The 72,089-nt window shown below is 36.5% G+C and overlaps 1 protein-coding gene and 2 pseudogenes across 4 annotated transcripts; 1 reads left to right on the top strand and 2 right to left on the bottom strand.

The window, feature by feature from the left end:
* The first annotated feature begins 27,607 nt into the window (after positions 1 to 27,607).
* Positions 27,608 to 31,491, top strand: LOC132423386 (acyl-protein thioesterase 1 pseudogene; annotated as a pseudogene).
* Positions 31,492 to 33,105: 1,614 nt separating this feature from the next.
* NUDT12 (nudix hydrolase 12) lies at positions 33,106 to 45,450 on the bottom strand. Of its 4 annotated transcripts, none has more exons than XM_060009059.1 (7): positions 45,369 to 45,450; positions 42,729 to 42,940; positions 41,581 to 42,179; positions 37,975 to 38,142; positions 36,833 to 36,946; positions 34,199 to 34,398; positions 33,106 to 33,237 (listed from the first exon to the last, which is right to left on the bottom strand). In XM_060009059.1, the coding sequence occupies exons 2-7, from the start codon at positions 42,932 to 42,934 to the stop codon at positions 33,127 to 33,129; spliced, it is 1,398 nt and encodes a 465-aa protein (XP_059865042.1). In that variant the 5' UTR covers positions 42,935 to 42,940; positions 45,369 to 45,450; the 3' UTR covers positions 33,106 to 33,126. The 4 variants fall into 4 exon arrangements, with proteins under 4 accessions (XP_059865042.1, XP_059865040.1, XP_059865039.1 ...); XM_060009057.1 differs by having other exon boundaries at positions 45,175 to 45,449; XM_060009056.1 differs by having other exon boundaries at positions 45,318 to 45,449.
* Positions 45,451 to 66,556: 21,106 nt separating this feature from the next.
* On the bottom strand, positions 66,557 to 67,681 carry LOC132422153 (pygopus homolog 2-like; annotated as a pseudogene).
* Positions 67,682 to 72,089: the final 4,408 nt, after the last annotated feature.

The following is a 72,089-nucleotide window of genomic DNA, read 5'->3' as shown; positions in this document are numbered from 1 at the left end:
GGATATATGTGAGAGGTGTTGTTTTTTTGTTTTGTTTTCCTGTTGAAATATATTTGACATATAACACTGTGTAAATTTCAGGTGTACACATATTAATTTGATACATTTATACATTATGATTGCCATTGTAGTGACAATTAGCACCTCTAGCACATTAACATAATGATCCTTTCTTTTTAGTGGTTGGAATAATTAAGTTCTAGTCTCCGAGCAAATTTGATGATTATAATGCAATATTATTATCTATATTCACTATACTGTGCATTTTACCTCTAAGATTTATTTACTACTCTTTGCAAGTTGGTACACTTAAACAACATCTATCCTACCAACTAGAGGGATTAGACACTGATCAAGAGACAAGAACAAAACTCTCAGGACAAAATGGAACATTTACATTGTATTCTTCACTGTTCACATGAATGTAAGAACACCGTGGTGGGATAATACAGTAGTGTTTAATTATTTAAATTACTTATAATCTTGCCACACATTTATAGCTACATTCAATCTCTAACCTGTGCCAGCTGTCTAACTCACTCTGGGTAAGTTATACCACTGTCTTCCTGAACTGTACTTGGGTCATTCCGGGAGCTTGTCCATAGGACATAACCTAGGACACTCATACGCTCACTATTGTCTCTATCATAGAGACACCGTTCTCTGCATCACAACTCTTTTGGGTTCCTGGACCTAATTCCAACATATGTGTGTGCGTGGGGGGGCGGTGGTTTCCCCACATCAAGCAATTCTTAGAAACCGCATGGGTGTACTACAGTTCAACTCAATTCTGACACTACCTACCAAATACAGAGGTTAAGCATTCAGTCTTAAAAGACTACCTCCCCCACCCCTCCACCCCCCACTTTAGCTGCCAATCTCAAATCCAGCTTGTTACCTGTACTTCTGACCCACCAGCTGGGTTCCAACGACCTCCATGTTAATTAATATTTTAGAGCAGCTCACATAACTCCGAGAAGCATTTTACTTACTAGATCACCAGTTTATTATTAAAGGATACTCAACTCAGGAAGAGCCAGATGGATGACATGCATAGGGCAAAGTATGGTATGGAAAGGAAATGGTATGGAGTTCCATGCCCTCTCCAGTTGTGCCACTCCCCCAAATCTCCACATGTTTACCAACCCAGGAGCTCTCTGAACCCCATCCTTTCAAGATTTTTGCAGAGGCTTCATTACATAGGCATGATTGATTAAATCTTTAGCCGTTGGCAATTGTTTCAACGTCCAGGCCTTCTCGCTCTCCAGATTGGGGCTGGGAAGATGGAGGTGAGGCTAAAAATTCCAACCCTCTAATCATGTGGTTGGTTCCCTTGGCAACCAGCCCCACCCTGGGTTACCTAGAGGCTGGATCCCTGGTTGGGGAACTAAGATCCCACATGCCATGCAGTGTGGCCAAAATAAATTAAAAAGAAAAATGTTTTAATGTGGTATTCATTAGTGGCCCCCCTCCAATTTTTAAACCCGTATTTCCTTCAGTTAAATATCCTCATTGATGACTTATTTACTTTCCTTTCTTAGTTTGCCATTGATTGTGGGACTGAGATGTAGGGATTCAGAAGAGGCCTCCCCAAGATGCGCCAATTCGGCATGTGGATTTCTTTCAGCTAAAGGCAGTGGAACCCTCTGGGCTCAAGAGAATACTGCCCCTCCCTTAACTACCTAGAAGAAATTAAACTGGGGATTTTTCCCAGAGAAAAAGCTATTGCCAGAGATAAGTTTTATCTAAGTGGCCCCCTCTTTATGGCAGGGCAAACATCTAATTACCAAACCTCTGCTCTTCTTATCATCCCATGAATGACCCTCCTGTCCTTGAAAGCCCCAGGCACCCATCCCATTTCTTAGCTCAGGATGGCATATATACCTCATTTTATATTTCCATCTTTTTTTTTTAAGTTTTTTGGCCGCACTGAGAGGCATGCGGTTCTTAGTTCCCTGACCAGGGATCAAACCCACACCCCCTACATTGGAAGGGTGGAGTCTTAACCACTGGACCACCAGGGTTAAGACTCTCTCAAAGAGATTCAAAGACATCTCTGACCCCCAAGTATGTGTGGTCTCTGACCCTCTCATGTGTGTGGGGTTCCCACACCTATGAAATTAAGTTTGATTTTCTCCTGTTAATTTGTCTCATGTCAATTTAATTCTTACGCCAGCCAAAAGAACATAGAAGGGTTGAGGAAGGTCTTTTTCCTCCTTGACAGAAGTATGATGCTGATTTAATAACATCTTTTCAATAGCAAGAGAAAAAGCGCTATCTCACTAAAGTACACATCTACTTAAAGGCACTTTCTCATTTCAGAAATGTTAAAACAAGAAAAAAAATTGTTTCTTATCAAACATATTAATCTTTTTGCACTACAGGTATTTTTGTAAGCCAACTCAAATTCTTTGAAATAGGACACACATTTCATTCAGTAAAGAACCCTATATTTAGTTATTTCAGTTTCTGAAGAGAACAGTAGACTTAGTAGGCAGTTGTGTGTTTTGAAGGAGGTAATTTACCAAGTTTGGATTCCTTAGTGTGTAATAAAGAGTTGATTATTCTAAAAATATCTTTCATATGAAAGCACATAATTACCACATTGCCATGGTCAAGCAACAGGGTTTATATTCTGAAGATAAGAGGGAGGGGATCTGGTTAAGCTTCAGTAGGTTGTTGCCTTTGCTTTGGTTTTGGAAAAGAAGGCATTCGTCTACTCACTGGATCCTTCAGTGATGTTGCTGGCAAACGAACTTCTTCCAGCTGAGCTGCATCTTTTACCATCTCTGAATTGCTCCCTCCTTCTGGCCCACTGGTCTACTGCTTCTTCCTGTGAACCATCACTGGCCCTTGTACCTTTTGGTGCCATTTCCTGGGATAACTTTTGGTGGCTGTTTATTTCCAAATTCCAATCTAGATTAAACCACATTAAGTATGAAAGTGAGACAGCATTTCAAGATAGAACTTCAAATATTCCAGTCTTTGAAACAGAATCACAGAACACTAGAACTAGAATGATTTCATTCAACTCCTTCATGATTCACTTTCTAAATTTGTATTACTCAAAAAGAAGAAGAAAAAGAAGAAGGAGAAGAAGAAGAAGGAGAAGGAGAAGGAGGAGGGGGAGGGGGAGGGGGAGAAGAAGAAGAAAGAGCTGTATAGATTGAAAATAGACATATAGGAAAGGGGGGAATCACCATGCATTTCCTCAGTTGGATTCAATTCAGTAGATATTCCTTGGGCACCAGAAGTATGCCTGATACATTGTATTAGTCTAATAGTTGTTTTGGAGGATCACAGTGCAGATAAATTGTTAGTTATGTCCACTGAAAGTTCAATAAGACAAGATATGATTACCTGAATTAGTTAAATTACAGTCTTTGAAAACAAGTTTACTATTGAACTCAAGTCCTTTATGGTTTGACCTCTAATCATCACAAGACTACAAATTTCATGATACTTTTCTTGCTGCATGTGTTGGCTCAAAATGAAGAAAAGGAAAAAAAGAAAGCCAAATTACATGAAGGCTTTGATAATTTTATATTTGAATAAATAACAACTTGAAATACTTTATATACTTCCAAACTGCTGGTTTCTGTCATCACAAGCTATGAGGCTGTATATTAGAAGTAAGAAAATTTCAGATAAACTAATTGCAATACAAGCGAACTTTAAGAAAATAATTGTCAAAGTGAAAAAACTAAAACCTCAAATAGCAGAGTACATAATACCTAGAAAATAATTTAATAGGCTAGAATTGGTTAGGAGTTTTCTTGCTTTCACTTTTTGATACTATACAAAAGGGAAGCAACATCAATTAAAAAGAAACCAGATTTTAACCTTTTATTCTATTCCCAAGAGCAAATGAATTTTTAAAATTTGGTCTTTGTAAATTAAAAATGAATTTATCAGTGTCAAAATTTGTTCTCAGAACTATTTAAATAATAAATGGGATATATCCATGAATAAATTATCTTCTTTATTTTTATAGATAGTTATTACTAATCCATTTACCTAACAATTTAAACTTCACTTGGCAGGGCCAAAGACATGGGAAGGGAGGAATCATTATTCAATTCCTCTTATTTTCCATAATTTTGATGTTGACTCTTACCTCCTCTCTAGGGCTTAAGAGGGTGACAGAAAAATGACATTCATTCTATAATATTTACTGTTCCTTTCTATACTAATATGTAGGTATGTATGTGTGTGTGTGTGTGTGTGTGTGTGTGTGTGTGTGTATATGTATATGTATATATAAACTAATTTCTACTGTGCTGGTTACTAGGACTACAGCTATGAACAAGATCACTTTTTTGCCCTCTGGAATTTTACAGAGTGGTGAAACTTTTAAAAATGCTACAGAGCTGGCCTCTAACCATTTTCTTCAATCTTACTCTAGTTCCACTATTTGTTGAGATTGGGAGTCCAGGCTGACTCTGAAGGCACCCATGAGAAGGAGAATTTTCTAATGTCAAATTTTTACATTTAAAGCAATTCTTTTCTGAAATTGCTGGGGAAAAAAAGAAGTCTTATGAATCTAGGAAAGTGTGTGTAATGGAAATATGATTCTGTGACATTGTGAGAAAAGTTTTCCTTTAGAATATTAAATACTGAAATGAGGAGAATATGTGCCCTACAGTATGTTTTAAAGTGTGATTTGAGAACAACTGTAACGTGCACTGAGAGCAAAGCATCACTCCCATTGTCCTGCTTGGTATTTGTAGAATCTCAGGTTTGCAAAAAATATACAAGGTAATTTTGTCCAACCACCCTCTATATGCTTAAAACAGTTCTACAGGATTTCTACCAAGGAGTCATTCAATCTAAGCTCGAACACTTCCCAGACTCAAATTTACTACCTGAATCAGCATAATCCTTGAATACTTCAAGCTGATAGAGAGTTTTTACATGGTGAATTTAACCTATGTCTCGGTAACCTTTGTTCACATGTAAGCCTCTCCCTCATTCCATGACGACCCAATAGAGGTTTATTGAGCCTTTCTAGGAATCCGACAATTTGATTGGTGCTGAAATGAAGACACTCAAGGATTTTGAAGGACTCTGTTAAGATACATACTGTCCCTTTGTAGGGACAGTATGTTAATACATCAAAAAACACACTAACGTTTTATCAAACATGAGTATGAAAGTAGAAAGCTACCACCATGAAAGCCAGAAGGAGGCCTGGGAAATGAGTTATAGACCAAGGAGAGGAGGATGCAGATCTGGGTGGAGCCCTGCTGGAAGAAAGCTGGGGCATTGCAGCTGGACCCTGGACCCTGGACTTGCTCATCTCCTGAGAAACACTGAAATGGCTGTAAGTGTGGAAAGTTTCCAATTTCGTAAGAAGTCAGCTTGTTGGAACTTATCCCAAGAGTTGTATTCTTCTATAAGAAAAAGAATAACTGTTTTACGTATCTTTTTATCCCTAGTGTTTGGTGTAGATCTTAGGACTACGAACTTTGTCAGAGCTACAATCCTGTCCACCTTTTGCCTTGGTGTGGGCTTTCAGAATCACTCCTTCCTTAGGGGCACAGGGAAATAAAATATCTCACACATTACATGTAAGTTTTGTATCATGTTACATATACAGGGCTGTTTAATTGTAAATATTTCTCTGCCATGTAAAGTATCATTTAATCCTTCTCATTATCTGTCATTCTCTCAGAGTAGCCTAGGTTTGATTTCCTCATTAAAATGTTTTACCACAGAGAATTTCTGGTCCTTTGGCAGAGGTCTTAAAGATACATTTCAGGCAATTTACAGCGGAAGAACTGAGGCCCTGATAAACCTCTTTACCTAAGAATGTGCAGACCAGAACCCAGAATTTAGTCTCAAGAGGTTCAGACTGGTATGCTTTCCTTTATACCACTGGCTCTTTAACTCTTGTCACATGCCAATCCCTACCTACCACCTCTGGTTTATCTAGTTCAGAGGTGGTAGATTGTTTAGCCTGTACTGTGTCTTAAATGTCATATAATCTAGACATTCATACAGATAAAACTGCCACATCTCCAGCACGCTTGAAAAACTAGAAGGCCTGTCTATACAGGCAGGGCCTGAATTCTCATTCCCTCAGGACAGCGTTCCCTCTAGTCCACCAACACTCCATTATTTCTCACATGCAGCCTGCTTTACTCATTTATATTACCTGCCTGGCCCCTCTAGACTGTGACCTCTAATCTAGTTAATTCCTAAAAGGAAGGAACTACATAAGTACAGCACTCATGTCAGGGATTCTTAATCTGAGGTACGTGGACAGACTTTGAGAATTTGGAGGATCCCTCTGCAAATAGAGGCATACTTTTGTGCCTATATTCAATATAAAATTTCTGGAGAAACAGTACAAAGATGCCCAAGCTCTTCAAAGCAATCTGTACCCTGAAAAATGACAAAATCCTAGCCTGAGGTATCAATAGTATAATAACAATGGTATTGAATAAAGTATAAAAAAACTCATAGCTCTAGGAGAATAAAATCCATGCAAATATTTATAGATTCAAATATCTTATAAACATTTTGATTTCTGAATTGTTTTCCTGTTTTTTTGTTTTTGTTTGTGAACATAGAGTTTTCCACAAAGAAACCTGATATAACTTCCCTGAACTCATTCTTTCATTCAACAAATATTCATTGAGTGCCTACTCTACAGGCAGGCACTGTTCAGGTGCTCTGAATACAGCAGTGATTAAAACAGAAAAATACATGCCCTCACGACTACATTCTAGTGGGAGAAGACAGAATAAATAAACTAGTAAAATATACAGCACATTAGCAGGTGAAGACGTTATGTGTACAAGTAATTCATGGAAAAGGAATATAGTATGCCTAGGCTGGAATGGACAGAGCTCAGTTTGCAATTTTAAATTGAGTGGCCTGAGAAGGCCTCACTGAAGTGGTACCACGTGAGCAAAAATCTGAAGGCGGAGTGTGAACCATGTGGACATTTGTGGGAAGAGCAGTCCAGGTAGTGGGAGTAGCCCAAGCAAAGGACTGATGTGGGCTCTTGCTTGGCAGGTTCCAGCAACTCAAGGAAGTCAATGTGGTAGGAACAGAGTGATCTGGGGGAAGAGGACTAAAGGGGCAAGGGAGAGAGTTGTAGGAACAGCCATTTGATGAAACACAGTAACAGGGAATCGGTCACTGGAATTGTTCACCAAATGGGACAGTTTCAAAGTCTAATGAAGTATAATACCAGCTTTGGGAAGATTCTGACTTGAATTATTGATTTTCTTAAGGAAATATGCCTTGCTGGGAGAGGCAGTCCAGGGGGGAGCATGTCCACGGGGGAAGAGTCAGCCTGGGAGGGATATTCATCCAGGTGAGAACACACCTGCTCTGGAAGACACAGTGCTCTTATTGCAGGTCTGCCTCTTGCAGACTTAAATAATTATGGACTGAAGCAAATGTAAGGATTACTGCCATTGATCCTGGTATCTAGGGGTATGTTGGAACTGGGAAGAAGTCACTATGACTGATGGATCTTTGCCTTAGGGTGTTCATATTAAGCAGGTGACTGCATAGGTTTTGTGTTGTTTTAGGGCATTTAATTCTCTATGAAGTAAATTTCATATTTCATGCCAATACTTCTGTGCTTCTGTGTTTTATTTCTACTTCTAAATTTTATTCTATTAAAAAATTAGGGATAGAATAACAACAAAGAAAAGGTAGCTTCTTGACTAAATTTCATTATTCCAGATATCATCTGTGGACCCATTAGGAATGTTACTGGCAGTTTGGAAGGAAGTTTTTACTTGTTCAAGGTGTATTTTAATATACAATGTAGAATAATGCTAACCTTAAATATAAAATATTTGGGGCTTATTGAAGAAAAACAAGAAGGGCCTTCTACGAAATGCCCCAAATGATATAATGTGGATTGTAGATTGAAAGCAGACAGGCAGTATTATGTACTTAGGAAGGAGCTTCTATCCTACCCCTCTCCAGGTCTGGAGAGCTTCTGGGTTCTATCAATGGTTTGAGAAGGGCCAACAAATCCACAAGGGAGGTCAGAGGTCTGCTTGAGGTCAGAGTCCCCATGGACGGATCAATCAGGATTAGCCATGGCTGTTTCTGTTTTTTGTCCTTTGCTTTAATTACTATTCCACATGGCCTCCTGAAACGTGTATGCCATGCTTCTGCAACAACACAGCAAGGTTTAAAAACACACTTTTTCACAGACATATTCTTCCTATTCTTCTGAACATGCTTAGCTTGCAAGAAGGAAAGAAATGGCAGATTATTTAAGAGTGGCAAAAGGCTAACGTTTCCTACAAAATTGATTTGGCAGTACATCAACCTTTTAAAGAGAAATTGTTTTTTTTTTTTTTACTTTATATTACACTGCAGCCTTGGTGATTTTGTTATGCACTATTTATGGGTGGGGTAGGTGATAATGGAAAGAAGCAGGCTGATATATGCTTGCCCGTATTCATCTAACTCTAAAATACTCAATATATCTTCAGCAATAAAGAAAAAAACCCAAGCAATAAAAAAGACTTCCCAAAGCTCAAACATGTAAAAATAATGAAAGTTAAAGATTCTGTATAGTCCATTGTACCTTTCAAAGCTTTCTGCTTCTGAGAGGAGAACAACATGTCTACTTGGTGATAGTAAGTTTCCTTTGGGTCATTTTTATTTTCTTCAGAATTTGTCTTTGTCGATACAATCCTTTGGCACTCTGCTGGCTCCTGTCTAAAACTGGTTAGTCCAAGGCTTTTTTCATCTTGATTACCATATTGGTCTGCATCACTGGTCAGTTTTTTCTCAGTAAGAAACAGATTATCTGTAGCACACACTGCACAGTTGAACTCAGCACTGTCTGGAAAATTCTTTTGAAAACAAACTTCATCATGAGTCTTGTTTGATAGGTCTTCAGAATCTCTGTAGCATGCATTCTTTACCACAGGCATAATTATCTGGAATTTGTCTTTTTCAACGTTTCCCAGAGAGCTGGGTGACTCTTTAGGCTTTTTCATTCCCATGGGATAATTAGAATAAACCACGCCTTCTTTATCACTTTGAATAATTAATCTCTGGTCTAACTCATCAGTTATTAAGGTCATAAGTGGTGCTTTTGTTTTGCAGAGGACTTCTGTGTCTGGATGACTTGCCTGGGACTCTGTCTGACCCCATTCTGCGGTGCTGTGGCTACTACTGTTGAGTGGGCTGCCCGCAGAGAGGCTGCCAGAGAATGCAGGGCTGAGAGTTGCACACTGTGTACTCTTCATTTCCAGTAGTTGCTGTACTTTTGTAGGAGAGTCACTATGTAAAGTGGTTTTGTTAAAGTCTCTGTCAGTTATATCAGTAAGCCCTTCCTCATAGTCTTTCAAAAATTCAGCACAGTGATTAAAGGAAAATGTATCCCCAGGGGTTTCTTTAGGTTCTGAGTATCTGGTGGCCCAGTGTGATGGCCTGAAAGAAGTGGAAGACTTCAGAGCATTTTGAATAGAAGGGAAAGATAAAGAATTTGGGTTCTCATAGCAATCTGCAGGTGGAATTTTGCTGCCTTTGCAATAAATGTTGGATGCCTTTTCTCCTACAAGCTGCACACTCAGAGAAGATGAAGAACAAAATTCAGAGTCTTTGCCATCTTGAACTGGAAAGATGTCAGTAATGGTACCTGGCAAATAATTTATTCCTTCTGTACTGCACTGTATATATGAGTCTGATGTGATATTTTCTGGTTTATCAAAGATGATTTTTCTCTCTCTATTCACGTCTTTGGGGTCCTCAAAAGGCATTTTACTTAAGCCTGTATTACTTAAACTTGTGGTCTTTAGGGTATCACGTGAAGTAGGAAGACAGTTTTTGAGAAGCGTCTCAGCCTTGGAAAAATGTTTCTTTTTGGGGGTATTCTTACTAATTATAAAGTTCTTCTGCTGAAAGATGGCAGATTCTACCTCACAGTCATCTAAGACTGAAGGTGGTGTGTCAGGCTTATTCTTCTTCTTCTCAGGACTTGAGCACAGAGAAACCACAATTGTACCAAAATTCTCCTCTTTCTGGACAGCACACACAACAGGAGGAGAGACATGAAAACAATCTGAACTCTGATGCTTGTTTTCAAGCTGCCACTTTTCAGGGTACCTAATATTGGACTGTGCAAGAGACTTGGAACATTCTTTAGTTTTGTGATTGGAGGAAATGTTTCTGTATTTAGCTATTTTTCTACTTCTTTTAGGATGAGTTATATTTATTAATATATTCTGTTTCTTACTCATGTATTTAACTTTAATTCCTTTTCCTACAATGCTTACTTTCAGTGAGGGGCTCTCAGTTCTGACAATTTTTCCTTCAGATTTAGATGGTGCCTCAGGTTTTAGTTCTATTGATGTATTCTTGAATTTAGAATGGCAGCTTCTAGAAGTGTAGCATCTCTGAAAGTATCTGACAGAATAATGCTGGTGACATTTCGAACATCTCTTTTTTGTTGGAAACCGTATTCCTGTTTTACAGAAAAATCTATTCTTGATTTCTACTTGTACATTGATAGCCCCACATTTCACTTCTGTAATAATTTTGCCTTTTGCTGGTTTAAAGGCTACTAATGTGTTTGGGAAATTCTGCAGTGTAATTTTTCCTGATAATGATTCTTCACAGTCATTAAACATGACCACTGGTAAGACTTTCTCTAGTTGATAAGAAATGGATGAAGGAGGATCATCATTTTCCTTCTCTCTAATTATTCTGCTGTCAGATGGAGGTTGTTTCTTATCTTTAGGGAGAAAAGGGGACTTCTGCTTTCTATTCATAGAAACGGATATATGCACATCTCCATTTTCCTTAGATTTCCCTAATGTCCCAGTCTGATGAAGCAAAGCTTCCGAGGTGTCTCCTTTGACTTCTTTTTCAAGACCTTTTATATTTTTTTGGCATGCTTGATTAGCAGGCTGAGGTTCACCTAAAGAAGAAGCAAAAAAAAAAAGTTTTCTGTGTCCATTTAGAAAGCAGATGTTCCAAATTCTAGGATGAAATTCAATGCATATCCTTTGTACGTTTTTTGAGTAACATTTTTCATTTATTTCTAGTATGTCAAGATATTTTCTACAAAAATTCATTTCTAATATCTCATTTTAAATCAATAATCTTAGAATGCAGAATATCACCTAATTGTTTTAGGAAGTAAGAATCTAATTAAGTTTTACTCTAAAACAGAGACTTCTAAGACAGGTGAAATAAAAATTTCAGAGCAAATTTATGCAAATAAATTTTAAGAGACTTCTTGGTAAAGAGCAAGTTGCCATGGTCAGGTATTTGGCCCAAGAACTGCCACCTTGTGACTCTTACTCCTCGGCTTTATAATGTTAGAATATTTTGCTTGAGAAATTTGTGAACCTGAGCATGAGGTACTAGATCTTGTGTAAAAAACAGTAGACAAAATACGAAGATCTCAAATTATGTTTTAAACAACATCTGAAAGAGAGAATTTCAAAAGGAAAAGAAAGAAGAATGAGCAACAAATAAATAATGATGTCATGGAAATCTATCAACCAAGGGTCCACAAGGATACTTTTAATAAGTTGATTAAGCTAAAAATTGGAAAAGTATTACTTACAATTATTTTAAATATCCTTAACTTAAATATGATTTTATATAGCATATTTTTAATAAAAATACTTATATAAATACTTATATAAAGAGTAAATAAATAAATTCTCTTCAATCAGAAAAAGGAAAACATCCTATCAAAATTTAGCTAGAGGTGGCATGGAAGTAAGGGGTGCAGAAAAGTAACTGCTGTTTCAGAACCAAATAAAGATTCATACATTTAGGAATTATTACTTTCCAACTTGAGGAGAGAGATACAGACTTCTGATTTGACCTATAGGCTCTCAAGCATACTGAAGTGCCTTGGAGAGTCTAACCATTCCCATTTGTCTCTCTTCTAGTCTGAGGAAATGGCTTCTCTTACAACAAGTCCTGAAACGGTTTCCAGTGGGCCTGGTTACAGTCTGAGAACTGTCATGTGGAAGTTGTGGGAGAAGAGGTGTGGAGACATGGCTCTCTAAAGCCCATTTACAGTGGTTGATAGACTGACAGCCTGCCTTCCAGAATTGTAGATTACAATTTATTCTTAAGATAACACCCTTCTGCCAAGAACAGTTCAGTTTACAGCCACTTTCAGTTTTATAATTTTACAGCTTATAGCCTCCTTCAATGGACTATACTACAATTTCTACAAGTAGGAAGATAGATTTGAGACAGTTACATAATAATACACTGATAACAGATTCTGAGAATAGGGGTTTTAATAGCCTTTGTTTGAATATGTAAATATTTATATTTAAGTTTTTATCACTCGTAATTCATATAACTATTAATGCAGAAGTATATACATAATGACAATTGACCAGATTTCTAAATCATTTTATAATATCTATATGCATTTATCTTCCTACTTTTATAGATATTCCTGTGACAAAGAACAAAATACATAAGCTAGGTAGTTCATTTTATATGTACTTATAAAACCAATGAATTGGACTTACATACTGTGGGATTCAAGATTTTCCATTTTTTATAGGCTTTTCTTCTTTTCTTCCTCATGTTGGGGAGCTGGGGGTCTTCAGCTTTCACTGTCCTTTGAAAGCATCAGATTTGAAATTATTTTCCACTCAGAATATAGGTTTAGTAAAATTACTAACAACTCATTTGCCAACTTGATAACATAATATCATTCTTTGAATCATTTTATTATCATAATTATATTCTCCTTTCCTGTTTAATTCCACCCCAACTATTTAGTGCATTATTAATATACTATGTGAACACTCTAACATATATTCTTTTCATATGTGTAGACATTTAGGATGCAAGTTATAAAGTCATATTCTGTTTAATTGATCATTTTTATACTCCAATTTTCTTAGCCTAATAGAAATATCTAATTTTTTGTGTGAAGTTGGCCTTAATTCAATATCATCAAATTTCTAGCCCTAAATTAAGTGGGGTAGAGAGGTGGTTTGCCTTCATTACATGATCATCATATACACTATATGTAAATATTATAAGGTTTAGTATATACTATATATTCTTTGTAGAAGGATCAACTGTTTGTAGAAGATCAAATTAATTCTTTATCTTTATTGTGAAATAAAAGATTATTTTCCCTGCTGATGTCTTAAATAATAGAAAGTATTGGGGAGATATCTAGGGGAAGGCAGCCTGCTAACTAACCAGGTGAGTACCTGCCTGTGCTTAGAGCTAAACCCATTTCAATTGCTTTACTTTTAGAGGATTAAACTGTCTGCAAAGATGCAAAGAGAAATAGCTATTTCTCACTGAAGCAGTTTGTTATGAGTGTATCTGGGCGGGCTGTGCCTTTGGACATCTCAGCTGAGAAGCTTATCTTTTATTTGTTTTACCTGTAACAAATTAAATGGGGCTGTTTTGTGGCCAGTTTTGGCAAAAATTTACTTAAATTCTTCTTAACGAATTTCTCTCCTCAAAATCCCTTACATCATAGTATGTGTTGATTTCAAATCCTTTTTCTTCCATAAAATCTCAAAGTCTCATAACTTTATGAAAATTCTTTTTCCTTAGGCTGCCTTTCTTATATAGAGCAATGAACACTCATTTGGTGTCTTCTAATTATCCTTTCTATTCTCTCCCCAATAGACACAATTAAGTTCCTATTGCTGACTAAGCAAGCAATAATCCTTTCTTCTTAGAAGGCCAATATGGGGTGGGGTTGGGGAGAGGATTACAAACATATAATTAAAATCTTTTTTTAACCCCTGTCTTACACATATTGGATTTTCTAATTTAAAAAAATGCTTCAAAAGCATTGACTAGGTTATTGATTATTTCTCTAGGATCCCATTAGTTTGAACAGCAAAATGTAGTCTGCTGCATTTTGTTTAGTGGAAGATCTGGGCTGTGGTCTGACTCTGCTCCTTACTCAGCAGGTCATATAATCTCTGTGAGGCCAAGTTTCCTTCACCCCTAAATTGAAAATGATAACAAATTTCACCTTGCAGAGTTGTTTTGAAGAAACACAACTGAAAATATGTTATAAATGTTTCCAGTAAATGGCATCTATTATTCTTAACCTTGTATTAGAATATAAATACACGACTATTAGAATACACACATAATTAGAGTTGAACAGTGCCTGACATTGGGAGAAGATCCATCACACCAGAGCTGTAAATGAGTGCTTAGACAAAGCTGACCAAACCATAAACTCTTTTAGAACCAGAAGATCTAGAAGTTTTCAAGATTATCTTACTAAGTTCTACTTTTATAGGAGAAAACATACCCAGAGAGTCCTTGCTTCCTGCATTGCAATAATAGTGGCAAATTCAGGACTAGAACCCAGGCTGTTAGGAATTTGGCAACTCTTTGAGCAACACACAGTATAGATGCCCTGAAATTATTTCTGGTCTATAGAGCATATTTTATTTATTTTTTAAAAACATATTTATTGGAGTATAATTGCTTTACAATGGTATGTTAGTTTCTGCTTTGTAACAAAGTGAATCGGCTATACATATACATATGTTTCCATATCTCCTCCCTCTTGCATCTCCCTCCCACCCTCCCTATCCCACCCCTCTAGGTGGTCACACAGCACCGAGCTGATCTCCCTGTGCTATGCGGCTGCTTACCACTAGCTATCTATTTTACATTTGGTAGTACATATAAGTGCATGCCACTCTCACTTCATCCCAGCTTACCCTTCCCTTTCCCTGTGTCCTCAAGTCCATTCTCTACGTCTGCATCTTTATTCCTGTCCTACCCCTATGTTCTTCAGAACCTTTTTTTTTTAGATTCCATATATATATATATGTGTTAGCATACAATATTTGTTTTTCTCTTTCTGAATTACTTCACTCTGTATGACAGGCTCTAGGTCCATCCACCTCACTACAAATAACTCAATTTCATTTCTTTTTATGGCTGAGTAATATTCCATTGTATATATATGTAGAGCACATTTTATAATCAGTTTGCATTTTAGCTCCGAAATAATACAACTTTGTTTAAGGAAAGTGAAAAAACTGTTGGATATGTGCCTACTATCTAGCACAGTGCCTGACACATAATGGGTACCTAATAAATATGCAAGAAGAAATGAATTAGATGGAATCCCCAATCTGTACCTAATTATGTTTTTAATAATGTGCCCTCCTTTATTTCTAAATGTATTCTTTCCTTTTACTCTGTATTAATTTGTTGATAGTTAATAAGGTTTCTATTATCTATATATTCTATTATATATATATGTGTGTATATATATATATAGTCCAGATTTAAAGTGTATATAATATATATTATGAGTATATATAAAATATATATTAAAAATCTGGACAACTGCAATAGCTTTCTAACTGATTTTCTTACTTCTGTATTTATGTTCTTTGAATTTACATAGTAGCCAGATTTTAAAATATATGAATTAAATCATGTCATCTCCCCTGTTTAATACACTCTAATGGCTTCTTATTGGACTTTGAAAAAATTCTAAGCACTTTGGTTTTTTTTACACATATGCATGAAGTATAATTTTATCCACAAGTAAAATATATCACCACTAGACCTTGATATTTACTTTAAGGTATCCACTCCACTACAGATTTCCTGGATTTATATTTTTCATAAATGTTTATTTCTTCTGTGCAAAATTGGCAATAAAGCTCAGGAAAGTTACCATGATTGCTTTTATATATCAGCCAAACCGTATCATATTTGAGACCTTTATATTGGGTTTTATAGATTTTTTTTAAACTGGGCTTTGACTCATTCCTATAATTCACAGAAGAATGAGGAAAAATGTAAACAGGAAATAAAAACAATATCTTTCTACTGCAGAATTACAAAGTAACACCATTATTCTCAGAATATTGCTAGATGGTAAAGTTTTTTTTAAAGGTATTGTTAGAAAATTTTACTGGTGCCACTTTTTTGACAAATTACTTAAAAATTCTCTATTGTGTTGCTAAAGCTGAAATGTTTTCTTTGTAACATTCAAAAGGAATGTTCTATTGCCAATAGTAAGAGAACGATTCATAAAAAGGTATATAATGATAGCTATTAAAATTCTAGAAGGAGACTATGAAATAAATTCAGAAGGTTAAATGCTTAACTTCCAGTGTAGCATATTATCAAGTACTCTTTTTAATGCCCATTGGCTCCCGTTTCCTGTAGAATTTGAAAGAAATCTTAGTGTATTTCTTATAACTTCATTTTCTTGATTTTAACACAAAGCCTATGTTCTCTGTACTAAATGTTTAAAGGAAATTTATATATGTAAAACAAATTATGAAAAGTTCAAGTTAAAATATTTAAAGAAAAAAGTTTTAAAACTTCCATTTACGTTTGAAAGTATGTTGAAAGTACACAAACTTGTCTTCTACTGTCATTTCTGATTTTGAATAGCCTGAATTTTAAACTATATTCTTTTGTCCTTAAATTTTTAAAAATTATGTATGAGCATAAGAAGAGTTATACTGGAAAGCAGCTGTTTCAGTAATGTCCATATATCAATTCAGACTTGCACTCAACTTCTATGGGCCTGTAAGAATGAAACTTTACAAACTTGGTTGCTGGGCAGTTATTCTTAATAAATAATGTAAGTTTCCTGGTATCCTGCAACTAAACAGCTTTAGTTAAAATCATTTAAGGGTGTGTCTCGGTGCTATTACTGAGTAATAGTTGCTCTTCACACCTTTACTTCCTTCTCACTGCCAAAAGCATTGATGAGTAAATGTATTTATATCTATATTTATATATATTAATATGGATAAAATATTAGAACCTATTAGGATAAATTTTTAAAATAGAAACCTCCAAATCTCACATCCAATGAAACTGACTTTTTCTTTCCCCAAACACCATACATTGAGTAGGTTGTTGAAGCTCTATCTGCAAAAGAGACTCTTGGTGATCATTGGAGCATAAATCTGTTAAGGTCTTGAGTTCAGAAGAATAGGTATTAAAAAAACCTCAATATTAAAATAATTATCTTTAAACATAAGTTTGTTGGAATGCCATCACCCTATTTGACCCGTAATAGATCAAACATAACTTAGTGGATGAGGGTAATCCTTGGAGAATGAGAAGCTCACTCTATACAAGTTAAATCAGAATCTCTGAAGAAATGAATGCATATAGAAAAGAGCATTCATTGTCAAGTGTGTAATTTATTATTGTTATTATTAATGTTTTAAAAACTGGGTAAAGAAAAATTTATATTAGTGAACCAAAGGAAATTGAGCTCAGTATTTAATAAAGCTTGCTACATTAAGTAATGCCAGTAAAGGAAGGGAAGGATGAACTAAAAATGAAAATCCCCTACACTTTCAAAAGTGTCTGCCCTTTGACTGAGGTTAAATAGGTGTGAGATCATCTACTCAACTTCCTCGTTTCTCCCTAGAGGAAATGGAGAGATGCAGTGAATTGCCCAAGGAAACATAGTGTTGAGATGCTGCTTCTCTTCTTTTTCACCAGGGCAAGACTTTGAAAGTGAAGACTTTTTTTACTTGAGATTTTTGAAAGATTTTTATTGCTGTACTGTGTTAAATGCAGAGGCTGTTCTTGACATGCTTCAGGAACTCTTTCCTCCCTCTCTCACTTCCATACAGAATGATTCTGGCAGAAGGAGATGGATTACAAGTGGGAAAACTTAGTGTACTTCCCACAGAGGTAGACTGAAGAATTTGGCACTCTGTGCTATGGGCTCAAGGTTCTGAGCTGGACTTAATGTAAAAATGTAAATATAATGTAAACTTCAAGGAGTTTATAGTTTAGCACAAGAATCCTCAAACTTAGCAGTGCTTAAGAATTGCTGAGCAACTTGCTAAAAATGTTGATTTGGGTCCTCTTTAGAGATTTGGATTCTGAGGTGGGACCTAGGAATATGCATTTTTAATAAGCACCCACCAAACCTACCCCCTTACAAACACACCAAGTGATTCTGATTCAGAAACCCCATTGAAGCAGATACAATTGGATAGGTAGAATGGAACCTAATTCAGAAAATCTTTAACAACCTTAAGATTTTAAACTAGGGCAGTCCTGAGGAAGCTTGCAATGAATTCAGTTTCATTTCATTTCACCTCATTTTCCTCCTTTCCCAATTGGTACCCACTAAGACTTAATTTTTAATTTTTTTTGTTTTGGTTTAAGCACAGATTCTTTTTCTTTCTTTCTATATCAGCAAGCTTCTAGGAAGAAAACTCCTTGAGAGATCACTTTTTAATTTTTCTCAGACCAGGGTAAAGTGTCTCTGCCCAGACTGTGCCCTAGATCAATCCTAGGTGTTGTTAACTCCCCAATATCCTTCTTTCATCTTGTGCTAACCATGACTTGTGATAAAAATCTAGCAAGTCAGCTTAGCAGGCCAGGGCTACCAGTGTAAGAAGATGCCATGTTGTGCTTTTAATTACTTGTCTCCCCTGTGTTCACATTTGGTTTCTCAGAGTCAAAGGTTTCCGTATTTTGGGTTTGACTTTGCTTGTAAGAACTGAAGTGGTTGGCAAGTACATGGGGGATTATGGTAAAGTGGAAGTATTCAGAAGGAGGGTACTTGGCAGGGTGAATGAGGTACCTAGACCTTGATCTTCCTATTTATGAGGGTGCACCCAGAAGTTCATCTTCCTCAGAGCTCAGTATTTGTAGGGCATGGTTCTTCATGAAGCACCACTAGTGAGAATATCTTCCTAGGACTGAACCAGACCCCTGGCTGCGCCATATTTAACCTGACTTGAGCCAACAGAGCTTCAGAGGAAATTTACTTTTGCGCCCAGCAAAGGTAGATAAAACACCCCAGTGTAGACAGCCTTAGATTACCCCAGTCTCCTGAGGAATCACTAGAGATGTGGGCCAAAATGTAGGCTCTACAAGAGCAGTGATCTTATCCATCTTATACTTTAATGTGCTCCTATTCCATATGTATGGACAAACATCATAGCTAGTCAATCTTGTTGGATGAATGAATGAGTACAACTTGCTCTACTGTTTCCCAACTTCAGTAATTTGTGTATTACCTTTATGATTTTTACTACTGCCATGAAATATGTGCTGTTATTTGCTTAATAATTTTTGATTCACTAATTTTTTAATTTTAGCTTCATGTAAGACAACAATATATGTGAAATTCTGGGTTGTAGCTAATACACACTAAAACAAAAACAAATAACTAATAAAAAGAAAATATTTTCATCTTGTACCACCTGAAGCCATTTTGCATATCAGCAATGGTATGTGTCTCTCACTTTAGAAGGTGTAGTCATACTCTATGTGCTGTTATCATGACAATATTAAACTAGAAATCCCTGGAAGTTATTTTGCTTTGCTTCATTTCCTTTTTGGCTTTGGAATGACTATTAGGGTGCAAGTTTAGCTAATCCCACATGCAGAATGATGCCTGAATTAAATACCACTGCACAAAGAGGAATCATCCTATTCAACTACAATTAGAACCCTACCTACTCTAAATTTTTTTTCAATTGCTAGATCTGGGAAATCTGTAATTATGCTTTTCCCCTACTCTGACCTTGACCAGCAAAGGGACTTTTCAGAATCTATCTTAAGAATCTATCCATTTCCATGTACTCAGTCCCATGTGACACTTCACATTATTCCTTTTTGGCTTATACTGTCTGCAACTAGACCAGAGGTGACAATTTCATTTCAACACTTACATATTTCAAACAATAAAAAGTTTACTAAACAGGTGTGTTTCCAGTAAGATGAAGAAAAAGGAAAAATAAAGCACATATGTGCACTTAAATATGTCATTAGATACTTGATAATAGTCAGCAAATGAATAGACACCAAAGGCTAATTGAATAAGTCTCAGGGACTACATTTTTTCTGCTGAAGACTTTCCCGTACCTATTAATTTAATGAAGAATGCCTCTGAGTTTTCTAAAGAGGAATGCTGTCTCTTTTTTCACTTATTGAAGTGGAGCCACACTACTTCAATAACTATGTTCCAGAAGAGCTATGCTTCTCTGAAGACTTAATAATTGCTGAATTACCAACTCTTGATGGGTTTAAGTGACACCCTCTTAATTTTGAAGCATTCATCCTTAAAACTCTGTTTGAAGTAGCGTTTGAATATACTGTGTCTTGATCTCCATACAGAAGCCTCAGTATGTAATTCCTCCCAAACATGAAATCCCTGTGATTCTTTCAATGAGGGTTGTGTCTTACTCCTCAGGGGCAAATCTCATCAAGTCTGTGACACTGGAGTTTTTGATTGCTCATGGTAGAAAATGTGTAACATCTTCATTCCTTTCCAGCCTAGAACCAAGGAAAACCCATATATAACCACACTGTTAAATTCTAAAGAGTAAGAATAATTTCAAGTAAATATTTAAATTAAAAATGGCTGCAGGTTAAAAAAAAAATGGCTGCAGGTTAATTCTACTTCAAGACACTCAGAAGAAAGTAATGAACAATGTTCTTCAAATGTTTCATTGGAAATGTTATTATCAGCTACTTATGAAGAGCCAACTTTTTATTTTTAGCAATATTTAGGGTACTTTGGGCAATGTTAAACCTCATTACTAGTTTAGAATTCATAATTCAAGATAACTTGAATTACCTTGGAATTACTTGTGTTACCTCTAAAAGAATAATTTGATAAGAATATCACTCTAAATAAGATATAAGGACTTCAAAGAGGTTTTATTCAAAATATATAGAGGATATACCTTCTCCAATAATTTTAGAATCAACAGTTAAAAATATTTTCTATGCTCACTTTATTTATTCACTAAAGTAAATACATTTATGTAGCTTAATCCAAACTAATGCAAGTTTTTGAAAGCAGTAAAGAGGCTTTTATTTTATTTATTTATTTTTAAAAATTTTATTTACTTATTTTGGCTGCATTGGGTCTTTGTTGCTGTGCGCAGGCTTTCTCTAGTTGTGGCGAGCGGGGGCTACTCTTCGTTGGGGTGCGCGGGCTTCTCATTGCGGTGGCTTCTCTTGTTGCAGAGCACAGGCTCTAGGCGCGCGGGCTTCAGTAGTTGTGGCACGCAGGCTCTGTAGTTGTGGCTCACGGGCTCTAGAGCGCAGGCTCAGTAGTTGTGGTGCCTGGGCCTTGCTGCTCCGTGGCATGTGGGATCTTCCCTGACCAGGGCTTGAACCCGTGTTCCCTGCATTGGCAGGCGGATTCTTAACCACTGAACCACCAGGGAAGTCCCTATTTTTTTAAATTAATTAATTTATTTCTGGCTGCGTTGGATCTTCGTTGCTGTGTGCGGACTTTCTCTGGTTGTGGCGAGCAGGGGCTACTCTTTGTTGCGGTGCGCGGGCTTGTCATTGCGGTGGCTTCTTTTGTCGCAGAGCACAGGCTCTGGTCCCGTGAGCTTCATAATTGTGGCTCGTGGCCTCTAGAGTGCAGGCTCCGTAGTTGTGGTGCACGGGCTTAGTTGCTCCTTCCCAGACCAGGGCTCAAACCTGTGTCCCCTGTATTGGCAGGCGGATTCTCAACCACTGCGCCACCAGGGAAGTCCCAAGGCATTTATTTAAAAATGTTCTATGCTTGATATTTTTTTGCTGACCTTCCTTTTACATAGTTTGATCTACTGACTAAGCTGTAGTTTTGTCCACTGTCATTAAAAAGTGTGTAAGTTGCAGTCTGGCCAATGATGAAGGAATGAGAAATTATGTTTAGAATTAATCTGCCAAGTTAATTTAATCACTTTATGATTGGGTTTATATTGGGCAGATAATCAGTGCTAACATTCCATCCCATCTCTCAAATTCACGGAGGTCTGGGCAGTCTCATGAGGTAAGAGTAACATATCAGTGCATTTTGTGTAGTAAGTTTTTATCTTCACAAGTCCGATCACATTCAGAATTTTTATTCTGCTTTTTGCAAAAATAATCAGGAACAGTCTATGAAAGGGGCATCATAGGTGATAAGACAGTTGAGAATTTGACCCATCACAGTTAAAATTCCTGGTGTGTCATTTTAATGACTTACTTGAAAACTTTGTTATTGGATGATTTTCCCCCTGAAGAGAAGACACCAAGACTATTTTATGAACATCCTGACTGTAATTTTATCACATGGTCACTACAGATTTCTTTGAAAAGTTAAATGATTTCACATAACATTTAAGAAAAAACATGAATTGCTAGCAACTCAGGGAATCCAGTATCTTTTTTAAAAAAGTAGACAACAGAGATTTATTTTTTAGTTTACTTTCCAAATAAATAATTTTAGGACACTTAGTCAACATTATGGTAATCTGACACTAGAATGAAAGAACTAATGTTTAAATTCTGGGAGAAGAAAAAGAGATGAAAAACCAATACTTAAATTCTGAGTGAGAGTAAGGAAGGTGAGAAGGACTGGCCAACTTCTTGATCCACAGAGGAATCTTTGATTGTAAATATACATTGCCATCAAAATCTTGGAACATATTATTTAAAGATCAACTGACAGTGAAGTTGCAAATACATTATTTTGCAAAGTTTGATTTGGGATTATTTACACAAAAGATATCAGCCAGAATATTTTGCCTATGAAATTGGTCAAAATCTAAGAGTAGATGCAGTTGTTGTTACAGAACAAATTTTAATCCTTAATGTCTCCTTTCTTGAGATTAGATCACAATGTTTTGGGTAATTAATATATTTTAAAACAATTAAATATAAACATTTATATAATAGAAAATTTAAGTATAAAATTAAGAAAAATTCTTCTAACCAAACCAGAGGAGAAAATCATTTTGGTGATTAGTAACTTTAATGCTGTAGATGAAACAAAGCAGAATATAGGAATTCAAAACAAGGACTGCTACTTTGAAGTGAAACTGACCCTCAGTGAATTCAGAATGAATTTCAATTATGTTTAGCAGCCTAGCTTCACAGTAACATTTTCCTTGCTTTCCAAATGTACAATTTATCTCAAATAACCAAATTAGGATATGGATGGTGGCTATTCAAATGTGCATATGATGTCTTTCTTAGCATAAATCAAAGAGGCCTAAGCATACTGACTATTTAGAATTTTTTGGGGGGGAGCTTGTGTATCCATCCTGTTTGATAACAAAGCAAGTTACAAACAGCTGTTAGATTTTTTATGACTGGAAAGAAATATGTTGTTAAATTATCTTCATATATAACATTCAAATAATTATCCCTTTGCTTTTATCCTTTGCTAAGCAACTAATTTAGGATAGCAAGAATTAACATAGGGAATACTTCGTTCAAAATGGCAAAAAAAAAAAAAAAAGTAAAAAGTACAAGGAACATATATAATCAACTCACCTGGCTAAAGCCTTCATAAGTTCTTCAGCTCTAAAGAAGACATGGATAAAATGCAAATATGTATTTTGAAAGGCAAGCAAATGAAGTAAAGATTTGAGTACCTTGTCCTGTTCTACTTGGGATTTATCGGGTTTTCTAAATCCAAAATCTGATTAGCGTACTTAATCTTATGCAGTGTCAGGAATGAGCTACCATCCTTTAATCATTCTATTATTATCTGTCTTAACCATTCCTAACAGTCTGCTTATTTTCAGATACACTTTTAGTGAACAATGCTGCACTGTGTGTCTTGTGTCTTAAGTGCTTGGATGGGGCATACAAGAAACACAGCTATGATGTTCACGTGGTGCAAATGAAGTGGAAGAAACCCAGACAAAAATGAAAATGTAAATGCTCTAGTTGGGCTCTTTACATGGATGGGGTTAATTATACAGTCATTCATTTATCTTTGTATGGTAGATTCAGGGGCAGAAGCAGTATGGTGTACGGTATGGTAGAGGTTGTAGACTTTGATTAAGAAGATTTAAATGTGAGTCCCATTTTCATATCCTATGTTGACCTTGGGGAAGTCATCTGACTTCTCCTAGACTCATTTGTAAAACTGGGATAAATAATACAGGCCCTGATATAGCATTTTTGAAGTCCTATGAATATATCAATGAAAACATAGTTTAGAATCTTTAAATAAATGAAACATTTCTATTTAAACTAGTAGCACATGATATTGATCATAATTATTCAGGTGATCCTTAATGAATGTTATTAATGCCTAATAAAAATTTAGAAGGTTTGTCTTGCGCCTTTTTGCAAGAACATCAATTATGGTACATAAGGGGCTGGAAGAAAGGGAAGTGATTAGAGTTGAAACTGCAGAGGTAAATTGCTCTGCTAAGAAAATAAGACTTTATCCTTTGTCCAAAGAGGAGTCTTTTTTCAAGAATTTTAAGTAAGGGAAAGCCTAGAAAAGATTGCCCCTTAAGATTTCCTTTGGCTGTAGTGTGAAGAATAGATTGGGAATAAAATCTGAAGTAGGAAGAGAAGAAAAAGGGATAGGGTTTGGAGATTGTTTGGCTGTGGGGTAGGGTAGGGTGAGAGATAAATTAGACAAATTAAGGATAACAATACCCAAAGTTCCATGCTGAGTAATTGCAAGACTATTAAAATAGGGATACAGAAACAGGGATATGCTTGGAAGAAAAGATAATTTTATACATGTAGTATTTGGGAGGCTCTGAGATATCCAATTAGGCATGTCTGATAGACAGTTGGAGATACAATTTGGGAACCAAGTAAGCAGTGAAGATACTGCAGAAATGAGCAGAGTAACAAGAGTAGAAGACCCAACCTGAATTTGACCAAATTTTAAAGGATTGAAGGAGGAAATTAAGACTAGATGTGCTTTTGTTAATGCAGCATTATTAAGAAAATTCTGTAAGATAGCTCTGGTAAGTGGAAAAATGAAAGGTTTGGAGTGAAATACTTGGATTCAAACTTGGGCTCTTCTACTTGGGCTCCTCTAATTATTCACAATGTGACTTTGAGAAATTTAATCCCTTTTAGCCAACTGTAAAATGAGGCTAATGATATTAATATGCATTTCATAGGGTTAAGGATAAAATGAAATACTAATTGTTAATATTCTATATATAAAGTCCTGTGTAAACATTATTAGTATTGTGAGAATTAGCTAACTAGAGTTGTTTTCTTAGGAACTTCTTGTAAATAGGGATCCATAGTTATTAGAAATACATTGGAAAGAACAGGCAAAAAATAACTTTTACAAAGTCCAGAAAAGTTAATTTATTAGTATTGATGTTAGATATACTGAACAAGGAGAATTATGTGCCCTTTTCATGGTGTAAAACAGAACAAAGCATTTATGTGATAAATATATCACCATAATAGAATGAAAAAATATGCTTATTACTCATGAAGATGTGCAAAATGGCTGGGAAATAAAGAAAAAGGTCAGTATGACAAACCTAGTAATTTGTATAATATGAGTATTTTCCAAAAATAATCATTATTAGATAGCTCTACGGCCATGAAAATTTTGAGGTTCACACAGATACGTCTGTATTTTCTCCTGTCATCCCAGAACACACGGAGTTCCTACTGGCTTCCCACTCATGGCTAGATTCCCACTGAAGCCCTCACTATGACAATGCAGAGCAGATGATGGTCAGAACCAACACAGCCCCGGAGATTTGAATTTGCACACATTGTTGGGGCATCTTTTCCTTGGAGTTCCAAATCCTCCAAACTATTTGGCACTAGAGTATTCAAACTTGTTTCATAAACACAAGTAAACCCAGCAAAAAAGCAAAGTAACTCTTAGCAGCAAAGCTGTTGGATAAACGGCATTTTAAAACGTTTTTACCCCCACTGATGGAGATGACTTCAGCTCACTGCTGTCTGAAAGCAGTAATAAATACTTATAAGGTACTTGTACTGAGGTGTTCAAAACATCACACTCCTCCAAACAGAGTACAATTTTGGGCTAGAGTAAAATGGGCAGGATAAAAAGTAAACAAAAATAAACTTCAGACTAGATCACTTGTCCATTTACTCTGTTCTAAGATAGATATGAGTACCATTTTCAATTTCTACTGCTGGGTGAAACTTCCACATTACTAAAAATGAAACTACCTCACAAGTTAAGTGGTTAGAAGAACGTTCTTAATCCATCAGGGGTGAGACAAGGAGTTGGTCTGGTATAGTTCCCATGAGCCCAGGAATGGAAAGCCAGGATATTTTTTCATTCTTTATACTGCAGTTTGTCTCTTATCAGACTTCTAGTTAGGAAGTAAAATGTATCCATTAGGAAAAACTTAAGGTCTGTTTTAAAATTCCAAAGCCACCCCACTATTCTGTAGAGCATCATTATAATGGGAATTGTGAAAAGGAGAAATATCTGTTGTCCAGTGTATGATGCTGTCTGCTTAGCAATAAAAGAAATGTATCCTTGAAGGAATAAAGGTAAGTTAAAAGTGCTACTTCCACCAATTAGTACAATTATATGTGGATATCCTTCAGTGAAAATAGTATTTGCCTGTTAGCCCAATCAACATTACCAAGCGTTTATTTTACAGTTGAAAAGATTTTCCCATATAAAAGAATTCAGGCTGCTGACTACCCATTTTTCTCATGCCATCTTATTACTCAAATAACTTTCCTTTTGACCATTTCTACTTTGGGCAAATAAATGGAATTATTTGAAAAATCTATTGTATATAATAATAAACTGCACACCCCCTTTCAGAAGCTGTTTTGAATTCTAACTAAGTGTCCTGGGAAGAAAAAGGACAAGGTAGGAAAAAAAATCATTTTCAGTACTAAGTTTATTTTCACAAGCAAGTCCTTTCCAGTTCTCTCCTGACCGATGAGATTCTTTTTGAAGATGCAGGCTCTTGGCAACAGTATTATTCCTGTCTCCTCAAAATACACCATGTCTCTGTGCCTCTCCTCCATCCCTGTGGTGTCGAAGCTCCCAAGCATTTGGCCCCCTTATCAAGCACCCCTCTCATCTGCACTGAAGTCAACATCTTCTGCCTTCCCTTTCTAACCCCTTTGCAAGTGCTTCTGGTTTGCCTCAAGACCCAGATCTTTTACATTTGTAGACAGACATTCCTAATTTTGCACTTTGGATTACTTTGTCCTAGACATTTTTCTGCTAAGAGAAAATTGGCCCTTTTAAGTGTAGCACATAAATTTTACTCATCACCCATCACTCCCAGTTCACGAGCTCGCACGTGCGTGTACACACACACACACTCAGAACCTAGTAACTGGTTCTCACCCCTAATAAAATTTGCATTGTAGACAGTTTATTGTAAATAATTAATAGATTTGTTTTATAGAACAGTCTCACCTAGTATTTTGCTATATTCACATTAGTAACAGTTCTAGGACTAGGTGTCTACTGTTGTTTACAAGATTTAATCAAATTTATTTGGCTTATTAACAAACTTACCTTTTCTCCTTCTATCTCATGGTCTCACCCTCTGTTGCTCCATTCTTTTCTGTCTTCATCTATGTCCCTAACCTTATCTTTGAAAAAGTTACTTAATCATTTTTCCAACAAAATTAAAAATGCAAAGACTGGTAATATTAGACAAGTAATAAAAATAGATGTTAGGATAGATATATAACTTTAAATCTGAAGATAAAAAATTATTGAACTATATTATATATTTTTGTGTATATATTAAGTCTGTGTGTGTGTATATATATAAAACATATATGTGTGTATGTATGTACACAAATATATGTGACCCCAAACTATAAGATTAGAAAGATTTAAAATATTTAAATAAAAAATTTAAGGCTTCCAAATATGGCAACTTTTAAATAGGTTTTTGTATTTTTTATTTACACATCTTTAATTCTAAACAGGAGGATGACTGAAATTTGGCTTTTTCCATTTTTCAGAAAACATTTATCAAAACATATTAAAAAACCACACATAACACACAAAGTAGAAAATAAACAAATAAATATTTTAATGTATTGTTACCTTCATTTTCACTAGAATACAATCATTGCACTTGAACCTCTAACATTTCTTGGCTATTCCTTCTATCTGCGAGTGGTTATCCACCTCTCAGAGGTTAGCGGTTTAATAATTATTAAAACAATAATTTACTTAGATGCTGATTTTCCCTGAGTACAGGATAAAATATCCAAAACTAAATTTATAATCACATTCTGTTGATATTTTATGTTTTACTTGGCTATCCTAACACTATGAAAACCTGGAATTTTATGATGTAATCTTAGAATCTGTAAGTATTAAAAGTACATTTGGTGTAAAACTGAACCTCGAGTCATTATACTTTGTAATAGTCAAGGCACATCATTTTTCTGTATACTTATGTAGTTCAAATTTTTTTTTTAACTGTTGCATAGTTACTTTATTTTTTAAACTATTTTTATATAGGAGTATAGTTGATTAACAATGTTGTATAGTTTCAGGTGTACAGCAAAGTGATTCACTTATACATATACATGTATCTATTTTTCAAATTCTTTTCCCATTTAGGTTGTTACATGATATTGAGCAGAGTTCCCTGTGCTATGCAGTAGGTCCTTGTGTCATAGTACAAATTACATAGAAAATTCAGGTGGAAAGAAATTTAGCTATCACATGTTAATATACCATATGTCTAAGATTGTTCCTATCACAGGCTGTCTTTGAGCTATAAAAGATCAGACCCCATTCAGTATAACCGCCAGTTGTAGTTCAGAAACCTTTGAAGGGCATTAGACTATTTCCTTTCCGTTAATGGTTCCATATATCCAAGAAATGTGTATTAACTCTTCCCAAAAATTTCAATGTAAGAAACTTTCAGATTACCTGTATCTGGGATAATGCTTCCTGAATTAAAACTAAGGCTTTATATTCTTCATACTAAATATTTTCTGGCATTTCAATACTTTAGTCTCAAAAGTGCACTCAGAAGATATTTAAATAATACAACCAAAAGATGAATATGGCGAAATTCTAGATCTAAATTGGAATGCCCAAAATTCTTCTATTTGCAGCAATCCTATTTACTGTCTGATATGTATGTTTTTCTGGTTTACATACCTAACGATCTGAACTTCAGTCAGTTTCTCCCAGAAGCCTTTCTGTTTTCCTCCTTAAGGCCTTTTGTCCCTTCAGATCTCTTTTTTATTTTTATTTTTAAATTTTTGGCTGCGTTGGGTCTTCATTGTGCATGGGCTTTCTCTAGTTGCGGCGAGCGGGGGCTACTCTTTGTTGCGCTGCACAGGCTTCTCATTGTGGTGGCTTCTCTTGTTGCAGAGCACGGGCTCTAGGCACGTGGGCTTCAGTAGTTGTGACTCGCGGGCTCTAGAGTGCAGGCTCAGTAGTTGTGGCACACAGGCTTAGTTACTCCACAGTCAAATTTTATTATGTATCTAAATGTCTTATGTAAGTCTTAATTTTGTCTAAAGTCCTGATATCAATATTTTCATCAATTACTAAGAAAATCATTGTTCATTAGTAAAATAAAGTTTTGTTTGAGAAAGGTATTATTTAAATGAATTTTAGTACCTAAATTTTAATTAACAGGATTTAGTAAATTAAATTTATTCTTATCACCCCACATATACTTTGAGTAATAGTTTTTACTTCCTATTAGAGGGAGAATCCTGCACTGGGTTATACAGTACAGACTGTTGTAATTAAGTTAATTATAATTAATTGTATTAACAATTGTAAGTGGTTGTAATTGTGTGACTTTCACCAATTAATTAATTAATTGATTCACCTTTAACGGATAAATTAATTAAATTCACCTTTCAGGATTTCCTTTTCCTTATATATAAAAAAAAGGCAGTGAACTACAAATATTGTCTTTAACTTCTTTTCCAGTTCCAACATAGAATAGTAAAGAGCCGAATTATATAAATTTATACATTTATAAAGTACCTTTTAAAACAATTTCAAAACATCCTTATAAAATATGAGTTTTATGTTGCAAAATTGTGAAATGCTGCAGTTTACTTTCTCTAAAATCTTACTGTTTCAGTTCTAAGATATGCTTATTAAATAAACGTTTCTTAGAATGTGTTGAAATAAGGCCAAAACCAAGATGTTGTATTTGAGTTTAATAAATGTTATTAGTAATGATTATATAATTTTCCCCTAATGAAGATACATTCCCTTATCACAAAATGACATAAGCCAGTGTTTTTATTAAATATGTAAATCTATCTGGGATTTTATTTAATATTTGACCTTGAAAAGAATTCCTTGTAGATATGTTTAATTTCACTGAAAAAAGCAGAGACTCCTGATTTGTCTTAAGAACAACTTTGAGTAGAGCTAACAAATAGATATGTTAATTAATTTTATGTTTAAGAAGGGGGTCCCAGACACAATGGTATTCTCTCACTGAAGTTCTGTTTCCCTGAGGGCGTGGTATAGTGCTCACTAATAGAGTTGTTGAAATAGAAAATTCTTAACACTGATCAAAACAGACTAGTAGTAACACTGTAACAGTGCCACTGTTAGAACAATGGAACCAGGAGAAAAAGTGGACTACAATGGGAAGATGAGCAAAAATCAGCTACTGACAACCAAAAGGACCTTCATGATAACGAAAGTATTAAAAATCAAGCTCAAAATTCATTAAAAATATTTTGTCTCATTTCTCAAAAAAGACCTTTAGTGAATGGTCTTATGCTTACAGGAGGTGCTGAAATTTAGGTTTATTTACATTTTCAGCACATACTTCTTTACATGATTTCTCTTATTAGAAATACGGTTTTGTGAGATAAAACTGTGGAGCACAACTCCCCCCACCCCAGAAAGTTCAGAGAATGCTGACTCAGATTTAACAAAATCTGAGGAAATGTTATAATTTTTTAAAATATGAATTTTATCGTTAAGATGGAAGGTACATTTCGAAAACCCAGTATGATATTTGTGTTGTGACGTTCTAAAACGCATTAAACATTTCTAATCTCACTTGAGGAATAAATGGGATTAGAAATCAATTAGGGCGGGGTTTGAGGGCGGTGCGGCGCCGCGTGGGCGCGCACGCGCCCGTGCGCTGGCGGGATGCGGCGTTCGCACCGCTTTCCGCTTCGGCCGCGCGGTGGGTCGAGCCGGTGTCTGTGTGGCAATAACACGTCGACCCCGCTGCCCGCCATCGTGCCCGCCGTCCGAAAGGCCTCCGCTGCGGTGATTTTCCTTCAAGGATTGGGAGACACGGGACCGGTTATGTCTGTAACATTAAATATGAACGTGGCCATGCCTACTTGGTTTGACATTTATTGGGCTTTCACCCGATTCACAGGAAGATGAAACTGGAATTAAGCAGCAGAAAGTGTAAAATCTTTGATAGAGCAAGAGGTGAAGAATGGCATTCCTTCTAACAGAATTATTTTGGGAGGATTTTCTCAAGGAGGAGCTTTATCTCTGTACATGGCACTGACCACACAGCAGAAGCCGGCCGGCGTCACCGCTCTCAGCTGCTGGCTGCCGCTGCGAGCTTCCTTTCCACAGGGTCTTATCAGTGGCGTGAATAGAGACATTTCTATTCTTCAGTGCCATGGAGATTTGGATCCTTTAGTTCCCCTAGTGTTTGGTTCTCCACTGCTGAAAGGCTGAAAACCTTGGTAAATCCAGCCAATGTAACCTTCAAAACCTCTGGAGGCATGATGCACGGTTCATGTCAACAGGAAATGATGGATATCAAGCAGTTCATTGATAAACTCCTACCTCCCATTGATTGACGTCACTGAGAGACCTTGTGGAGAAGTGCACACCAGCATCATCGTAGAGTATAAGCTTTTTCCTGTGCCCGATCTTGAAACCTCTGATGTTCGCAGTGTTAAAATGTTTTGCAAATACACACCAATGACACAGACTAAATGAATCTCCTCGTGGGAAATTTATGATCTGTTAAGTTTCTATCTATAGTATGATCCAGAATATACTAGTATTAAAATAGGTGAAGCAGCTAGCTTCTTTCTCCCAAATGTAATTCAGCAAAATAATAAAATACTGCAACCAGATTTTTTATTACATCACTTGAAAATTATTAGTATGCTTAATGAAAACTTGTTCAGGTATAAATGAGCAGTTAAGACAGGTTATGCATGCTGTGACTTAGACTCTGGACTTACTCCCAAATTTGTCACCATGCAGTATCTGCATTTTTATATATGTGTTCATATGTGCTTAATGATTATAATACATAGTAAGAATGTGTTATTACATTATTCCTAATTATAGGGATAATGCTTCTAAGTGTCATGGCCCTTTTATTTTGGGGACCAGGTTTTTCTTTCCTGAATATGATTTCTATTTAATATTCTTTTTCCTCTCTAGAAATGAAATACGTTCTTTCTTTTTTATCCTTCATAACAGACCAAATACTGCCTACTTGCCATAAACATCTGCTGTCAATACATGCTGTAATTTGACATTCTGAATCACAGACATGATGGCATTGAAAATGTATTTATACTTGTAGAAAGAAACCAGGCATCCCTTCAAAGTTTCTGCACTACTTCTTAAACTGGACCTTTGTCTGCAGTTTAGGCCTGCAGAGTTACTAGAATCTTCAGTCCAGGTAACGAGAATAATTCTGTGGTAGTATTTTTCTGTAATTATCTGGAAGAATAATTAGGTCATGTTCTAGTATGTTTTGAAATATTTAAGACTGATCTTACAAACTGTCATTTCTAAGATGATTTGCTCTAAGATGATTCTCCTCATAGCACAGAGTTTTAGTTTACTTATTTTGCACATAGGTTTGAAACCGACTGCTGTAGGAAATGAACAATCCCATTCAAAGAATCTGCTTTACTTTTATCTGCCAATGGACTTATTTGAAATTTTCACTGTAGTCAGAGAGGATCTTTTTAAGTTAGTTTTTGTGCAAACATAAAAGTAGCAATTATTTGATTTTAAATAGATTTTTATGGTGTAGTTACCACCCAGGTTAATATGTAGCAAAAATGTACGCTTGATATTTCTGAACTGTTGTTAATTTTTCTGCTGTATCCCAACTGACCAGAACACTGTTAGGAATGCTTTATAAATGGGTGCTACTTGATGATGGAAACGATTTTGTATGGACAGTATAGGATGTTAATAATGAAGCCATATGTTTATGTCTGGATTTACAGTTTTTAAACAATCATTTACTAAGTCATTTTGCTTTTATCTTTAAGAATATAAACTATTGTTTCACACATATCAGCAAGATCTAATTTATGGCAAGAAATATCTGTTGAAATGTTGTGCTGTAATGTGGGAAAATGTAAATCTTTTTCATGGTTTCTATCAGTGTGAAATAAAATTTAATTTTGACTTAAAAAAAAAGAAATCAATTAGACATAGTCAAAGTTTAGTTATTTGATTTAGAGATTGGGGTTCATTCCAATCCAGTGTTTGATTAGTTGATGTGCAATAGCTCGGCTTGGTGGCACAAAGAATGCCTGCTGCTTCCCTTTGGTCAGAACATCCACAACCTAAAATACACCACAATAAAACGTATTAGGATTTTAAAACTGTCTGTCATACTTAAATACTATTTCTATGCTTATACAATTCAACTAAAATGTAATGACTTTTACAGTGAATAACAACAGGAGAAAGTAATAACATCTATATTCAACATGCAAAATTTAGTACACTATTTTTAGTTGCTTCATTGAGTCAGTGATTCAATTTTTAAAATATTCCAGAAAGACATTTTCCTGATGAAAATAAGGTTATGAAAAAGCAAAGTATATGCTACACATTTATTTTCAAAGTGAAATCAACTTTTGGAAAAAATTCCCTTTTATCCTTTTATAAAATTCTGGAAAAAAAATCTAATTTCTACTTTTTTTGAGGTTGAGCATAAAATAAAATTAATTTTGTGTAAGCAAAGTCACTAAGGATTTCAGGTCTTCACTACTGTAGAGTATCCATCTGTTTTCTATACAAAGACATTGGGTTATACAAAACACAGACAAGTAATTTATCTTTCATTGTATTACTTAAGGATGAGTTTTAAAAAGTTCTGTGAGTGTATCTGTTATACAGTTTCGTCAGTCTTGTCAAGTACATTTAAAATGAACAAGAACGTTTCAAAACTTATATGCATTTTTACTGATATTTTTTGAGTTACTTGCTTTAATGCTACAAACTAAAATATGTCTAATAATAATATTCCTGCTTCTCATCTCTGAAATAATGTGCACCCATTTTAAGGCCACTGAAAGGTATCATTATCTCAAGGAATGGCATTTGAAATGAGAAAATGGCACAGTCATCATTACTAGAAGAATCTCACAGAAGGAGTTAACATCAATTACATTGTAATCCATGAATGATGAGGGGGCCATAGCCATTCATTCAACTTGTTGAAAACATGTATCCTTGCTACATGCCCAAACCAACAGAGTCAGAGAATCAATAGAAGAAGGAAATTAAATTGAACTTCACCTGTTCTCTAGTGAACCAGCGGGCATCCTCTATTTCATTCTTGTCAACTTTAATTTCTGTAGACACTGCCACAGCTAAGCAACCAATCATTAAGGAGGAGGGCATAGGCCATGGTTGACAAGAGACATACTGAACACGGCCAACTTTGACTCCACTTTCTTCTTCTACTTCTCTCCGAACAGCATCTTCTATTGTCTCCCCTAACCAAATGGGGCAAAAGAACAAATAGCTGATGAACATACCCTGGACATTTTGTGCTCCAAATGGTTCAAACATTTGGAAAACACTTTGGACAGAAACCCAATTCAAAGAATCAGAAAGCAGAAGCCTAAAACGAGACTGGAATTCAAGAAACATTATTTCTTTTTTTTGGTGGTACTCGGGGCTCTCACTGTTGTGGCCTCTCCCGTTGCGGAGCACAGGGTCCAGACGCGCAGGCTCAGCGGCCATGGCTCACGGGCCCAGCCGCTCCGCGGCATGTGGGATCTTCCCAGACCGGGGCACGAACCCGTGTCCCCTGCATTGGCAGGCAGACTCACAACCACTGCGCCACCAGGGAAGCCCAAGAAACATTATTTCTTATATGACTACCTACAGAATCAAAATGCCAAGAAACTTTTCATTTCATAAAGGTCTAAATTTGTTATATTTTAAAAATTATAACATCTACGACTATCCAGCACCTACTTACTGTTGGCTAAACACTATGCAAACACTTTATATATTATGTTGTTTATGTAGCTAACCTTTTCCTCACTAAAATCTCGAAACATTTTTTTATGTTGTCAAACAATTATTGCAGATAACTCTTTTCCAAAGAGTTAAAAACTACAATTTTAAAAACAGCATACAATGAAACTCATTATTTTTCTCTTACCAAATGATTATTTTTCTCTATATAACTGCTGACCCAGCTATAATAAAGTAATGCCTATAAATGTAATTTATATTTCTGATTTGTTGAAACTGAGAATTAGAATAAAGGGAATAGTTTCTAAGTTAAATTTATCTGAAAGTTTAGAAATAGTTTGCTATTTAAATACAGCTTTCTATTTCAAATAGATTGGTAAATTTCCTATATTAAAATTAATTTATATTCATAAAATTAGTGAAAAGATAACTCACAGACTAGCATAAGATATTTGTAAGACCAAACTAAAGATTAGCATACAATACATATTAAAAAACCCCTAAAATCAATAAGAAGAAAAGATCAACAACCAAAACAAAAATAGGCAAAGAAGCTAAAAATGTAAAATTCAGGGAAAAAGAAACTGGATGCCTAATACATATTTGAAAAAAGATGCTCCATCAGCAGGGAAATAAAAATTAAAACGACAATGACATAACCATTTCATAACCATCAGAATGGCAAATAAAAATCTTGATATTCCTAACTTGGTGAAGATGAGGAATAATAGACATTTCATGTACTTCCAGAGGGAGTGTAAATTGGTAGGAACACTTCAGAAAACAACTTGGCAATATGTGGAAAAGATTAAGATGCTCATATTCTATGAGCTAGCAATTCTACTCTCAGATATACACCCTATGGAGGCTTATACCACTCCTTGCAAATGTGTACAAGGAGTAGTTCAAGATTATTCACTGCAGTGTTGTTTGTAATAGTAAAAGCTTTGAAATAAACTAAATGTCCAACAGCAGAATTGGATAAATGAATTGCAGAATATTCATAAATGGAAGGCTATACAGCAGTTAAAAAAAATGACCTAGAGCTACTTAGAGGCAGCATAGAAATTAACAGCATGGACTCAGAGCCAAACTGCCCAGGTTTGAATCCCTGCCCTATCACTTACTAGCTGTTTGATCCTGGGCAAGTTATTCAGCCCCTGTACCTTAGTGCCCCATCTGTAAAACTGCTGAAATACCACCTACTTTATAACCTTGTATGAGGATCACATGATTGAATACAAAGAAAGCCTTCAGGAAAGTGTGGCACTACATATGTTTAGTACTATTATTATCTATCAATGTAGATTAATATTGGAAGTTGAGATTAAACGTGTTAATTAGATATATTAATTCATTTATTCCGCAAATATTTACTGAACTACTATAACATATCAGGCATATGCTCTAAAGGTTTAGGATAGAGCAATAAATAAAACAAAGTCCTTGCCTTTATGGAACTTACATTCTGGTACTAGCAAATAATAAACAAATAAATAGGTAGATAAATAGATAAATACATACATATATACCATGTTAGGTGCTAATGAGTGCTGTAGGGAAAAATCAGACTGGATGACAGGGATTGTAAATGCAGGGTATAGGGCTAACTAATGTATTTAGGGCTATCAGGGAAGGCCTCTCTGAAACGGTGACAATTGAGCCTAGTACAGAAGGAAGTGAGGTGTATATCATGCAGATACCTTGGGTAAGGGCAATATATGAAAGATATATGAAAGAGCAAATAATGAATTTTTAAAACACAAAACTATTCCACTGGTAAAAATTATATCATCTAAAGTACACAGAAAATATTTAAAAATATCCCAGTTTTATAACATGATAATTTATCAGAGATTATTTCTCAAATGCTGTCCAAACTTTTTATTTAGAAATTATAAGTTAAATGAAAATTACTATAAAAATTATTAAGAAAAGGCTTACCAGGTTCAATAAATCCAGCAAGGCAGGTAAACATGCCTGGAGGAAATCTTTTCTGCCTGCCTAAAAGACATTTGGTCCCATCTGGATGAATAACTTGCATGATTACTACTGGATCTGTTTAAAAAAAAAAAAAAAAAAATCAGATGTATGAATGACAGGAAAAAATAATTTAGACTCACTGTGTAAAGTCACTGTCTAGTAGGATAATAAAAACATGCATCTCCTGTAAGAACAAGACTTTTGTCTAGTTACAAGACACTGTTTCTTTCTGCCAGGAGACAGAGTATTTCAGGAAAACTGCACAGAATATTGTAAGTAAGCTAAAGAAAGATCATTTTTGTCTTCTTTCTCATCTTAATAGCAACATTCATTGTGTATTTATGGTATGCTAGGCTTATTTTTATTTTTTAATTAGAAAGAAGTTTGAGTAGGTAATACATGGCGTGGAGAAAATTCAAATTTTACCATAGCAAATGTAGTGAATTTCCCTATTCCTTCCATCGCAGTCCTTAACAAAATGTTTTTAAAAGATAATGTGGCTCTATGATTGAGTTTAATCCATAAAAAAAAATTACTTTAAATAATAGTTCCTCTCTCGAGAAGTCACTAATTCAGTAAATTCGCCTCACTAGATCACAACTGAGAACCGGTAATCAAATGTAAAAGGCTCCTAAGCAGCAAACATATATGTCACTAAGCCATGCACTTTACTCCCAGGAGAACTCCTCAGGTGTTGCTGAGTCTATCCTTTTTTCACACAACTTTAAAGGGCTGGGTTATCAGATTTCTAATTCCACAGCCAACTCAAAGCACCAATTAGGAGGAGAGAAAGTACAGGCAGACACCAGCAGTAATGAGAAGCTAGCTCCAGGCTCTACTGCTTTGGTGATGCCACAAGCAGGTACTTTGAAATCATGTATCTCAATGCATGAAATTCATGCTGATTAACCCAGGGTTAAGAAGGGTAGTAAAAGTCATCAAAGTATGCAATACTTTAATAATTATAGTCTTAATAGTTAAATTAAACATGCTTTCAATAAAAAGGTAAGCCCCTCAGCAACTCAAAATCTTGTCTTTCCAGAATGCCTTATTCCCTAAGATTTCCAGATGGCTGAGGTTTCACTGTAAAAGAAAAGGCTTACCAACTCTTGGATATGATGTATTGTGAACACCATGGAGGCTAGGACAGTCTTCTTTTAAGCATACTCTTTTATAGCCACCTTCTTCAATTTTAGTTGCACTTCCACAGGTTGGGCAGAACTTATATCGACTGTGCCAGGCGAGGACAGATCTTGCTTGAGCTACAACCCCTACGAGAGAAGCAAGAGAAGTTTTACTTCTGTGACAAATTGTAAACAAATTAATATAGAAGTAAAATATTCTTAGGTCATAATAAAGATGTACACTGTATTTTCTGAATAGCTGTGTGCTCAAGGGTTTTATTATTCCTATTTTTATGATCTGTATCTTTCTTTTAAAGTAAAAGATTTAATTCTACAGATGACAAATGAAAATTAGATTTACCTTTAATTTGGACTAATAAAATATTGTCTCTCATATAACTCTCATATAAGATAGATATACTGGGACTTCCCTGGTGGCTCAGTTGTTAAGAATCTGCCTGCTAATGCAGGGGACATGGGTTCGATCCCTGGTCCAGGAAGATCCCACATGCCGCAGAGCAACTAAGCCTGTGCACTACAACTACTGAGCCTGCGCTCTAGAGCCCGCAAGCCACAACTACTGAGCCCGCATGCCACAACTACTGCAACTTGTGCACCTAGAGCCCATGCTCTCCAACAAGAAAAGCCACTGCAATAAGAATCACGTGCACCGCAATGAAGAGTAGCCCCCGCTTGCCGCAACTAGAGAAAGTCCGCGCGCTGCAACGAAGACCCAATGCAGCCAAAAATAAGTAAATAAAATAAATAAATTTATTAAAAAAAAGATAGAGGTACTAACATCTGTATACACTGTATTAGTTTCGGCATTTACTACAGGTGATTTGTAAATTTTGGATATGCATGACTCTAGGGTATAGTGACTTTACAAATAGTGACTTTACAATAGTGACTTTTATAAAAATACACTACAAAGACAGTTTGTAGTGTCTTACACTGTAGTGTAAGTTCTTAACTTAGATTTGGGCCATAAAGACAATATTACTAGGAAACTGTAGGAACCCGTCTCTACTTTCCTTGGGACTAAGACAATACTGGACTGTGTCACTATGGAACATACTCTGTTTACAACTAGAAACTACACAGAATAATTTTTTAAAAATATTGTGTTTACAAGTTTTGTGATTAACTTTGTTTATGACAAAAATGCCTAATAGAATATATCTTAGAATATGTACACTTTGTCTATAGCCTTTACCCTGATACTTCAAAAAAGAATTAATATGGCCTGACCAAAAATACTAGAATTGGGGCAATAAGCGTAGAAATGCTACATTTCAAATGCCTGACAAAACCTCTCTCCTAAAATAGATTATTCGGTCTAAGGATTTTGGAATAAACAAAACAATCAGAAACAGCAATAACAACATTTTAAACTAGGAAAAATGCAACTAATAAACCATAAATAAAAACAAATGTAACACTGAAATTCAGTGAACCATAGGCAACATTAAATATCTGCCTGCTCTGTTACTGTGTATTATGTAATTTACCTCAAGGTATCGCATTATTTCAGTATCATCACAATACAAAAAGCTAACACTTGGGCTTCCCTAGTGGTGCAGTGGTTGAGAGTCCGCCTGCTGATGCAGGGGACAGGGGTTCGTGCCCCGGTCCGGGAAGATCCCACATGCCCTGGAGTGGCTGGGCCCGTGAGCCATGGCCGCTGAGCCTGCGCATCTGGAGCCTGTGCTCCGCAACGGGAGAGGCCACAACAGTGAGAGGCCCACATAGCGGCGGGGGGGGGAAGCTAACATTTATTGAGTACTTACTATGTGTCAAGCACCTGGCAAAGATCTTTACATACATTATCTTATTTAATGTTTAGAGCAACACTATAATGTAGGTACTATTATTATCCTCATTTTTGGGAGGAGGAAACTGAGGCAGACAGAGGTTAAGTATCTATGTAAGGTTACAAAGCAGCTGAGTAAAACAGCCTCAGTTTCCTTACTAGCTTTTTTTTAAAGATCCTTTTGATCTTAAAATTATATATACAGCTTCAAAGAAAGGATATTTTCTTTTTAAAAGTGTTGTGTTTTTTCCACAGGTGTGGGGAATAAAACATACCACCCCAGATTTTGGGATGAGTGCTAAGAAGTCTCTGGAAGAGCCTACCAGATCGCCTAAGAGAATGTGGACATTGAGAAGTGACCCCTTCCTCACCTCTCATTAACTCATCAGTCTACTGTAATATACCTTCTATTCCACTGACACTCCTCTCATCAAATTCATCAACAGCTTCATGTTATCAAACCAAAGATTCTTAAAAAAAAAAAAAATCTTTGTCATCTTACTCAAATTCTCAGCAGCATTCAATGTATTTGACTACTAACGCCAAGAAATACTTTGCTCTCTTGGTTTCCATGAGCACATTCTGTTTTCTTCTTACCTTACGGCCGCACTGTCAACATCATCTTTGATGGCTCCTCTCCTATCTGACCTCTAAATTTAGGGGGATTCAGGTTCTTTTTTTTGCTTGCTCTCAACTCTCTAAGTAATCTCAGAAATTTCCTGGGATTTAAATACCACCTTTGTGTTGATGACTGCCATACAGGTATATTCCAGTTCCTCTCCTTAGTTCCAGATTCTATTTCCCTTCTCTGAAAGTTAACATGCCCAAAGTGAAAATCTTGATTTACTTCAAGTCTGTCCTGCTTCCCTCACTCTACCCATCATTCTATATTATTTTATCAAGAAAGAGTACTACTATCTACCAAATTACTAAAGTCTCAAACTTAGCAGTCATTCTTGATCTTTTCTTTCATTATTATATACCCCATACCCACTCCATTAGCAAGTACCGCTGATTTGCTCTCCAAAATATATCTTGAATGTACCACTTTTCCTCCATCTCCCCTATTATCATCTTAACAACTCAGACGTAGTCTAGGTTACCAGCATCTCTTTCTCACTTATAAGTCTTAACCTACTGTTCAAGCCCTATCAGTTCTACCTCCTGAATATCGCAAACTCTCCCTTTCTCTCTACTCCACTAATCCAAGCCACTGCAATCTCTTACCTGGGCTACTGTAATCTCCAGTCCCCTCTTAATAGGACTCCTGACTTCCACACTTAATTATCTACAGTTCATGATCTACAAAGCAGCCAGAGTGAGGTTTTTTTTTTTTTTTTTTAAAACCTAGGCCAGGTTATAACATTTAAATGGAATTTAGAATAAAATCCCTCATTCTTACCATGATATATATGACCCCACATGAACTGGCATAGCAAGCAACAGACAGCAAAGCAAAACAGTCAAGGTCTTTGCCATTATGCTCAGTGTACAGCAGGCACTCAATAATCATTCACTAAAAAATCAAGTGAAACCAGTATGCATTAGGGTTAATTCTGGGGAAACTAATCCTGGCTGATTAAAACTGCTGTAACCACTCGGGAGAGTAGTCCTCTAGGGTGAGAACTTTAGGAAGTTTCTAATGAAGACAGCCTAATTTCATTGCTTCCTGGAAAGAGTGTGCTTCCTAGAAATTGTGGATACATGCAATTTCAATCCAGTACCAAAAATCAGATTATTACCAATACAAGTAAACAGTGTTCACTTCTTACCAGCTTCTTTTTCTTTCAATTGCAGAAGAGCTGGCATTGGAGGATGAAGAAAATAGCAATTTTCATGTCTTTGCTTAAATTCTTCAGCAGCAACAGGATCTATACCTAAAGCAAACCAGGCAACCAATGCATCTTTTTCTGCATCTTTTTCTTGTGAGACTTCCCCAGCATAATTAAATAACTCTTTTTTCATTTCAAGTTCTACTCCAAGGAAAATCAAGGTGATCTTCTCAGGCTGAGCCAAATAATCCTTTATATCTGTGTAGTTCAGCTGACAAAGCCTGACTTCCGGCTGTTGGAAACTTTCTTCATTGCCACCTAGAGTAACCAAGGGATTTAAATCTGAGAAAAGGATATAAACTGTGGCTGGATGGCTTTCTTTTGCTAACAGCCAGTCAGAATTATTTCTTTTTTCACTTTTCCGGTCCAGTAGTGTCTTGCTAAAATAATTTTCACATTCTTCCATTTCACTGGTTAGGAACCAAGGCTTCTTCCCACCTTTAGCATTAGCTAGTAAATTAGCTATATGCTTATAACCCCAAAATTTAGCAATATCCAGTGCAGTCTGCCTTGATTTATTGATAATGGATCTGTCGCACCTATGGATGGAAGCAAAAAAGTAAAGAAACATTTTCTTCAGTATTTATTACAATATTTCCAGATGTACGTGATAGCCCCTCTATTTAATAATTGCATATATTTCTTTTTGTTTTAGCACATAATATACTAATGGAAAGGTAAAAGAGACAATCATAAATGATTAAAAGTTAGAGACAGCAGATATTTAAAATTTCTGGAAGATTATTTATAAAATAAAAAAAACATACGTTTTATGTGCTATAATGAGATATTAAATTTTTACAAGGAGTTTTCTATAGTCATAGTGGGTAGGTTTACACATTCTATTTGGGAGAAAAAAATTAATTTAACTCAATTTCTTTGCTGTTAAGTATGAAGAGTTAATTTCCCAATTAAAAAAAGTTAAAAATTTTTAATTAGAAATTATGCTATTATATAACAAGACTGTTCAATTAGTTATTTACAAGCCCAATGTTATAAATATGGCTATAAGAAAAATTTAAAAGAAAATACGTAAACCAGAAATTAAACCAGACACTCCTTCAGGTGGTACAGCCTAAAACGTTTACCCTTTCTCAAGCAGAAACTGGACAACATCTGGGTGCCCATTCCTTGCAGCATACATTAAAGCAGTCCAGCCATTTTCAGAAGTTTCATTGAGAAGAGATGGAGAATGACTGAGCATTACTGTTAACCTGGCAATATCTCCTTCTGCAGCTGAACAGTGAAATTGGGATGTAATTTCTTGGTTTGGACTTCTTTTTACAGAAGACATTTCTTCCTTAAAATAGGAAAATAGGAAAAAAAACTCATTTGCAATTGCTTTCTTGTATCAATGATTGACCATTATCAGGGTGCTGATATAATTAGAATATTAGTTATGGTTTCTAAAACAATATACTCTTAAAAAGGTAACTAGTAGTCAACTGTCATCACAGCATAATTTCAAAACTGTTATCAGTTGAGAATTTTAAATATAATTCAACATGGGGGATGTATAAAATAATGTATAAAGAACTTTGGTGGAATACAGTTGAAGGGGGTGACATCATTGGGAGGGGGAATAAGGTAACAGACATTACAAAGAGGAAAGTGTATTTCAGGCAAACCAGAGGGACTTCAATATGGATCAGGGCATGAGGGGAGTTAAAGCAAGCAGACAGAAATAAAGACAGATGTTTTCAGCAGATGCTAAGTAGTATTCTTAGAATCTGTGGTACTAGAAACAGATCTGTCCTCTCAGGGAAATTATGATCCTATTCAAAAAGCTACGTTTCACATGAAAAAAATTTATTGCTTTACCTTGCATAGTTAATTCTGCTAATCCACCAGGGAATGATTTTTGCTCATGGTGTGAGGTAGGGGTCACGATACATTTTATCCCAATAGATAATCCATTTGCCTCAGCATCTTTCTTGAATTCACTATCTTTGTCCCATTACATTGCAGTATTATCCTTTTCACAAATGAGATGACCATATATTTTGGACCTATTATTGGACACTGTTCTATTGGTCACTTTGTCTATACTTGAATCACAGAAGCTTTTAAAACCATTAACTTTGTCTGCTGTTACTGTTATTTCAGTAAAAAAGAAAATAATTGTTCCATACCTTTTAATAAATGTTGCCTAATTGTGGACTGAATGTGGTAGGGCACAAACTGAGCTTTTTTGTGTGTGTGGGTGGAAATGGTTCATATTTCAGTTGTCTATAAACTTCTCAAAGTACTTTTTGTAAGGTATGTTTTTTTTTCTATGAAATTCTATTAAGATTTGGGATTCTAACTAGGTTTCTACCATTCTGAGCATAAGGTATTGAGGCTAAAGAGAAAGAAAGGTTATAATCCATAATTTTTGACAGCAGTTGTCTCTAGGGTTCTGACACTGCAATTTTGTTGATCAGTTGTGTAGTAGGAATAGCATGACAATATAAAAAGAAAAAAGTGGGCTTTGTGACTGTTTACCTTACCTGTTTATATCTTTCTGCTACCTATAAATAGGTCAAAACTACTCAGAAATAGAAACAAAATATTGAAATTCTGTATACAACTTAAAGTGGGAGTGACTTCTAGATTAGAAAACAATTTTTTATTTCTTTTGATTTACTCTAGAATTTACTTCACCATTCTCTTCATATTAAGATTCCCAAATGCTTTAAAAACATTATGAATAACGAAAGCTACAACTTTTCAGGACTTTATTTTGCACTGCTGTATACTAACTCATGTATGGTCTCCCTTTAAAGTTGCCTTTTCCTTAAAATCATATCATACAGGTTCTTCAGTTAGGTTTACTTCAGGCAATATTTAAGTCATGGTCACTTCCTTACCTTCTCCACAGCCCACTCAGTGCAGGTTGACTGCAAAACTGGCCTTCAAAAATATAGTTCCATTCGCTACCCCCAGCGCAATGCTTATGCATACAGTAGTCTCAGGTGAAAAGAAGTGGAAAATGCACTTTCTCCCTTAGCTTTCTCAGCAGAAAAGCCATCTAGAAATAGAACCATTACTCATTCCAGAAGAGCACACAAAGTCTAAAGTCCACCTCTACTGTTTGATTTACTTTTTCACTTCTCATTGTCAGGTTCTCCTGAAGGTAAGGATTTGAAGGCAGGATGAGGTGATTCAGTTAGCTAAATGCTGCCCTTGCTGTCCAAGAACACGGACTATCCTGAGAAGTCATTTTAAAGAATCTTGAGTTTAAAGAGTCTTAGATTTAGCCAAACGAACATCCATTTTTACGGATGTGTACCCCGGTGCCCCTGACTGGTCCAAGGTCACATGGCTCAAGAGACAGGGCAGACCTCAAATACAGCTTTGTCACTTAAGTCACCGACAATTATTTCTTGGGCGTTCAAGAGGGCCATCACCGACCAAGCGCCACCCATTGCAGGGTCTCTCCAATGTCTCCAAACAGTCAAATACCTTGAGAGTTTATTCCCTTGGCAGTACTGTGAGATTACTTTTATTTAAAAATGTGAAAGCACACATGAAGCAGCACTTCTTTTTCCCCACCTCAAAGACTGCGCTGGATCGGCTGAGTCCCCAGCCCAGTCCCCGGCGCCTGGGCTGCAAGTCCAAGCGCGAGGCTGCGCCACACCACCCAGCAGGGAAGGGCCCGACAGCGCAGAGACCCGAGAGCACAGAGAACTGGTTACCAACTCCAGAAGGGGCACTGGGCCGACTAACTCGCCGCTGCTGCTACTAACCCACAGGTGACCAGAATAGAAGAATGCAGGTTGTACTCGAGGATCCAGGAAACCCCCACACTCGCTCTTCCCGGCGCCGGATGGAGCCTCCCAAACTTCCGGCGAAGGGCCGGTGTCCTCGCACGGCTTTATGGGAGGTGTAGTTTGAAGGTCACGGACTGAGAGATTCGAGAAGGCTCGGGGCTTGGCGGATGGAGGCTTTGGGGAGCTGGGGCAGGAGGTCCCAGCTGAGAGCACCGGCTTCCTAATGGTGAGTGAAGGGCTGTTTGGTTTGGTTTTGTTTTTTTCCCGGTGAGACCGAGATGTGTAGAGCGATGAAAAATTGTATGTCTGTGGAAACGGTTTTAAGTTCTCCAGAATTTCACATCTAGCCCCCACAAGCTTCTCTCGGATATAGTTCAGTGCGTTGGAGTGTTCAAAGCATTCTTTCTTGTTAGATAAACCTGGAATATTGGTTGGACCAACTCGTTCCAGTATATGACTTTAAACAGGTTATTGGCCTCGAACCTCAATCACCTCGTATGAGAAATGAGACCATGTGTTGACGCCTACCTCATTAAGTAGTCCTCTAAAAAGTTTATGTCAGTCGCCCAAGTTTAAATAGAATAACATATGTACACACAACGCAATTATTATTGTTACTGTTATTTTTTATTTAATTTCCCGTGTTTTCGTACTCCAAAACCTACACAAGTTAAGTGAGTTCGAAATTACAAAGCTCGGCGTTGTTAGTTGTCTAACTCCCAGATCAGGTATTTTTCTTTACTAAATTGCCCCCTTGGCATTCAGTAACAGTTAAGGAGTGTCAGGGTTGACCATTGCTTCCTACCCCGATTTTAGGCATTGGAAGTTCTTTCTTTTCTCAGTGGAGTTTTTACGTGTGCGCCGACATTGTACTTCCGTAACTAGTTTTTTCTAACTTTGTTCTATGTTTCTTTCTGTGAGTAGTTGTCTTCAGTCTTTAATGATTTCAGTGATGAGGCAGGAGGTCAGAAATACTTTAAGTTAACTCACTTGGAATACCCAATCTCTGTATTCAAACATATCTTAAATAACGCACCTATATAAATCAGCTAAACAATGATTAATATATAGCCCTCTTTCCAGCCCTTTGGATTCTTTTGAAGTAAATTCCAGACATCATATTATTTTATTGATAAGTATATAAGATTAAGCTTTCTGGAATTATGAATATATATCTAAAATATAAAAGGGCTTTTAAAAAGAACATAACTGCAATATGATTAGTACACTTAAAATTTTAACAGTACTGTAATATCATAAAAGAGACATTCAATGTCAAATTTAATTGTCTTAAATATTATTCCATATTTTACAATTGATTTACTGAAATCAAGACCTAAACAAAGTCTCCACATTACTTTTGATGTATTTATTTATTTATTTTTTTGCGGTACGCGGGCCTTTCACAGCTGTGGCCTCTCCCGTTGCGGAGCACAGGCTCCGGACGCACAGGCTTAGCGGCTATGGCTCACGGGCCCAGCCGCTCCGCGGCATGTGGGATCCTCCCGGACCGGGGCACGAACCCGTGTCCCCTGCATCGGCAGGCGGACCCTCAACCACTGCGCCACCAGGGAGGCCTACTTTTGATGTATTTCAATCTATGATCATGTAGAATTTCGTGCATTCTGAATTTTGCAAATTGTATGGATACCTATGATATCCTTTCTCCTTTTTTTAAACTGGTAGTTAAATCTACAGGATTATTCAGATTGAGGGTTTTTTGTTTTTTCCCCTGAAAAGACTTCATAGGTGTTACTGTTTACTTTCTACTGCATTACTTTAAGAGACACAATCTGGTTATCTTTCTGTCATGTTATGGTTGGTTATTGGGTTCAGATGTTGTCAACCTGATAAAGTTTATGATAAACAGCATAAATTCTCCTTCGCCTTTTTAGCTAATAGTTTTAGCAGCCATTGATGACTGCTATGTCCATGATTTCATTAGGAGGTGCAAAATAGCAATATTCTTATTTGATCATTAATTCTACCTTTACTAACAGAAATTCTTTTATAATAAAGAACTTTACATTTTTAAGTATTTGTACAGTTTTTATAGGAAGAGTAAGATAAATGTGTGATTTTTCTCCTTTATTTCCTAGTTTTCAGCATGAGTTAGTTCCCTTGTCACCTTCAGGTTTTTAAGTATATTTATGAACTCATGGATGTTAAAAATTTTAATATATATCTATAATATTTATTACTTTAATGCTCAAATTGTTTCTTCTTTGGCGAGTGGGAACTCCCTCAGGTGGGCTCCTGAATTCTTGTGACCAGGCCACTGTAGTGTTTGATAGTTTACTTCCTTTCTGGCATAACGAAATGTTTTTAGACTGATTTTGTAAATATTCTGCACATTCCTGGATTCAGCCCTTTCTCCAAGGAGCATTGGTTCCTTTTAGTAAGAAATGGTATTTAGATACCACAGCCTTTGTACTTGGGGTGCTCATTGCTAATGGGGTACTAAATACTTCTCTTCATGTAATCCTCTTTTAGGGAAGTTGAATAGATACAGATCCTATCCAATAGGAGTCTATATTCCAGGGGCAGTAATGCTGCCAACATAGATATTAATGCCATAATGTTTTCATTTTATTACTTTCCCATTTAGATACTTAAAGGTTCCTCAGTACCTAGGATAAAAAGTTGAAGTTCTTTAGATTAGCATTAGGTACCTTCCTTAATATGGACCCAGTGTATATTTTTAGCTATATTTTCCCAAGAATATTCTGTATAAATTGTCTCTCTGATCCTGCCAAACTGGCTTATAACTGACCTAGATAGGATACGTCTTATTCTTCCTTTCCTCAATACTTTTGCTCAGGCCACTTTTCCTAACTTAAATGTTTTCCCTTAACTAAATCCAACCCATTCCTCAAAGCCCATCTCAAGTCCCTCTTCTCTTTGTTCTTCTAGATCATTCCTGACCATATGATTATCAGTTTACCACCAGCATTCCCTTTCTCTTGCCCCTTCAGTGTATGCTAGCCTTTCTTCTAGCTGCCAGCAACGGTATTATTATTGTTATTTTTTTGGCCTGAGGGCCTTTTCTTGTCACCAAAGCCCACTTTGTCTTCCTGCTCAGTAGATCAGCAATGGCAGATAAGTAATACTGCCTGGGAGCAGCCCTAAGCTGATGACTGACATGAGTGAGTATATAAATTCCTCAGCCTTTCTCAGTCTTTCACTACACTGGCTACACTGTTCTAGACTGGCTACCAGATTCCCCCAGTGGGATTAGGTTCTTTTTATCTACAGTGGACACTTGATTAATAACCAACCCTTTATTGATGGTTTTCCCTTCCCTGTCTCACTTCCAACCTCCCTTACTATTGTTTCCTCCTAGTTAACCAATTGCATGTGAATCCTTGTCTCAGGATTTGATTCTGGGCAAAACTAAACTAAGACAAGGATTTTTCCTTCTTTGAATTCATAACCTCTATTATATAGTAGTTAGCTTCCTCTGCATAACTTGAGAGAATCATTAAATAAACAAATCACTATTACCACTCATCCTGGAACACATTCCTTTTTGTTTTGTATATTAGAGTCAGTGTTATTGCAAATCAATGCATAGAATTTGGATTGAATGCCTTTGAGTCAAATAGTTTGGAGTTCAAATTTGAAATCACTGTTTTCTCTGCTCATCCATTGCATCAATTTCCAAAATGGTTTATCCCTCCCTATTACCAGACCTCTAAGACCTCATGGACCCTTTGTTGCAGTTTTTAGTTTTAGCTGTTTTTAGATGCTTAAACTTTTTCTTTTAGTTTTGGCACCCTGCTAGTGAATGTTGTGTGTAATACATAGACTATTTCTTAAGACAGAAATATGCCAGCCGTTTCCTGCAAATTTAGTGAAAATCTGTCTAGTCAATTTTCCTTCAACTAGATAGAAACTTTATTTTATGAACAACATATAAATAAATGTTTATGTAGGTAATTTTACTTGGTGATTAATTTTATATTACCTGGAGATATGTCTCATTATTGCCACATATTGCTTTTAAATTTTTGTATTAATACTTTATATATTTTTGCCTTTTTCTCTAATAGATTTTATAAGTGAAAAGAGTCGAATTTAAAAAAAATTTTCTACAGTGATAGCTGCTTTTCTTTCACGTGTAAGGACACTTAATAAAAGTTGGTGGTTGATAATGAGATATGCTGGGAACTGTGCTTTAAACAATTTAGAGGTGAATTAAAAAAAAGTGAAGGTCCCTTGAACTCTACATAAGGTCTTTGATATAAAATAATGTCACATGTAATTACAGATAGGGATCTAATTTACATACATCATACACATATTCTACATTCTTGAATACACCAAGTTTGCTCTGGACTTTGGGATAGCTGGTCCCTCTTTTAAAAATACTCCTCTCTTAGATTTTCTAATTGTAGGCTCCTTTTTGCTATTCATGGGTTGTTCAAATGTCACCTTTGTAGAGGGCTTCCCTGATGACCTAGTTTACAGTAGCTCTCCCACTGATATTTTCTTGTTTCTGGTATTCTTGTTTTTGATATTTCTTGTTTCTGTTCTTTATTTATTGTTTGTCCCTCTTAGAATGTAAACTACTACATGAGAAGGTCCTCATTTGTCTCATTTACTTCAGTTTTCCCAGGACCTGTAATTTTGATTGGCATATAGGAAACATTCAGTTAATATTTCTTGATGTTAAGCAAATGGTTGCTCTCTTATTAAGTCAAATGTATTTTTGATGTTGCTACCATACCTTGGAAATTAGAACTTCTCAAATGGCATGCATCTGACTTTCTGTGGTTATGTTTGTGTGTTTACGGAATTTAGTCAGGAAAATAATATCTGGTTGTTCCTTTCAGGGAGCTCATTGCCTAATGAAGTAAAACAGATGATAAACTATTACATGTTCTATGATAGAGTGAAGACAAAGTAGAGAGCACATTATGGGTACCCAATCTACACTTACATGGCAGGGTTAGAAAAGGTACACTGGAGACCTAAAGTTCTTACCCATGTCTTATTCTTCTCTTCTTCCAGATCTGGGAAGAGGATATGGCCCGTGTTCCTTAAAGCTAGTCATGGCCTTGTGATTAGTTATAGCCAATGCAAAGTGGATAGAAGTGGTGCTCTTCTGGGCCAAAGTAGTTACGAAATGGTACATTGTGCTCCAGATCTTTTTTACCCTATTATGGTAATCTGGGTGTGTCATGTTAAGATGACCAAGTCACAAGGAGATAGGACTGGCATTTACCCTAGGGAGGGAGCTACTTTGGAGAGCTATCAGACTTGCAGTGGATTTTGAATAAGTAAGAAATAAATTTTTGTGGTGTGAGCCTCTGAAATTTCAGGGTTAAGTGGCTACCTGGCCATAACAAGTTTATTCTGAGTAATACAGAAAACAGTGAGGAGGTAACCTCTGAACTGAGCTTTGAAGGGCCAGGAAATGAAAGAACAGAATCTGTTTGTCAAGGATTCTTCCTTTCCTCCTTGCCTGGGTAGAACCTGAACTCTTAAAAGAGTAGGAGCAAACTTAGAGATAAAAGTAGGTTAGTAGTCCAGATTTTAAGGAAGTATTAGAGTCCACTAAGTGTCAGATATGTCAGAAAAACACACCATAAAATCCTGATATTCTAGGGCCTTGGTAGGCAGATTGTGGACAGCGCTCTGTCAGCAGTCCCCAACTTGTCCGATTTAAGGCCTATTGTGTTCACTCTGCTTTTGCAAGTGCATTTCTCCTTACTAAGAATGACAGCATGTAATAGCAGTTGACAGAGATGACCAAAATAAAACACTTTACCCTTTGTAATGTGTACATCGCAAAGAAATGCTTTTAATCTTTAAATGTGCTCATTTATGATTTTTATGGGTACCAAGTCACTCTTGTTGAGTTTAATGGTAATTTCATGTCTTATGATTTTCAAAAACAATTTTCAGAGTTTTTCACCGTTAGAAGTATATGGAAATGACTATTTTTTACACAAACATCAATTTAGTTTGTGTATTTTATAAAGAATTCTCAAACAGCAGTTTGTTCTTATTTACAAATGGTCTCTCCCTTTTTGCTGTATGAGTTGTATTTTATGAAGCAACACCCATGATGTGAGAAAGAGTCTTGTCTGATCAGAGGCAGAATTAACATTACTTGAAAGAGCAGCCTTCTTTCTGTGTACTCAAGTTAATTGATACAGTAATTTAATCATTGAGCCGCTGCTCACATTTCATGTTTAAGTTACTTACACTTGATTTTATTTTATTTTTTTAGAATGTCTAGGCTGATGAGGATTTAAATGGATTTGTAGCATTTAAAAATGTCCTCAAAACTGATTGCAACATGACATTCATCAGATTCTGTATTCAGTTTTAGTTTAGCTATTTTGAAGCTATCAGATGAAAAAAAAATCTAAGTTTAATATTCTGCAACAGATTTTTTCCATCATCATACTAAAACCCAGAGGAGCACAATGTATTTTTTTCGTTTTAGTCTTCTATTTTTCCTTAGGATATTTTTGACCCCAGATATTTTTTCCTTTAAATTTGACTGAGCTGTGATCATGGCTCTGACCTCTAGCCTCCAAAGAAGAGGAGTTATGCCTCTCAGGAGCGATGCCTCAGGCACTTTGCAAATCGGCTGGCAGGGATTATTTCCCAGGTTGTGAAAGGATGACCTTCTAGGGGAAGAGTGAATGTCTGCAGGGCACGTAAATTCCTTCAGCCATGATTGAGAGCTTTAGGCTTGTTACCTGCTCTATGAATCAGAGTCCATTCTATCTTTATGGAAGATGGGTAATTTAGTGCTATATTTAAAGCCTCATGTTATGTGCTCACATGTCAGTTAATTTATTGCTGAAGGTGGATATATTCTTTTTTTTGAGCCCATATAGGGTTAGTTCAGAAGTAAATCTGGAGTTTTGGAATGAAAAACTGGGATAATTTTACTATGATTAGAGGGCACCTATCCCGTTATTTCTAAACAAAGTGCCCCAGCAGTGCTGTCTGCTGTCTCCAACATGTCTGATTTCAATCTCTCAAAGAGGATTTCTGTTGCCTCCTAAGCTGTCATTACAACAATAATATAATGCTGATTGCTTCAATATTCTCAGAATACGTTAAAAAGAGGAATGAAATTTAAAATGATTAATAAATACTTTTTGAATCTGTGGGATGGCATTTTGTTTTTATTCTCTGAATTGTCAGTCTTAATACAGTAAATTTCCAGAGTTTATACATTTTTAGGATAGAAAACTGATTTTCAATATTGGTAATTTTAACATTAATGCTTAACACATTAATGTTAAAAATACATTCTGTATTTTAAGTTCTTGTGAAAAATCCTTGAGGACCCACTTATTGCCACTATACAGTCTAGCCAGTTCCAATATAAATATGACCAACAGAATTGTGGGAAAGCTACAGTAATTTAAGAGAGAAGCTATGCCACTGAAGGCCACGTGAAATACTTAGAAAGCAGGATAAGAAACTATTACAAAATGCCACTAGGGATAGCTCTTATAATATCCCATTTTGTCCTAGTTAAAAAGTTATCTGCTATGGGTGAAAATATCTCCAGTTTAAATCACAGGGAACTTGACTGGTGATAGGACCATCAATGTGATACATCTTAGGTAAGACCAGGCACTTTGATCTGAAATAAAATTTGAACATTAATTCATTCGTTCAAAAGTAAGGAGTTCTTAAAATGTTGATGGAGAATAGTACTTAATGAAGATCACTTATGGAAAATGTAGCTAATTTTGTTAAATCCAACTTTAAACCCCCAATGGATAAACCTTAACTTACTTAAGTTATATCTCATCATTCATTCTCTTTTGCATGGTTTCTGGTTTTCTTAGCAAACTAAATCTGTGATATATTTGGATGCAGATTTATTTAAAAGTCCCTGGCCTATGGAATCTGGTAAAGCTGAAAGGGAAAACAGAAACACAATACTATCTTTGTTCCATCACTATGGGATGGCATGGGATAATCGGATACTGATCTTAACATCTTAGTTTAATATCGGACAGTATCTTTCACCCTCACCTTTGCCACCCCCTCCTTCCTCCCCTCTCTTGCATCTTCTGTGATCAAGATTTTAATTTAGCATCCATGAGAAAAAACTGTAGTGAAATAACTAGGACAGTGATTATATTGCTTTTCAAATATTGGTCCTAGTCCTGAAATCAGAATATAATTTCATCTTTGAGTTTTAATGACCTCAAATAGGATAATAGTACATTATACCTTGATTTGTAAGCCTACTTTTGGAAGAATGTATAAATTGTCTTTATGGAATTGTGTAGCACCAAAATGTAATGAATGATGTAAGTCAATCTGATTTATACTTTACAATCTTTTTTCTTATAAGCAGCCTCTGCCTCCTTGGCATTCCCACTGTGCCACCATCATTGTTTAAGATCTTCTCACTGGGATTACTGCAGAGGCTTCACAACTGCTTTTCTTGTCTCATATCTCTCCTAATTTATCTCCTAGAATACAACGAAAAGAGTGATCTTTTAAATGCAGTTGTTCATTTGCGTAAAGTACTTTATTACTAAGCATCACCTTCAGGACAATATAGATTATGAGGTTCTTTCTTTTTATTTAATTGCAATACCATCAATTACATTTTTGGGGAGACATCTAGAATATGTTTATTTATAAATTATACACATGTACAAGGTTTAACATTCTAAAATATTGTATACAGTATATAATATGTAGAAAAACAGAATTTTGGAAAAAGGAAGTGGTAAGAATAATTGTAAAAGAAGTTCTCATTTTTTCTTCTTGTACTCTTGTATTTGTCTTGTGTACCCAACTTTGGAGAACTCCACTACTCCCTTACTTTCTACCTACCCTAGATCCATAAGTAAATAATTACAGGAGCTGTGGCATGTCACCTCCTTCTATTTCTTCTGTTAGAAACACCTGCCTCACTCTACCTCCTCCCTCATACAGCCTGTTCTTGAGTAGTTACTACTTGATTTTCAGAACTAAGTTCATGTGTCACTATCTCATGGCAACCAAATTATATCGCCTTGTCTGGTTCCAGAGCACTCTGAATAAACCTTTTTCATAATATTTTATAGTATAGGTATTTCTTTTTTTCTAACGTTCAAAAGACTAGGGGCTCCTTTGGGGAACAACTGTCTTGTCCATCTTTTCATCCTTAGAGGCAACCATAATGCCTGACACGTGTTATACCCATAATGCCTGGCACGAAGTTAAATGAATTCATGAATGAACCAGGAAGGAAGGAAAGAAGAAAGGAACGAAGAGACAGACAGGGCAGGAGGGAGGGAGGGAAGAATTAACAGGTGTGTTCGAGATAAAGCAATCTGTTACTGGTAAAAGGAGAATTTTAACCGATTTCTTCATTGTTTCCTGATGGTCATTGGTAAATATTTAGGGAAGGTAATTTTGCATTATTTAAGGTGAGAAATTCTGTTTATTATATTTAAATATTGCTATGTAAATGCTCTCGCTTTTCTCTAGGTCCGAAATAGTCACGTAACTTTTTTCTACTGAAAGCTTCGTTTTTATCCTTTAGAAAAATGTCCTGTTTTATATAATGCTATAGGACTAGCACAGGTATGTAAAATACTGAAGTGCTTAAAGTTCCTTTTGAAATGAGTGTGGGGATAGAGCAGATCATAGGAAACAGGTTATGGATAAGGATAATGTATTTTGATGATATTCAAATTCATTCAGCAAAGACCAAATAAGTCAGAGCAGATTTGCTGGTTCATCAGTTGTGCTTCTTCTGCATCCTTATTAGTAAACTGTAACACATTTTACAAAGACCCATCATTTCCTACAGGGCACAGCTCTAGGTTAAGCCTAAAAAGCAACTTTCATTATTGATCGTTCATTGAAAGCAGAGTGAAGCAATTACAGTATCTCTTTGAAGAGGTATATTGGCCAAAGACTATTTGGGATAGTGCATTATAGTGGATTATTTAATACTTTGACTATTATTGAAACTTGGAAATGTGTGTAGATGCCCTCTTGGGCTTATTGATATTGTTAGAAAAGCAACAGATATATTCTGGAAAAAGAAGGTATATGATCCTGAGCAGCCTTCCTGAAAGCTAAAATGTAGTAATTTCCCAGTTGGTGTATGTTTTATGAAGTTTACAGTACCAGGGAAAGTTGTTTTGAGTAATCATTTTTCTGTGACACATTGATAAAACCAAATTTCTGTTCTGTTGATAACTTGTCTTTGAGCAAATTTAGATGTAAAAATATAGGGGTTCTTCTTTTATATTTAATCTGTCTGAATTTTCTCATTTGAAAAATTGGAATAAAATACATAAGATCTTTTTCATAATGGACCAATCATAAAAATTCTGTCTCATTTTAGGCAAATTAGTTCTTCTAAAGAGTCAAATAGTCTCCTTGGAAATGGTTGACTCTTTTCTCCTGAAAGTAATGGATTTTTGTCACCTTTCTCTGATATTGGGGACAGGGTTATGTTTTTAAATTCTTTAAATTTAAAGGCTCTGAGTTATTTGAATATGTCAAATCTGAGTTATTTAAATTTAACTGAATCTTATGATTCTTACTTGAAGGTTTCTAATATAATTTAAAATTTTGAAAAACAGTTTCTTGTAACTAGTGAATGATTTCTCAAATCATGAATTCAAATTTCTCTGTTTAAATGGCATATCTCCTTTATACAAGTAATAGCTTGCAAGAAATTGTGATTAGCATTCGAATCTCAGTCTAAGATGTGTTTCTTTCACTGGTATTTGCAGAGTTGTTATACATTTATACAGGTCATTCCATGGGACTTTTTCTTTTACATTGTCATCTTTACAGATTCATTCTCAAAAAGATAAATTAAACGTATGCTATATATACAATCTGGGGTGTTTTCCTGTGGACTACTGTGCTGTATCAAAGATCTGTTTTAGATGCAATAGCTGTTATTTTTAGAGTTACAGATACTATACATTTGTTCATGATCTTAACTTTTCCAGTTTACCTTTCCATTACCAAGGACACAATCTAATTCACAGGTTAAAATTTCTCAGCCCCATTAATGAAACAAAAGTGGATTTTTCCAAGTTGATTCATCAGTAACGATGGAAGAAATAAATTGTAGCAATGGAAGTAATGGATTTAGATGAACACATTTATATTAGTTGATGAATCACATGATTTCTGCCAATATGAAACTTCAGTAATTCAAGTGAATGGGATTATTTAAAAGACATTCCTAATGTGTACTAATGAAATAATAGTTTATTATTTTCTTGGCACTACTACATTTCATTTCTTTCCCCAATTCTTTTTACTTCACTTGTATAAGTATGATAATACTTGGTTGAAGTGGAGGTTAATTTAATACTACCTGCCTAGGTTCAAAACCTGACTCTGTTACTTTGAGCTGTGACTTTGGGCCAGTTGCTTAATCTGTGCCTCAGTTACCTTATCTGAATAATGGATTGATTAATAGTAACTTCCTCATAAAATTGTTATAAGGATTAAATGAGTAAATGTGAAAAAGCTTAAGAAATATGGGCATGTGTAACTTAAAACACATTGGGGTTATTCCTTAATCTCTTTTTTGTTAAGATTTTACAGTATTTTTGTACTTGGAATGGAGAGTGTTTATCAAATGATCACCTAGAATAAAAAAGTGAATTGTATGAGAAAGCTCTCTCATTAATACAGCTTATTGTGGTTAAATGGTGGGGTTAGTGGAGAAGTAGAAGGAGTCTCCAACACTACTTGATTCTTCAACAATTTAATCTTCATATTAAGGTTTATGAAAACTATATGTAACTATTCTGCTTCTTTTATTGTGACCATGTGGCCTTTCTTTTAGTTTAAGCAAAGAGTTACAGCATCATTTGGTTCCTACTCTATGCAATTCGTGTAGATTATTCTCCTTGTTTTTCTAAGCCTTTCTACTGGCTTAGAGGTGTTGAATGACTTCCCTAAGGTCACACAGCTAATCTTAGTGGCAGAATATATAGAATTAGCTTCATATTTAATTTTATATTTATTTGATAACTATTTCCAGTAATCAAAACTATATTGAATAAGGTATATTTTTTTCAGAAAAAAGATACTTAAAGCAGAATTAATTCCTGGATCATATAAGACCTAAGGTATTATAAAATTACCAATAAAATAAGAGTGGTGTTAACAATGCTTTTGGTCTGTACTATTTGGAAGAATCAGAATCCTTGGAATCAAGGTTTCATAATTATAGAAGGAGAATATAAAATTTTGTTAAAACTTTTTCTCAAATGATACATTGTTTTGAAAAGTCTTAGGATATTCACAGTTTTTAGTAAAGTATATATGCTAAAATTAGAATATCTCTGAAATATATTTTAATAAGAAATATATCTTTTTGATAAATCTGTTGGCAATTCTTAGAAACATGGATAAAGTGATAAATCTATTCTTTGGTAAGTATTATGTATAAAGAGCCTTAAAATCATCAACACTTTGGTAGCTTGAAAACTAAAAGGACTTATTTTAAATACGAGATTTTAGCAATATTTAAATGAACTTCAGAATTAAATATTTACCTTCTTACCCATTGGCTTAATTTATAATGAGAATCTGTTTGAGACGTGCACCAGCAGCTTTTTCCAGGTTATATTGTGGTACCAATCAATTCCTAAATTTCAGTGACTAGCAACAGTATAGGTTTATTTCTTGTTTGTGTTACATGTCTATTGCAGGTTGACATGTAGCACATCCTCACATTATTGTAATACAGCCTCACATTGTTGTTTTTTCCTGTTTGGTCAGAGAGAAAGGAAAGCTTGAAACTGCAAGATGGCATTCAGGTTTCTGCTTGGCAACGGCACAAGTTCCTTAGGCTTACTTTGGATTGGCCAAAGCAAGTTCCATGGCCAAGCCTGAGATTGTGGTGGCACGAATTATATTTCTTACATAAGTAGAGTCATAAGAGAGGGAACTTATAAGGAGGAGTGAATATTTTGAATAAATAATACAGTCGACCACAGGAACCATTGTAATTCCTATGTGTGGACTCTGCTCAAGGTAAATATCAATTTTACAGTTTGCTATGGAGAGTGCTTATCTCTACAGTTGTACTTCATGGGCAGCATCTACATCTTTCAGTTTTTAAAATTTTTGGCTGGGGTCTAATTTTTGTTGTTGTATCAAAAATATCCAAGAATCTTCTGTATTAACGACTTGTTGGAGTCAAGGCTTTTGGCTTCAAGAAACAGAATCCCATAGCAAGCTAGTGTGAGTTCAGTGGGGGAAGGGGGTTATATGGGTACAGGAGAGGTCACGGAACCTATAGGTAGGAAGTACTCCTGGGCTTATGTGGGACTAGAAAGCTGTCAGGCATTACTCCCTTTCTCTCTTTCTGTGTTTTCTTCTCCCCACCACCCTTTTTAAAATCTGTACTTGCCTTTTCTTATCTTCTCTTTGCACATGGGCATTTCTCTCTGCTTTTCCATGCATTTGTACTCAATGGCAACCCCATAGCTGTTAAATTTTCATGTTGCCATGTTACAAAACGTCAGAGACTGCAAAGCGAGAGAGAGGCATGGACATATATACACTACCAAACGTAAGGTAGATAGCTAGTGGGAAGCAGCCGCATAGCACAGGGAGATCAGCTCGGTGCTTTGCGACCACCTGGAGGGGTGGAATAGGGAGGGTGGGAGGGAGGGAGATGCAAGCGGGAAGAGATATGGGAACATATGTATATATATAACGGATTCATTTTGTTGTGAAGCAGGAACTAACACACCATTGTAAAGCAATTATATTCCAATAAAGATGTTAAAAAAAATAATAAAGTTATCCAATACAGACATAAAAAAAAAAAGAAAGTGATAATGTCAACTCACATGAAAATATTGTGCTTTCCCAGTCAAATGTCATCAAAACTACACATTCAGTTACGGTTTTATAAAAGTATAAGGTCCCGGGAATATATTTCATAATTGTGAGTGGCACTTAAAAGATTTACTTTCATAAAACATTCCAAAGGAGAAATTCAATTATTGGAGAGAAATTATGAATAATTTTTCCCTTCAAATCATATATTTAGTATTTTTATGAATGCCGTAGATTAATTCATCCATTTATTTCATCAAAAATATTTCTAAGCCTTATCACTCACCGGGTTCAGTTCTAGATGCTGAAGCTACCACTGTGAATAAGACAGACAACAACCATGGACTCACAGAGCTTACACTCCAGTGGGGGTAATAAATAAGCAGAAATGATAGACATAGATAGATGGATGTATGGAGAGAGAGAGGGAGGGAGAGAGAGAGACAGAGAGAGAGAGAAGACACATGCACTCCAATATTCATTGCAGCACTATTTACAATAGCCAGGCCATGGAAGCAACCTAAATGCCCATCAACAGATGAATGGATAAAGAAGATGTGGTACATATACACAATGGAATATTACTCAGCCATAAAAAGGAACGAAATTGGGGTCATTTGTTGAGACGTGGATGGATCTAGAGACTTGTCATACAGAGTGAAGTAAGTCAGAAAGAGAAAAACAAATATCGTATATTGACGCATATATGTGGAACCTAGAAAAATGGTGCAGATGAACTGGTTTGCAAGGCAGAAATTGAGTCACAGATGTAGAGAACAAACGTATGGACACCAAGGGGGGGAAGCCGCGGGGGGTTGGGGGTTGTGGTGTGATGAATTGGGTGATTGGGATTGACATGTATACACTGATGTGTATAAAATTGATGACTAATAAGAACCTGCTGTATATAAAAAAAAAAAATCAAAAAAAAAAAAACAACCAAAAAAAAACCATCAGAGACTGAACTATCCTTTTTGAATCCCACTTCTGAACTTCAAGAAGAGAGAAGCACTCTCCTATAAGCTATGACCATCTAGGATCATGGATTTTAAAAATCTTTGGATGAGGGAATTGAGTGGGGAAATTCAGAGAAAGAGAGTTCAACAGACAACCCAAAAGCTGTCTATTATGCAAATGTTAGATTTCTTGGTAAAAAATAAGCAGCTTTAAAATGAATTTTCTTTAGTTTTAATAATAAAATCCTCATGCATATGTTTTAAAGAAGTTCTCAGTTTTGGTTTTTTTAATGTTTGATAGATAGGGAAAATGGAAGCACACTGATAAAGCTTTAAAGTAACAGTTTTGAAGCTGTTAAATTGTAAAAGAAAAAAGTATTGGGTATACTTATGTTTTATACACTTTGTTCCTGTTTTACCCAAGAGGCACTGTTAGGTCACTGCTCCAGTTGTATGACTAGCCACCTCCCACAAGCCCAAGGTTGCTCTAAATCATGTTTCTCTAGAATGAGAAAAAAAAAAGAAAGCTTCAATATTCTTTAACAAAAAGTATCAGCCTTTCTCAGACTTTAAAATATGTATTAAATTTGTCTAATATAAGTTCAGTGTCCTCTTAAATTCCATGAAATTTAGCTGCACTGGTAAGGCAGATTAAGAATATCAACGCATTATATTTTTTTCTCCAACTTTTTATTTAGAAAGTTTGTAAACCTAAGAAAGGTAGAAAGGATAGAAAAATGATATCCTGTATATCCTTCAACTGGATTCACCAATTTTTGCTTATATCTTTGTACATATATGCTTATTTCTTCATTTATTAGACATATCTACTCAATTAAAAAATCACTTAATTCTTCCTGGAAAAACTTTAATACTTTCACTTTTTTTGGTACTGCATCCCCTCTTTTTTGTCACATAATTAATGGTCTTGTAAAAAATATACTTCCGTCTGACAGATGATTACTAGACTTATCATGGTGATCAGTTTGTAGTGTATATAAATGTATATATAGTGTATATAGTATATATATATATAGTATATATAGTGTATATAAATGTCAAATCACTATGTTGTACACCTGAAACTAACATTATATTGTATGACAAGTATACTTCAATAAAAAGAATTAAAAATGTATCTCAATCAAATGTGACTAAAAAGGCTCAAGGGTCTTTTCAGTCATATACTATGTTCCTCTTTCATAGTAACAGGCTTATTACTGTGTAGATATAACTTTATTGTCAGAAAAAACTTTATCGGTGGATTGTACACAAATTGTCTTTAAAATCTGTTTCGATGCTTGTTTTCCAGACCAACTTGTCCATGCTATTACATTTATTTTTATTTCAATTTATATATGTTGGAAAATGATTTAGAGTCAACAGCAGGTGGCAGTACTAGCAAAGGTTGTGACTTTTTGGTATATGATCAGCTTGGAAAGGAATGTATCTTTCAAATCTACATGAGTAATACAATTAGTAAGGAAACTTTAAATACAGACTTAAATTTATTGCCAATTAATTTTATTTCAAGAATTATTTTAGGCATCGGTTAAAAATTGTAAGATGAATATGTTTAAAAATAATTGTTTAGAAACTAAATTTTGTTTTAATTTTGGGACCACATAAGTCAGAAAATCCAGCTTATTTTTCCTTGATTTTTTACTTATAGAAACAAACAAAAAAAACCCAAAATACTTACAATAGAAAGATTAGGTAGTCTGAATCCTGTTAAAGTTTTCAGGAAAAATGTCACAGCAACATCACTTATTTCTGTTGAAGAAAAGGTAGTTATTTTGAAATTTTGTGGCAGACTTCAAGAAAGCTTTTTATAAAGCTAAAGTACTCTTTTTCAACAGGGTAACAAATTTAAGAAGGCCCAGTTTGCTTTGGGCATTTGTGGAAATAATTTATTTTTTATTATTTATTTATTTTTAATTAATTAATTAATTTTTGGCTGCATTGGGTCTTCTTTGCTGTGCTCAGGCTTTCTCTGGTTGCAGCGAGCAGGGGCTACTCTTCATTGTGGTGTGTGGGCTTCTCATTGCAGTGGCTTCTCTTGGTGCAGAGCATGGGCTCTAGGCGCCTGGGCTTCAGTATTTGTGGCATGCGGGCTCAGTAGTTGTGGCTTGTACGTTCTAGAGCGCAGGCTCAGTAGTTGTGGTGCACAGGCTTAGTTGCTCCGCAGAATGTGAGATCTTCCTGGACCAGGGCTCGAACCCAGTCCCGTTGTGGAGCACAGGCTCCGGACGCACAGGCTCAGCGGCCATGGCTCACGGGCTTAGTTGCTCTGTGGCATGTGGGATCTTCCCAGACCGGGGCACGAACCCGTGTCCCCTGAATCAGCAGGTGGACTCTCAACCACTGCGCCGCCAGGGAAGCCCTGGCAGGCGGATTCTTAACCACTGCACCACCAGGGAAGTCCTGTGGAAATACTTTAAAATACCCTCTTTGGTTGTGGTGTTTTTCATAGACCATAATTTTGTTTCATTTCTCTTTCATTTTAAAGAAAAGGAACCTGGAAAAGAAAATAATTTGTTTTCCCTGAGGTTTTGGTTATAATACCAAAAAAAACCTGTTTGGTTTTTCACAGTTTTTGTGTTATAATAGAAACAAAGAAGACTTTTGAGGATGATATATCAAAAACTGTTTACTGTTTCTTGGATTTTAAAAGATCTGTAACATGTGTTTGAATAACTTACATATTGCTCATTTAAACATTCATGTCTTTATATGTACGTGTGTCATCTAGACATTAGCTAACAGCAATTTCGTTGATTTCTGTTAATCTAATTTAACTTAATAAGAACTTAAAACACTTAAAATTAGAATAGAATTGAGAAATCATGTAGTTGATGGGATCATTGCTCAGATGAAGAAACTGAGGCCCTAGAGAGATTTCATTGAAGGAGACTTAAGGGTATGCAAAGACTTTTTTACATTGATTCTTGCTCCTTAGGCAGACTCCAGAATGATTCAGTTGCATCTTATTATTTTATTTACTTATGCCCTCCAGATTCCTGTAGTTTTTATTTTTTATTTTTTGGCAGGGGCGTGTGTGTGTGTGTGTGTGTGTGTATGACAGAGAGATTTACTAGGTTCTATATTGTGAAGAAAATGATTTTAACAAATATTCTATTCCCTCCAAGAAGCACTTATTTTAGCCACTTAATTAACTGAATAGTCGACTTCATGCCCCCATTTGCTTGATGTGTAATTAGATGAGTGTAATGTGTAATTAGACGACTGTAATTGGATGAGTCTTTCTGAAACGTAGTTGCAGTGCTTTTTGAGCTATACCTTGTATAGTGACAGCTATTATTATCACTGCATTTTAAGACAGATAAGGAGAAAAAAACCCCAAAATATTTAAGTTGCATAGATAAAGAGTAAGTCTTCAGGAGATTTGAGTAGGACAAAAAGACTCTTAAGCATAATCACTGGTTTCCCAAGGAGCAGCTTTTTCTATGAAAAAAAAAAAGAACCAAACTTAAAATTTTTCTTCCAGCATTACATTAGAACTAGGAGATGAGATGGAAACATTCTAGACATTATATGTGGGATAAATCATTTTGAAATGGAAACACATTGCCTGTTCTCAATAAAATATTAATGATTTATTGAAGTTATTAGTTAATTCAGACATAATGTTTTGTACTTTTGAAATTTCGTTATGATTAAATTCTTAAGCATTACCCCTTTAAAAACTAGTATTTACATACAGTAGCTTTTTTTTTTAACATCTTTATTGGAGTATAATTGCTTTACAATGTTGTGTTAGTTCCTGCTGTATAACAAAGTGAATCATCTATATGTATACATATATCCCCATATCCCCTTCCCTCTTGCGTCTCCCTCCCACCCTCCCTATCCCACCCCTCTAGGTGGTCACAAAGCACCGAGCTGATCTCCCTGTGCTGTGCGGCTGCTTCTCACTTGCTATCTATTTTACGTTTGGTAGTGTATGTATGTCAATGCTACTCTCTCACTTCGTCCCAGCTTACGTTTCTCCCTCCCCGTGTCCTCAAGTCCATTCTCTATGTGTGCTGTTTTATTCCTGTCTTGCCCCTAGGTTCATCAGAACCCTTTTTTTTTTTTTTTAGATTCCATATATATGTGTTAGTATACAGTATTTGTTTTTCTCTTTCTGACTTACTTCACTCTGTATGACAGACTCTAGGTCCATCCACCTCACTACAAATAACTCGATTTTGTTTCTTTTTATGGCTGAGTAATATTCCATTGTATATATGTGCCACATCTTCTTTATCCATTCATCTTTTGATGGACACTTAGGTTGCTTCCATGTCCTGGCTATTGTAAATAGTGCAATGGCTTTTTTTTAAGGTTAGGCAAATTGTTGTTTCTTGTAAATTCTGCGGTCAAGTGCATAGCCAAGGGAAAGTGCCTTAAAAATGGAACTTAAGTTTGGCCTGTGGTAATCTATGTTTTAAATTACAGCACATCTCATTCCAAATCAGTATAATGAATTGATTTGTAAATGTTTCAGGCAGGACTGCTTTCTTTGGATTTTATCTACTGAATGTGCACTGCAGTTAAAGCATCTTTTTTTTTTAATGAATAGTCTGTGTTCTAGGCCTTTCATCGAGTTTAAACTGGGCTTAAAAGGCAGAAATGTATGTTTTTTTTTTGATTTTCCAAGTCATTTTATTAATCCAACCGTACAAAAATTTCCGCACCACATCTCTGCCACCCCCACTTCCTTCCAAAAAGCAGTGGAGCGAGAGGGAGAGAGGGACTGAACAGACACGCCCCCCTGCAAGAGCCATCTTACCAAATGCAGAGATGGGGGAGACCACAAAAATAGCAACAGATGAGAGGGGCACACAGAACCACAAAGACAACACAAAGCTCAGCAGTGGGGGGGCTGCCATCTCTGCTGTTCTGCAGCAGGCAACACTGGAGGAGGGAGGCCCAGAGGCCACTCCCTTCTTTCTCACAGCCTCAAAGGCTGCATGCTACACCTGGGCAGGCGAAAGAGTTCTGCAGTATACCTTTGTCTTCTCTTCACACGCTAGGGTCCCGGGAGAAGCGGGGGGCAGGGGACCACCAGCTCCTCTCAGGGCCACACCCCAAGCCTGCCTTCCCCACCCCACTGAGGAATGTGTGCACGAGCTGTAAGGAAGAGACAGCAGCTGTGAGGGGCTCCGATCGAGCCCCTGGCCCATCTCTGGCAGGCAGTGCTTAAAAAATAAAATAGAAACAAAGCCCAGTGCAGGACCCTGGCTGAGAGGAATGAGAACAGCTAGATCACCAGGCCGGAGAAGATATAAAGCATAGCAGGGAAAGAGAGAAACAAAAAACATCCAGGTTCTGGATTGCATTTTAGTACCATGGCAATGAAGGTCCTGCCGCCTCCCCATCCACAGGCTGTGACAGGGATCCTTTCATCAGGAGAAAAAATGAGGTGTAAGGGCTCTGCGCCTTTTCAAGCTTTCCTTCAATCAAGCCAGGGAAGCAGGGAAGTAAGGGCGCCAAAAGTTGAAGACCAGCGCTGTGACTAATGTGCAACAGATGGAGGGGGTGTACAGCCAGAGTCCAGGCTTCCAGGACAGTCCAGACATCAAATATTCTGCTCTGTCAGACCACATATCCCAATTTTTAGCAAAAATATTGTCATTAGGGAAAAAGCACAAGAGAGTCTGAGAAAGGACCAGTGACTTTGGTATGAGGGAGATATGTCCTGACAGCATCTGTTACCTACTGTCTTGAAGCCCCAAATCACCAAGCCACGTGGCCATAGACACGTACTCTCCTGCTTCTTCAAGCTATTTGGTTCTCTGAGGGGGGAGGAGTTGGGTAGGTCTTGGAGGAGGCAAGGGGAAGGTAAGAAAAGGGGAAAATCTCCATTTATTCCCTAAAGCTGTTTCCCAGCACCCATGAAAGGGCTACTGCAGAGATGGGCCCAACTGGAGTTCTGGCCCAACTCCTCTGGCCAGAAACCTTTAATACTGGACTCCAAAAACTAAGGCTGGGGCTGGGGGGCTAGATAGGAGTGTTAGGCACAGGTGTTGGGGGCATCCATCATCTGTAGAGGGGCACCCCTGCCCTTCAGGTCTTCCTCCAGCCTCTTTTCTGTTGCAGTCACACCCCTAGGCCTCCAGAGACAGCCACCAAAAATGGCTCTGCTTGGCAGGGCTTTGGTTTCCTGGACCTCTGTAGATCTCAACATGTAAGTTTCCAGAAAAGTGAGCAATCCAGGCTCTTCTGCCTGCCCGTCTCAGTTCCTTTTCTGCCCCCAGGAGCCATTGTGTTTCTGCCCCATGGGGATGGGAAGCCAGTGGAAACAAGGACCAAGAGCCAGACAGAAAACAACCACCCTGGAAGAGCAGGGAGGAATGTATGCACTTCCTGGGTACCTCGCCAGCATCACCCATCGTTAGCAGCCACCAGCTGCCCCATGCCTTTGCGGATATAGACGGACTGGATCTCCTTGGTCTTGAGGCAGAGATCGCAGGCCCAGACAGCAGAGGCCTCAGTGGTCAGCAACCCATAGGCGCTCTCAGTCATGCCCGTGCACTCGCGGTGGAACCACTTCTGGCAGGAAGCCTCACACAGAATGGCATCTTGGTCGTCGTTCACTTCTCTCCGACAGGCACCACATGGATATACCAGGCCTGGGGGAGGCTGGGGCCCTGAGCTCGCACTTGTCTTGCCAGGGGGTGGCAGGCTATTGGCATCCGGGGTGCCCCAACCCCGCCCACTGCTGTTTGGGGGAAAACTGGGCTGATTTCCATTAACAGCGGCAGCTGGGGAGCCTGAGTGGGGCTCCTGGCGAAAAGCAGTGGGAGCAGGTGCATTTAAGGGCTTCCCCCCATCCTCACCACCAGGGCCAGGAAAGCCAGGGTCAGGACCAGGGAAGGGACCTGTGTTGGGGGCGCAAGCTGGGGAGTACCTGACCAGGTCTCTGGAGAGGAGAAGGGCCAAAAGGTGCCCCTAGCTAGGCAAAGCGTTGGGGGGCAGAAGGGGGGCCCAGCTCCCCTCTGGAGGCTGTCCCATGGTGGGTGAGATTGTGCAGCCACATCCCCCCACGGGGCCTGGCATCATCTGCCCACCAGGCGGGCTGAAGTTTGACCCAGAGGCTGGTTGAAGGGCTGGCTGGGAGAGTTCATGTTGCCTGGGGGAGGGTAGCCGGGGCCCTGGGGGGGCATGTTGAAAGCAGGGCCCATGGGGTTGGGAGGGAAAGGGAGCGCTGTTGAGGAAGAAGCTGGGGGCCTCCTCTACCCCCAGTGTCACAGCCTGGGGGTACCTGGCCTGCCATGCACCCCTGTACACGGAAGCCCCCAAAGGGGACAGGACTGCCCAGGAATGGAGGGGTTGCGACCCCCACCTTAGGGGCTCCGAAGTCATCCTCAGAAGGGTCGGATGCAACCAGGTGATCCACCATGGGAGTCGGGGGTGACGCAAACTCCGTCATGCTGGGTGGTGCAGGGGCCGGTGCGGGCCTCCACCTCCCTCCAGCTTGTCTGGTGGGGGCGGCGCCGAGGCGGCCATGGAGTGGGGGACCGGAGCCAGCGGCGGCGGGGACGGACGCGCCCTGGGGTTGCACCCTGGCCCGGAAGGGGAGACAGGGGCGGCGCAGGCCCCTGCGCGGCAGCAAGCCGAGGTGCGGCGAGGCGGGGGCGGCGAGCCCCAGCGCCAACTGCGCGCTCGCCCAGCCTCGCCGCCCGAGCAGCCTCGCGGCCCACAGAAATGTATGTTAAGGCAGAATTATGCTCATCCCTTCTTAGTCTTATAAATATTGAAACTTTTTTGTTTTTCTCTTTTGGTGAGAAATAGAAGAGACAATAAAGCTGAATGCCCTGTACTTTAGTTCCCATTCCTTAGGATATTTTATTTCTGGAAAAAAAATTGAACTTACTGCCCTCAAATGCATTAATTGCCTGAATACACTGTAAAATCCTTTATTTTTATAGCAGTGGTTATATTTAAATTCTGGTATATAGGAAAGAGTAAAAAGGAACAAGGTAGTGGTTTAAATTTTGAGAAGTCTGGAAATATTTTGAGTAAATATATAAGTGGAAAGAGCTGTAGAGAAAGATCAATTCAGCTAACATTTACTGAACACATATTACAGTGCCTTCTATGTGCCAGGCACTGGGTTAGTCACTTTATGGGTATCTTTTAGTTTCTCAACAATCCTGCAAGGTGTTTATCCCTCATTTACATATAAGGAAACTGCAAAATTAAGTGATTGAGCCTAGGATTAAAACACAGTTTTCCATAATGATGTTTTGGACTCCAAAAGCATCATGTTGCTTCAGCACCTACTATTTTTCAGGTACTGGGCATGTAAAAATGAATCAAGGGAATTCCCTGGTGGTCCAGCGGTTGGCACTCCGTGCTTTCCCTGCCGAGGGCCTGGGTTCAGTTCCTGGTTGGGGAACTAGGATCCCACAGGCTGCAAGGTGTGGCCAAAAAAAAAAGAAAAAAAATGAATCAAGTCAGTTCCTGCCTTCAAGGAATTCATATGGTGGTCAGTTGGGAGAGAGAGCCATTCAAACAAATATTTTATACTACCATATGATAAATCCCAGTGTATAATGATGTTCTACAGTAAGAGAGGGAATTATTTCTTATTTATTTATTTTATTGAAGTATAGTACAGCAAAGTGATTCAGTTACATATGTATATTCTTTTTCATATTCTTTTCTATTATAGGTTATTATAAGATATTGAATATAGTTCCCTGTGCTATACAGTAGGACCTTGTTGTTTATCTATTTTGTATATAGTTTTTATCTGTGAATTCCAAACTCCTAATTTATCCTTCCCCTCCTTTTCCCCTTTGGTAACCATAAGTTTGTTTTCTTTGTCTGTGCATCTATTTCTGTTTTGTAAATAAGTTCATTAGTATCATATTTTAGATTCCACATATAAGCGATACCGTATGATATTTGTCATTCTCTCTCTGACTTAACTTCACTTGGTGTGCTAATCTCTAGGTCCATCCATGTTGCTGTAAGTGGCATTGTTTCATTCTTTTTTTGTGGCTGATATATTCCATTGTATATATGTACCACATCTTCTTTATTCATTCATCTGTTGATGCACATTTAGGTTGCTTTCATGTCTTGGCTGTTGTAAATATTGCTGCTATGAACATTAGGGTGTGTGTATCTTTTCGAATTAGAATTTTAAGAGAGGGAATTATTTCTGATAAAGGGAGCTAAATGTGTAATCACTGAAATGTGAAAAGGTATAAGGCTGAAGAAGAGTAGTGTTCTGTGGCTGATTTTGAAGGGCCTGAAATTTTATGTTAAGTAGTTTAGGACATCTGGGTTACTCTGCTTTCAAACAACACTTATTATTGGTTTCCTAAATGGTTGTTGATGCTAGTGGACTTAATTGTTTTATATCTTTGAATATACAATTAAATTATCAGACTTTTGTAGGACAGGATACATTTGAACACAAGTATTTGCAATACCCATTAACAAAGTATATTGTTTTTTAATTTTTAATTTAAAAAAAATTTTTAAATAATAAATATATTTATTTATTTTTGGCTGCGTTAGGTCTTCATTGCTGTGTACGGGCTTTCTCTTGTTGCGGCGAGCAGGGGCTACTCTTCATTGCAGTGTGCGGGCTTCTCGTTGCAGTGGCTTCTTGTTGCGGAGCACGGGCTCTAGGTGTGCGGGCTTCAGTAGTTGTGGCACTCAGGCTCAGTAGTTGTGGCACACGGGCTTAGTTGCTCCGCGGCATGTGGGATCTTCCCGGAGCAGGGCTCGAATCCCTGTCCCCTGCACTGGCAGGTGGATTCTTAACCACTGCACCACCAGGGAAGTCCAACAAAGCATATTGTGTTTTAAAAAAGATAGACATACCTGTAAAGTAGATTCCAGTTGTCAATGACTGTCATTGTGAAAGAGTGCATACAAGAGGAGGTATTGGTAGTGTTCACTTGGCAATTTCATATTTTGTAGTATTTATGAAATATGGACAGTGTATTTTAGACAACATACATGGTTTCTTTGTCAGAGAGATGATGTGGGTTTTTAGATTCTTTGAAAGTATATTTGTAGATAAAGGATATTTTTACAACTGGCAATAACTTTAATGTTCTGAAGTATATATTTGCTGTCAGCACATCTGATACAGTGATTGAATTACATAGGAAACCTACAGATTGATATCTTGCAGGCATTGGTGATCTTTGTAAGTGCTATTATTTACTGTGAGAGATAAGTGCATTTTTCAGATGGACCACCCAAAATTTTATTTTTAAACTTCATTTGTAATTTGGGAATTGATAGAAGCTTTAAATATTTGGAGCATCATCCTATATGATATCTGACTTTAGCTTGGTGAAATTGTATTTTCTGTCCCCTCAACTGTTATTCAGTTATGGGATTTCTTGCACTTTGGGTTAGTACTCGTCTGTGCCCTTAATAACAGTAGTTGTATTTTGAAACCAAAATTATTGATTTATAGATACATGTATAGGTTCTGATGTATTTTTCTGACAAAAATATGAAGGTATTATAAGTTAGGAATTTAAAGCCTATAGTACTCAAGTTATACTTCAAGTTGAAAGTATCTTAAAATGTGTAGCTGTTGCCCTGGAAAGAAAAAAAAAAATATGGTACTGCAACAGTTCTTCTCATAAACACTTTAAAGAGTAGTTCCTCTGCCATATGTACAGTTTGAACAGTTGTTTCTTTTTTTTTTAATCACAAAGCAGGTATCCTTATCATTGGCAGCAGCATGAATTCAGAAATAAAACTTGCCATTAAAGCTTTACACATTTTTCCTAAATGTTTTCTACACATGAAACTATAACAGAAAGAAGGAGATTTTAAGTCAGGAAAGGGACAAGCGGTCTTTGTTTTTATTATGGTTATCAAATTAAATAGAATGGTAACATTTGATCCTTAGGTTTTTTTTTTAAAGATCTCTAGGTTAAAGGAATTTAATGTTTCCAAGACAACACGAGCCAAATGAGTTATAAAGTGTAAAGTGTATGTGCGTGCGTGTGTGTGTGTGTTGTGTGTGTTTATGTGTGTGTTATGTGTGTTTATCTTGCTATTGCAACTTCTTAATGAAGGACAGCCACATTTATGCTGTTATTTTTAGGACATTGTACTAAGTTAGAAGTCATATCCATGCTTTATATAAACAGGCCCAAACAGATTCTAAGTTGATTTCATCATGTCAGTATCAGAAAATAAGAACTGTGATACCTAATGATGGCATTACTATTGAATTGCTTTGTGCCTAGGAGGCAGAATCTTAAATTCTTATTAGCTTGTTAATATGTCAGACATAATTGGAAAGTATGGAGTGTTTCTAATTATTATCCTAGTAACCTCAACTCTGTATACTTCTGTTTTCTCAACAGTGTGAGGAAGTGTGAGCTTCAATTAATATTTGGGATTACGAAATTACAGATTTAAAGGTGGAAAGTGTGTAAATGTCATTATTCTAATAAAAATTCAAATTTACAAGATAAAGAAACCATTGAATAGCCTTGAATAAATTGCTCCCAATAAAGCAAATCCTAAAATGACCATAAGAGGGTGCAAAGGTATTGTAGAAATGAACAAACCCAGTTCCTAAAATGAGAAGCCACTGAGAGAAGTGTATCTTTGTGACCACAAAATATGTTACGTTTCAGAAGACATCCAAAGCTTCGAGAGCATTTCAATGAACATGACATGAGTTTATATTCATTTGAATATAATCTTTTCTTGATTTCCTCTGAATGAACAAGTTGTCACTATGTTGGTTCTTGAAAAGCTTAAATAGGATCAAATCAGTAAAGCAGTGTTAAAAGTGGGATGTAATTACAGTTGCTGCTGTTTAAACTGAATCTAGGGTTTTTTAAATCATAAATTACCATTTTAGACAAATCTAGATCCTAAGTTTTATACTTATCTGTAAAGATGGACTTCTGATTGG

Source organism: Delphinus delphis, chromosome 3, assembly GCF_949987515.2.
Source record: "Delphinus delphis chromosome 3, mDelDel1.2, whole genome shotgun sequence".
In the NCBI taxonomy this organism is placed as follows: Eukaryota; Metazoa; Chordata; class Mammalia; order Artiodactyla; family Delphinidae; genus Delphinus; species Delphinus delphis.
This window is presented reverse-complemented; position numbering and strand designations above follow the sequence as displayed.

Coding starts and splice junctions, on each gene's coding strand:
- NUDT12 (XM_060009059.1), bottom strand. CDS start 42,934: ATGTCTTCTGTAAAAAGAAGTCCAAACCAAGAAATTACATCCCAATTT. Junction 38,143..41,580: donor ATTGAAAGAAAAAGAAGCTG/GTAAGAAGTGAA, acceptor CTTCTCTCGTAG/GGGTTGTAGCTCAAGCAAGA. Junction 36,947..37,974: donor TACATCATATCCAAGAGTTG/GTAAGCCTTTTC, acceptor TTTTTTAAACAG/ATCCAGTAGTAATCATGCAA.